General features: G+C 40.1%; 4 protein-coding genes and 3 non-coding genes across 16 annotated transcripts; 1 reads left to right on the top strand and 6 right to left on the bottom strand.

The window, feature by feature from the left end:
* Positions 1-14,227: 14,227 nt before the first annotated feature.
* klf2b (Kruppel like factor 2b) lies at positions 14,228-16,772 on the top strand. Its single transcript, XM_058418846.1, has 3 exons — positions 14,228-14,680; positions 14,825-15,755; positions 15,907-16,772. Exons 1-3 carry the CDS (start codon positions 14,609-14,611, stop codon positions 16,080-16,082), a joined length of 1,179 nt encoding a protein of 392 aa, XP_058274829.1. The 5' UTR covers positions 14,228-14,608; the 3' UTR covers positions 16,083-16,772.
* Positions 16,773-24,140: 7,368 nt separating this feature from the next.
* On the bottom strand, positions 24,141-47,073 carry eps15l1b (epidermal growth factor receptor pathway substrate 15-like 1b). Of its 10 annotated transcripts, none has more exons than XM_058418508.1 (25): positions 47,000-47,032; positions 45,159-45,200; positions 44,789-44,878; positions 44,485-44,532; positions 44,153-44,254; positions 43,955-44,020; positions 43,570-43,695; positions 42,736-42,795; positions 42,276-42,548; positions 41,074-41,234; positions 40,400-40,556; positions 39,228-39,293; positions 38,872-38,957; positions 38,328-38,400; positions 37,821-37,982; positions 37,315-37,512; positions 37,052-37,204; positions 36,341-36,455; positions 35,478-35,572; positions 34,383-34,446; positions 32,056-32,132; positions 31,661-31,754; positions 28,257-28,411; positions 26,850-26,866; positions 25,367-25,496 (listed from the first exon to the last, which is right to left on the bottom strand). In XM_058418508.1, exons 1-24 carry the CDS (start codon positions 47,024-47,026, stop codon positions 26,852-26,854), a joined length of 2,505 nt encoding a protein of 834 aa, XP_058274491.1. In that variant the 5' UTR covers positions 47,027-47,032; the 3' UTR covers positions 25,367-25,496; positions 26,850-26,851. The 10 variants fall into 10 exon arrangements, 7 of the variants coding, with proteins under 7 accessions (XP_058274490.1, XP_058274494.1, XP_058274493.1 ...); XM_058418512.1 differs by lacking the exon at positions 26,850-26,866 and adding an exon at positions 27,116-27,138 and having other exon boundaries at positions 25,377-25,496; XM_058418507.1 differs by lacking the exon at positions 26,850-26,866 and having other exon boundaries at positions 24,141-25,496; positions 47,000-47,073.
* A 2,351-nt stretch (positions 47,074-49,424) lies between these two features.
* calr3b (calreticulin 3b) lies at positions 49,425-54,046 on the bottom strand. The gene is made up of 9 exons (XM_058418840.1): positions 53,837-54,046; positions 52,777-52,878; positions 52,464-52,667; positions 52,284-52,378; positions 51,990-52,199; positions 51,681-51,794; positions 50,906-51,049; positions 50,675-50,767; positions 49,425-50,592 (listed from the first exon to the last, which is right to left on the bottom strand). The coding sequence occupies exons 1-9, from the start codon at positions 53,928-53,930 to the stop codon at positions 50,383-50,385; spliced, it is 1,266 nt and encodes a 421-aa protein (XP_058274823.1). The 5' UTR covers positions 53,931-54,046; the 3' UTR covers positions 49,425-50,382.
* A 1,368-nt stretch (positions 54,047-55,414) lies between these two features.
* Positions 55,415-55,485, bottom strand: trnag-gcc (transfer RNA glycine (anticodon GCC)). Its single transcript has one exon. It is a non-coding gene; the product is annotated as a tRNA-Gly (tRNA).
* Positions 55,486-57,996: 2,511 nt separating this feature from the next.
* On the bottom strand, positions 57,997-58,067 carry trnag-gcc (transfer RNA glycine (anticodon GCC)). Its single transcript has one exon. It is a non-coding gene; the product is annotated as a tRNA-Gly (tRNA).
* A 1,684-nt stretch (positions 58,068-59,751) lies between these two features.
* On the bottom strand, positions 59,752-59,823 carry trnad-guc (transfer RNA aspartic acid (anticodon GUC)). Its single transcript has one exon. It is a non-coding gene; the product is annotated as a tRNA-Asp (tRNA).
* A 4,866-nt stretch (positions 59,824-64,689) lies between these two features.
* Positions 64,690-67,919, bottom strand: rx2 (retinal homeobox gene 2). The gene is made up of 3 exons (XM_058419064.1): positions 67,628-67,919; positions 65,360-65,616; positions 64,690-65,133 (listed from the first exon to the last, which is right to left on the bottom strand). Exons 1-3 carry the CDS (start codon positions 67,917-67,919, stop codon positions 64,690-64,692), a joined length of 993 nt encoding a protein of 330 aa, XP_058275047.1.
* Positions 67,920-71,493: the final 3,574 nt, after the last annotated feature.

Here is a 71,493-nt window from a genome sequence, read left to right as displayed (position 1 = left end):
GAGATATTCTCTGTTTAGCTGCTCAGACACTCAGCTTGCAAAATCAGTATGCAGGTCTAAATGGACTTTAGCGAGAAAGGTGTAGCAGGTGTGGCAAAAGTTCACCGCTGATTCATTCTTAAAAAATTGCTGCATGCGCATTCAGGCTGGTCGTCACCCTGAGAATAACAAGGTGACTCAGACACATGGGTGACGTCCTAAACAAGAGAAAACTCTTCAAAAAAGTCTTCGTGTATTTGCGCCATTCAAGAGGAAAATGACATGAAATGATAATCCCACCCAGTCCTAACTCTTATAATGCAGATTTGAAGGTTTGAGACCTGGCAGAGCTAGCACAGCTGGCTGTTCTGAGCTAAAGGTTTTTTGAAGACCCAAAAACATCTTGCGAGCGAGAAAGAGAGAGAGAGAGAGAGAGAGAGTGAGTTGAGCCTAGGCCAAAGTTACAGCTAGTAAATAATTACCTTTACCTGACCTTTTAGTTAAAGATCTACCGAACATCTGTCTTATCATATCTCCTCTATCTGTAGTGAACCTGCACAGCTGCACTGATGTTATAAAAGGGACACATTCCTCCCCTTAATAGCACCAGGACTTAAGAGCAATTATCCCCTTATGGCACAGCAAGAGAAACAAATCCTCTACCTGATGTGTTCGAACATGCTCCCTCTCTCTCTCTCTCTCTCTCACACACACACACACACACACACACTCCACTTAAACAATAACATCACACGTGCTTAATGCAGTACACAAGACGGCCTTAAGACACACTCTCGCCCCAGGCCGAGGTCAAACATGTGCAGGAGGTCTGTAAGCACTGGGCTGACAGCTCCGTGAGAGGAGACTGAAGGGTGTCAGAAGGTCAGAGGTCTTGGCTCAGAAAAGGTGACGATTTGCTTCATGATAAATCACCGTCGCTTTTGCTCACCTTTCGCCCAAAGCTCGCATGACGTCCCGTCCAGGAAAACATTCCTTTATCAGACAGATGGCAAATTGACTGCGCTCTCTTGAAAAGGCTCATACGGTCTTGCGTAACGCATGCCGTTGCCGAGTGACCAGCGTACGAGTGTTTTCTAAACACAGCCAGGCCCAGAGAGAGAGAGAGAGAAACCTGCAATGACTACATCACCTCGTGGGAAGGAGGGAGGAGAGGGGTGACGAACGAGAACCATGCACTTGGCCCGAGCCTGGGCTTATGTCAGAGGTGCACTCCCTACTCCAGGTGGAGGAAACTCGAGCCCACTCTCACACACACAGCAAAGCCGAGCCAAGTCACTTAATCAGGTTAAATCAACCGTACCCAGAAATCCTCACACGACTGTAACGGACAGCTCAGAGATAAAACCAGCCATCAACACGCGAGCCAGAAACACACACGTTTCAATGGATTCTGGCAAGTGATCCTGCATGGACCGCTTCCCAGCTTTGTATCGTAATCATATGGCTGTGAATTTCTTCCAGATGATTTCCCTCCACTTGTTGACATCTCGAGTGATGAATAATTACGAAAAAGTTTAACAGTGTGGAAAACCACAGCACGGGTCTGATTGGTTAGAAGGTGCCGATTCGTTTTCTGTTATGGCGGCTTAATCCGTTATCGTTCCCATACCTTATGGTTGCTATAGTAACGGTACATTTACAGGAAAACTTGTTCATATCGTGAAGTTTTCTGTGTGGAGTCAACACTTCGGAACTGGCAGAAACTTTTCTGCCCTGGGAAAGTCTTCAGATTTTGCATTCTGCCTTTTTGTATACAAGCTAAAGGACATGGACCGATCAGGCATAACATTATGACCACTGACAGGTGAAGTGAATAACACTGATGATCTCCTCATCATGGCACCTGTTAGTGGGTGGGATATATTAGGCAGCAAGTGAACATTTTGTCCTCAAAGTTGATGTGTTAGAAGCAGGAAAAATGGACAAGCGTAAGGATTTGAGCGAGTTTGACGTAGGGCCAAATTGTGATGGCTAGACCACTGGATCAGAGCATCTCCAAAACTGCAGCTCTTGTGGGGTGTTCCTGGTCTGCAGTGGTCAGTATCTATCAAAAGTGGTCCAAGGAAGGAACAGTGGTGAACTGGTGACAGGATCATGGACAGCCAAGACTCATTAATTGACAGGCTGATCCATGTGATCCGATCCAACAGACGAGCTACTGTTGGTCAAATTGCTGAAGAAGCTAATGCTGGTTCTGATAGAAAGGTGTCAGAATACACACTGCATGATGGATCAGGACTGTTTAGGCAGCAAAAAGGGGGACCAACACAATATTAGGCAGGTGGTCATAATGTTATGCCTGCTCAGTGTAAATTGTAACTATCCAGAAGAGAGATTCGTTTGTGTCAAATGTGAGCACCTATAGGAAGTCAGTACATACGTCTCCTCACTGGTAGGAGCCCTTGCGGCAATTGGAGTAGCTTTTCTGCTGAAAAAAGAGCAATAGTCAGGTAAAAACTCTAAAGAGGTCGGATCAATTTTAATTCTTGGCAGATTTCTGCGGTATAAGAGGAATAAAGCATTTGTGATTGGGAAGGAATCAGCTCTGTGGTGGTGACTGCAGCAGCAACACATCACCCTTGGGTCTGATCCCTTACATTCAAATCTGCTCCAGGTGACTGACCTCTCCACTGAAATCTTTTAATTCATGTTTGTCTAACCTCTCTGAAACCCTTTGAGCTGTTTACAGTCACTGGGAGGGAAATTCGTTTTATTACACACACACACACACACACACACGCACGTGTGTGTATCAGCTCTGTAAATACGGCGATGCGTGTAGAAAGATGTGTATAATTATTCCTAAAATATCCAAAGCATTTCAGATGATTATGCCTTATCATGCTTTGAAGCTGGATTTTCTCTCTTTCTTTTTTTTTTTTTCTTCTTCTTTCGACTCAAAATAGGTTATGGCTGCACCTACAGAGCTGTGATCTATTCTCAAATTGGAATTTTTTCCAAGACCAACCCGCCTCTCCTTTGTGCTTTTATTTGCTTTTCTTTGCCTTTTTTTTTTTTTGTCCGATGTAGAAAGCAACCGCCTCGACACAAAGCACCGTCGAACTGCCGAACACAACCCAGTGATTCATGGTTTCTAACTATAAGAGACAAACAACAAAATAATTTAGAGCCTAGAGAAGAGGAATATTCTAGAATTTAGCATATCATATGTGTATAACCTCTGGAATAGAGAGACCCAAGGCAAGCGGCGAGAGACTGTACAGTATATAGACACTGATAATAATGAAGAATATTTCTTTAGAATTTATATTATTTTAGAGTTCTCAAAATCTCAAATCTGGTTGGGCGGTTTTGAAGGAGCACTCGTGTTGTAAAATCCTGATGCTGATTTCTCTCCAGTCTCTCGGCACTTTGTAAGAGACAGAGGGAAACTTGGAATGGTTTTCCACCATAGCAAAGTCTTCAGGAAAGAGGAGTTTGTACCAGATACCTGGGCAGTCTTGTGTTACTAAGAGAGAGAGAGAGAGAGAGAGAGAGAGAGAGAGAGAGAGTCATTCTTCACTAAATATAAATATAAGCTTCTGCAAATAATACACTTCTATACTTATGCTTCTGCTGTACTATTAAAGGAATAAGATGTATGTATATATGTGTATATGAATGTGTGTGTGTGTGTGTGTGTGTTGTGATGGTCTGGTACCACATCCAGGTTGTTTACCGCCTTGGGCCCTGATTCCTCTGGGATAGACTCCCATACCCTGTAAGATAAGTGGTTCAGAGGATGGATGGATGGATGGATGGATGGATGGATAGATGGATGGATGGATGGATGCATGAATGATAAATGGATTGATGAATGGATGCTTAGATGGATTGATGGATGGATAAATGGATGGATAGATGGATGGATGAATGAAAGAAAGAAGAATGAATGAATGGATTGATGAATGGATTGATGAATGGATGCTTAGATGAATTGATGGATGGGTGGGTGGATGAATGAACAAATGAATGAATGAATGAATGCTTAAATGGATTGAAGGATGGATAGATAGATGGATGAATGATAAATGGATTGATGAATGGGTGCTTAGATGGATTGATGGATAGATGGATGAATGAATGAATGAATGAATGAATGAATGAATGAATGAATGAATGAATGAATGAATGAATGAAGTGAAGGGTGGATAGATGGATGGATGGATGGATGGATGGCCAGAAGGATGGACTGATGAATGAATGGATGGATTGAAGGATGGATGGATGAATGAATGAATGAATGAATGAATGAAAGTACAGATGGATTAATAGATGGATTGAAGGATGGATAGATAGATGGATGGACAGAAGGATGGATTGATGGATGGATGGATTGATGGATGGATTGATGAATGGGTGCTTAGATGGATTGATGGATAGATGGATGGATGAATGAATGAATGAATGAATTGAAGGGTGGATAGATAGATGGATGGATGGATGGATGGATGGATGGATTGATGAATGGGTGCTTAGATGGATTGATGGATAGATGGATGGATGAATGAATGAATGAATGAATTGAAGGGTGGATAGATAGATGGATGGATGGATGGATGGATGGATGGATGGATGGATGGATGGCCAGAAGGATGGATGGATGGATGAATGAATGAATGAATGAATGAATGAATGAATGAAAGTACAGATGGATTAATAGATGGATTGAAGGATGGATAGATAGATGGATGGACAGAAGGATGGATGGATGGATGAATGAATGAAAGTACAGATGGATTAATAGATGGATGGAGAGATAGATGGATATAGATGTTTTAAAACACAAAGTAAATAGTGGCATTATGTGCACTATGCAAACCTCCACTATTCCACAACTGCATCCCAATTCCTCCAGACACAGAGCAGTCATGTGTATGAAGTAAGACGCTGTGAGTTAAACCCAGGGCTTGATTTTGGAATTGAGATTTTTGGACACGCCTGACTGAAGACTAAGATAACACTGCAAATTAGAAACAGAGAAATGCTGCGATTTGTATAACAGTCAAAGGGGGATTTTCTTCTCTTCAGAAACCTGATTAACCGACAGCTCCAACACTGATTTAAAGCAAAGTGTTCGGAGTGAACGGTTTTAACACCATTACGGGGCGTTGTTGTTTTCTGTCTGGCTCTGAAACTCAGGCTTTCATTCAGAGCGGGTGTGTGTAGCCGCACAAGCGCAACCACTTCCTCCCTACCTGCTCCGAGCTCAGCGGCAGGGCGGCAAACTTCAGAGAGGAGGAAGGTAGCCAGGCGTCAAAACCGTGTTACGCACTCGACCTGACCAATGAACAGGCTCTGTTTCGAAGAAGTCGCTCCCCCCACGCGTGACTGCGCTCGCCGTCGCTACTACTCTTGACTAAGCTAACAACTCCTTCAACTGAATTGCGGCCCAGTGTTTCAGCCAAGCCCACAATCCATAATTAGTCAGTGTTGGGGATACTCCCTTTAACACGTTCACTAATTTACTCATTAGTCAAGAACTGTTACAGCTGAGCTCTCACCTCGCTGTTCCACTTTTACAGATTAGCGTGTGGAGTGGGTTAACTGATTTGGGCTGGGTAGTCATTCAGTTTCCACAATGACTGAAATATCCTAAATTGAAGATTTGTACGTTATTTTCGACATCCTCTGCAACTTTAAACTCTACAGAAATGAGCGTACTATGCCTGTATTTGGTAACACTTTACCTTTGGGTGCTGCTGATAGGGTTCCCTGTCCTACAACTAGTCTTTCAAGACAGCTGACATAAACCTGCATGAAGCTCTACAAAGGCTATATTCCAACAGTAGTTATCTCAAAGACTGTGTATTTAATCTCTCTGCTCATAATGTTTTATATATAATAATGATGTCATGATGACTGAAGTAGGATTTTTACTTTAGGATGCTTGTGACAATGACATGACGTAAGAGTGACACAATCCTAAGTGGCTCTTTAGTGAAGTGGACTGCTTATAAACCTTTATTCCTTGTTCTGAAATGGCATCATAATGACACAATCGTGGATGTTTTCACAATTTCTTATACAAAAGTTGTGTCTTATTAGAGTTTTATGACTGCTTATAACAACTTCAAGACATTAAAAACGATACAATTAGGTATATATATTTTCTCTGGCCTTGAAAGTTTTTTTTCTAATGTACACTTATGACAGACGTTATGAATATCGTTTCTGGCTCCTAAGCGTGCTTCTTATTCCTTCATATAAGACTTTTATGCATGCTTATGACAACGTCGTGACATGCTTATATATATGTATATTATGCAAGGACGCTATGTCATCTTTACGAGCGTGTCATGACACCAGAATTTCTTCGATTTCTCTTAATAACGTGCATTTCTTATTAAGATGGATCATGATACCGTAAAGAGGCTACAGTTATTTGTATTTTCTTGAGCTGTTATATAAGCGGTGCTTCTTATGTCATGGCACTAATGATTAATAATTCTCTGAACTCACTAATCACCCTAAACTAATTTAATTCCCATTAACGGCACAACCTCATGTGTTTTATTCCTCTTACAAACCTTCATTTGTTTTAATCAATGAATAGCTACATGACTATAGAACTATAGAAATAAGGTCACTAATATAGAATTGTAAAACCTGTCAGAATTCTGCAGCATTAAAGTATATTAATCACCGTCATTATGTCCCAGTGGCAGCACATCATCGGCATTTCCGCCGCAGTCGTGCCGCCTCTTCCCGCCGGTAGCCACGTAATTGGTCCATCTGCATGCGATGACGGCATTGGCAGCGTGTACAGGAAGTGACCCGAGCGGCCGCTTTATTAGCACGGTGTGTCGGAGCAGAGGGCAGCGGTCAGACTGACCTGCCAGTGTCCTGTTTCCTGTGCTGATCACAGCGAAAGTGCGTAGCATATACCGAGCCCTTTCCTGACGCTCCTCTGAACCTACTTTCACCTTACTTTCAGGTAAATAAAGCTGTCAGCTCAGATTCTGACCTTCACCCAGCTGCAGAGGATCGTCGGTGAGAGCCATTTAGGTTGTTCATTCGGCCGCTCTGTTATTGTCTGGACGCTGTAGGCATGGAAAGAGAGCATTCGAATGAGGATTTGCTTACGGAATTACATAATGACCATCAGCTCGATGATTGCTAACATATTATATAGTAGATCACCAGATAATAACATTTCTTAGTACAAAAAAATAACACTGAGGAATGAGTCAGTGGAAACTCTTTAACCGGAACAGTGCAGTGTTGCCATTTCAGTTTCATTACAACAAACAAGTGAGGCGAGGCGAGAAAGCTGCCATTAAACTCAGAGCGAATTCTATTCTGTGTAAATTAAAGAGGAAAATAGAAATGATGAAGCTTTTCGCTAATGCATTCTTCAACAGCACTATTCACGTCTGTGTGTCTTTACATCTGCTTCCCATTAATCTTCCACCTTCAAGAATCCGACTTAAAGAAATCTGTTCGTTCTTCTTGAGGAGCAGAGGGAGAAAAAAAAAGAAACAAAATTCAAGTCATTTCCTTTAAAGAACAAAAAATGCATGAGGTATGTGGCAGAAAGACGGGTGCCGGCTCAAACGGGCGGTCCGGTACTAAATAGTAGCATTTGTGAAGCTGTACAGGTATGTCGATGACGAAGTGTGTGTGTTTGTGTGTGTGTGTGTGTGTTGTTTATTCAGCTGGCCGAATTTAGAGGCGGCAGATTCAAGCACACTTGCGTGTGTGTGTGTGTCTGTGGCAGGGTACAGCAGAAATGAAACAGAGCCACTTTACTCGGGCCTGACGTCTGGGCGGCATTCACAACAAAGCAGTCACATGATTAATGAGATTTTGATTCGTTCAGACAAATAGTTGTCAGAATGATATATATATGATTACGTGTTTATGTCAATCATGTGGAAAGTGCTTTCTGACACGTCAGGCCCAGAAAACGTAAGTAAGATATGGCATGTGAAAACGAGATTCATGTGAGAAAAATCACGAAGAAAAAAACGAATTCCCGACTCGTGAAAGATTAACGTGGGCCATTTACATCCAATCGTGTAGAAAAAACCCCATAATTGAACATTTTTGGGGGAGGGGTTATATTAAAAAAAAAAATCATTCAAAATATATTTTGTAAAATCGCATTAAAAAAATCACAGTGACAATGAATGAAACCTGTGTGTAAATTTCGTAGAAGATGAATCATGAAAATGAATTTGATATACTCCGAAAGATGTTGTAAAATGACTCACGGAAATGAATGAATCATGAGAAAAAACAATATCAATGTGAAAATCTGAAAAATGAATCATTTGGGAAAATAAAAATAAAAAATCATATGTGGAAATGAATGAATAATTGGGGCGCGGTCACATAATCGTATAATAAAACTACTTGAATTAGAAGTGGAAAATATTTAAAACATGAAGACATGAACACATCCAGTGGCTAAAAACTACATGTGAATCATGTGAGTCAAGTGAATCATTTGAATCATGTGAATCAAGTGAATCAAGTGAATCATGTGAATCAAATGAAGTCATGTTGACTCCTGCTCCCTTCGCTGACTCCCTTAAAGTCATTCTATAACCACTTCCACAACATACTTGTCTCTTTCAATCAAACAAAAGCCACCTTTCAAGAGCTCCTCCCACCCGGATAAAACTTTTCGAGAGGCAGGTATGTGTTTTTGCACTCGGTCCGGAAAACAGGGCCGGGGTTAACAGCTAATAAATGAAAAGTATGTCCCTCTCCTGCGTGCTGTACACCGACACCCAGTTACGTCCTTAAGGCCTCAGTGTGCCCACAGCACAGGCTCAGACTCACACAATGACTCCAGTGTGAGTCGCTCTGACACAATAATCCTGTACGTAAGGAATGAAACACTTACTCTTAAATGAAGACTTTATGATGTCAGAATGCTTACTGAAATGTATCGTAATGTATTAGAACGAGTGAGAGTGTTTATATAAGCCCTGGAGCTGGAATTACTCTCTACTGTTATTAAGAAATTAAGAAATTAATCAGCGCTTTCTGACCATCGTGTTGTAACTCTCATTTTGCTCCGGAGCGTAATATGGGAGACGGAAACCTGCGCCGCGACCTTGTGAAGATGTTCTACGTACCCTTTTGATTCATAACACACCTTGTGAGGCCTGGAGTCGTTTGGGAATTTAGTGATGCAGCACATCATTAAAACCCCATGGGCCTGAAAATCCTGGCATCGTGTACAAAGCGCTGTACACATCCAACAGACAATTTACTATCGACTACAGCAGGTTTTCAGCTGAAGTCTATCTAAAAAGAGTTTATCCCGTCTATTATATTTGTACAGGCTTGTCGAGTCGGTCCAAAGCCCCGAGTGTGTATAAATCACTGAACTGTATGTTCGGCAAACGGTAACATGATGTAATGGGACCTAATCCCAGTCTAATGTTAGCCAGCGAAAGAAACACTCCCTGGCTCGGCTATAAGGTGCCGTTGCTTTGTTGGGTTTCATTTTTTTGTTTGTTTCACTTGTGTGTGTGTGTGTGTGTGTGTGTGTGTAGACCTGTTTCGTTTTGACTGAGTCGCCGGGCAAACAGAGCAAGAACAGAGCAGCCCTCAACCTTCAGGTGTGCATAGTGGAAAAAAAAAAAAAAAGCCCCAAAGTGAACGCCGTTCTTGTTCCAGAATTTTTCCACAAATATTTGAGGTGTACTGAAATTAGAACTGGACGCAAGCCAGGCCTTTGAATTCCAGCAAAGATGGCTGCACGTGCCAGCCAATCTCTGTTTTTCATTTCTGAACCATCCCACCCCCACTTTCTCTATTTTTCTTTGCCGAGCCCGTGAGTCTCAATGCTATCATTCTGTGATTCTGCACGAATCTGGCCGCGTGTGTGCAGGAAATGGGACCAAGACTGGCTTCCTGAGTGGCCCAGAGAGGAAACGCCGCAATAAGCAAGGGGTGTGCGTTTAAAAATAACCCGGTATAAAAGGCCCGGGCAAGAGCCCACTCACCGACAAACTCTCTCTCTCTTTCCACAAGCACGGTTCTCACTCACTCACTGCTCTTCAATTCTCTCGGAAAGTCCGTATCCAGCAGGTATAAAACAAGAACATGTGCTGAAATAGTAGACTGGACCTCAAACTGGAGAAAGACACACAAATAGGATGCTTCACAAGTGCCTTCCTTCACAAGCCTACATATCTACTTGTGGAGGAGGGGAAGTTTGGAGTTTGTTTGAAGACTCTTTTATTTGCTGCGAGACAAAAGCAAGAAGACAAAAAGACGTATGTAATGAGACTCTTTGGTGGAAGCTACGAGTCGGAGCATGTTTGAGTTTTCCTTAAAAAAAATAAAATAAAATAACACTCTTGCCAGTTTTGGACGCTTTTGTTCATCCTGTAACGCTGCTCCAGAACATTTAGGTAATTAGCTCACGCATGGAGAAAGTGAACCTTAGTGACCCGGGGGATGACACACACGTACACACAGACATAACACATCTGCACAGTGACATGAACAGAGCGGCGACGATAGAAGCTTGCTATTAAAATGAGCCCACCAGGGAAATGCCTTCTGTTTCCTACATTCCGAGTGGAATGAGTGGAAGAATGATGGCGCTTGTGTGGGACTTGCTAAAAGATCAGCATTCACATCCTCGTCAGCAGATGTTGGGGTCTTACTTCTGGAAAACAAAATCGAAAGTGAAGTGTTGGAACGTTTCCATTTATTCTATTTCATTCTCCATTCATGGTGGCTTAGTGGTTAGTGCTAGAAGAGAGAAGGTCCTGGGTTCGAATCCCGGGTTCTGGCCTTTCTGTGTGGAGTTTCCATGTTCTCCCCGTGCCTGCTCCAGTTTCCAAAAACATGTACATTAGGTCATTCTAAATTGCCCGTAGGAGTGAGTGTGTGTCCAGGGTCCATTTTGCCCAAGGTGTGCTGGGATAGGCTCCAGCAGATCCCCGTGACCGTAATTAGGAATAAAGCGGGTATAGAAAATGGATGGATGAATTCTCCATTGTGATTGGATGGAAAGTGTTGACCAATCACAGGTTTATATTTAATGCACTAGGGCCTTTATGATGGACACTCCACCTAACAAACACATAATCAAGGAGCTTGTTTGTTTGTTTATTTATATTAAGGACAAATATATATATATATATATATATATATATATATATATATATATATATATATATATTCTGTTCAGAGATTGACTGTGATGTACAGTTTAATAAAGTAAATGCTTTTTAATTCATCAAAATAATGACCCACTGCTGTGGTATAAGAGGAATTAAACACGTTGGGACACGCAGGCCGCATTGCACCGCTGCATCGTTGATTATTTTTCGCTGTATTGTCTCTCCGCAGTTACTAAGCACTGTGACCCCCAAGCTCTTTTGGCAATAGTTACATGTTCTTACACCATCAAGACTATAGTGCAAAGAAACACTGGGTCTGGGAAGCATTTGCTCATCAGGCTTTGGCCCAAATTCAACCCGAAAGACGCAACCCCAAAGGTGCTCCGACATGTGAGTAACCGCTGTGTATTAATTCATATCTGAATCATCACAGGCTCAGAAAATAGGAAAGCCTTCAGTCTGGCTTCACTTCTAAGTTAGAGAGAGAAAGAGAGAGGACAAAGTAGGTGTTTCTCCAAGTGAAACTACATCAGTAAAAGTGAGACCGGCCGCGGTGAGCTAATGTTTTTCGACGGCTTCCGTGAAAACAGAGGCGGGTTTTTAGCAAACAGGACACTCTGTCCATCTGAGTCTGAACACACAAACACAAGCAGAGGCATGGAAATTACAATGTGCATGTTTTACGCTGAGCTCCCATAGAAACACACACACACACACACACACACATGGTAGGTTGGTTGACACATCACTTAGAAATGATGCCTGGGAGTGTATGGGGGTTGGCCATATTGAGCTTAAATCTAATCATTATATTCTAAGAGCTTACAAAACACGTCAAGTGGCGTGAAAGAATTCGACGGTGCGTGTGACATGTGTTTATAACCGCTGTCGTTTTGTGCAATGGAAAAAATAAATAAATAAATGCATCCGAATCAAAAGCACTTCTTTAGGATTGTGTCATAAGGATAAGGAGCACTTTGATTTTAAGAAACACAACAAGACCCAAGGTTTCTCACACACTTCTGCTACTCACATGCAGCAAAATGTAAGGATTCCTGACTCATCAGAGGAATTCCATATTAACCCTGGTTTGTGGAGCAAGTGCCAGAGTCAAGCCGGGTTCAAACCGAAGCGCTTAAAGGAGAGAAAACACACCCACACACACACTTCTCATTCCATTCCCTATATTTCCATGCACACATTTAAAGGGTGTAACTCTAACTTTTCTTGGAAGGTGTATGTAGTGTACAGTTCAGAATTAATTATGGTACAATTAAGCTAATCATTTTGTACTGGGGACATTACAGTAGAGCTTCGTTTTTTTGTTTTTTCTGAAAAGGGATAGAAACACACAAATAAAAAAAGCATTAATTAGTCAAGCTGGATCTTTTCTAGTCACTGGAGTGATACGCCTTTTTTCCGAATGACACCTTTTGTTCATGTAGTGCGTACACGTTACGTTTCCATGTAAATAGAACGAAAGAATGAGCAGCACCTGAGAGAAAAGCATCACAGAGTGCGTGCATGATATTAAATCAAAAGCATGAGATAGATCACATCACTTATCTGGCTGCCAGGCTCATTCTGTGTGTGTGTTTAAATGCTATAAATATAATGGTATTGTGATGTGAGTCACGGTGATGTAATATGAGAGTGGACACTTTTAGAGATAAAGCTCCACTTTTTCCTGTGGCTGGAGTAGGGTGCTAAGGCTTAAGTTAAGGCTTCATTAAGGACCACTTAATACCTTTAAAGTACCCCCCCCCCCAAAGTACTACACTGAGAGAGTGAAAGATCTCCTCAGAGCAGGTGTGAAACTGTGCCATCACTGCTGGTTTGGTATCTATCACCTAATGATGTATGTAAATCAGTTGGCTAAAATGACACGAGATGTTTATTTATGCAAACTCGATGTACCCATTAACCGTTTGCATGTCACGTGACATGATAAAAGTCTGTAGTAAGGGATGTTTTACTGACCCCCCCCCTCCCCCTTCCCCGCGCCAACTCCACCGTCCCGGCCCCCACCAAAACCGAGGACTGGTCATTAGCGAAACTTAATGACTCCGTAAACAATGCGAATACATCGCAGCGCCGATCGGCGCGTCGTCGCACCTGAATGCGCCGCTTCATTTGCACGTGAAAGGCGCGCGCCGTGAGCGTCGAGCGCGCGGGCGAGAGGGAGACACGAGCGGCGCCCGCGTTTAGACAAACCTGCTGCGCGGGCGGACACACACACACACACACACACACAAAAAGAAAAAAGCGAGCCCGAGCGCGCCGTCGTCGTCATGGCGATTAGTGGAGGGGCTGCGCGCGGACAGGGACCAGTTTTCGGCTACTGCACCATTTCTCCCTCACTGAAGCAATAAAAAAATAAAACAAACAAACAAACAAACAGCGTTTTCTTTTTAAATAAGCAAACGCCGTTCTTCACTTCCTCCATTCAACTGTCATTAACTTGTCCTCACGTGTACTTGATTATTGATACAAAAATGCGCACGTGACAAATACAGGGACGTGCTATATGAACATCATTATTATTATTATTATTATTATTATTATTATTATTATTGCAGTCGCCATACTGCAAGTGTACACACCTGTTTGAGTTACACACACACACACACACACACATTTCGGAACATAATGAAATAGAGTCTTTTGTATCCAGATATCGACTAAAAAAGAAGAAATTAGAGGATTAAAAAACAAACAAACAAACAAAATAATATATTGTGGTCGGCTGTTTCTTTTTTCATCAGAATGTGTCGCTTTGTGCCTTTAAATTACACCCCAGCCTGCTTCTTTAAGTAAACTATTTCGAGGTGATATTATGGTGTAGTTACTTTTCTGGCTTATTCGCAGTCCCGAAATGTCACTTCTTTTTTTTTTTTTTTTTTTGTTATATGAATGCTGCGCGACTTTAAAGTCACGGGTGATCCACCAAAATATCACAAATCAGATCAAATTGATGCACGGCTCTTGTATTTTACCGCCCAGTGTGATTAAAGGCATTCAAATCTGGCAACTGTGGAGCGACATGCCTGTTGCGCATGCGCGTGCAAATCAACCTGCCCCCTTATTCTGACGTCACACCCTCGCGAGTAGCTAAATGCGAGTATGAGCGCAGGCAGAGGGATAGAGCGTGTGTGTTTTACTCAGAGTAAGTGTGGAGAGAGAGTGAGAGAGAGTGAGAGAGAAAGAGAGAGAGAGAGAGCGCCGCTCGACCTGCTCTTATATACCGGCTATTTTTGGGCGCTCTACCTCCATCCTGAACGCCGTTTCCTCCGCTCGCACAATTGGTCCAGCAGCGGGGTTTATAAGGGAGGAGGGTTTTACCTGCCACACATTTGCTGCCCGCTCAGGACACTGGAGCAGCACGGCTTTGTTGGACAGAAAACCAACTCTGGATCAGACGTGTGTTTAATTTTTTCACGAGGAGAGCGTTTTACTTAACGCTCAAACAACAGAAAAGAGTTTTTTTAAGTGTAACTTTGACGTTTTGGAAAATGGCTTTAACTAGCACCATTCTGCCATCCATTTCTACATTCGCCGGACAGAAGGAGAAACTTTGGGAAAGTGTAAGTTGTGTTTTACGCATTTTTGCGTGCGCATTTTGTTTGCGCCAAATTCTGTATTAAAAAGTTATAAAAGTTAAAAATGTCCTGATCGCTAGCGAGTGAAAGATAATCTTAACCCTAAATGTGTTTTGTTTTTCTTTGCAGAGGTGGACTGGAGAATTGGAGAAGCCGCTGGCGTGCGCTGTACCCAGTGTGGATGCGTGTCGTGCCAGAAAGGACGATGAGGATCTGAGCGATTTCTTGGATCTGGAGTTTATTCTGGCCAACACGACCGGTCCGGAGAGCGTGCCGGGACCCATGGACTATAATTCAGCTGTGGAGCACTGCAGCATGTACCAGACTGGGAGCGCGTACGTGCCGCCTCCACCACCGTACTCCCACAGCCTTGTGGCGGAACTGTTGCACTCCGATGCGGACACCACGTACGGCATGAGCACAACCACCACCAGCAGCAGCAGCAGCTGCAGCAACAGCATCGGAATTCAGGGGCGGTTTGTGGTAAACTCCGCGCCTTTCCCGAGGCAGGATTTCATCGAGAGCATCAAAGTTGAGCCTTGCGCGGACGGCTACGGTCCCGTGCTGGGCATGGTGCCACAGAGCTGCCAGCGGATCAAGCAGGAGGGCAACGTATCGTGCGCGATGCCTTTTGAACAGCCGAGGCTCGCCGTCTCTCCGCAAGCAGCGGGGAACATGACACCGCCGCTCAGCCCGGACGACCAGGCGCGTTGTCACACGCAGATCTGCCGCACCACTTTCCCGCAGAACGGCTACTACCCGAGCCACGCGCCTCTACCACAGCAGCAACACCAGCATCAGCAGGTGCCGCTGGCCTACGCGGGAGCGCGCGCCTACGCGGGCATGTTTGATGACGGCCTCGGTATGGTGCAGCCCGGTGCGCCGCGCGCGCTCCTCACTCCGCCGTCCTCGCCGCTCGACCTGCTCGAGTCTAAGCCGAAGCGCGGCCGACGCACCTGGCCGAGGAAGCGCGCGGCCACGCACACCTGCACGTTCGCCGGATGCGGCAAGACGTACACCAAGAGCTCGCATCTGAAAGCGCATCACCGAACTCACACCGGTAAGATTATTATTTATTTATTATCTCTGTGTTTACAGCAAACATGTAAAGTTGACACACTAGATCTTACATTAGTAAACAATAACATGCGTTATGTATTACGAACCGGTCCTGAACTAACATCTATTTCTTTTTCCTCCGAACTTTTCAGGTGAAAAGCCATACCACTGCAACTGGGAAGGCTGCGGCTGGAAGTTTGCCCGCTCCGACGAGCTCACACGTCACTTCCGCAAGCACACCGGTCACCGACCCTTCCAGTGTCACCTGTGCGAGCGCGCCTTCTCCCGCTCCGACCATCTGGCGCTGCACATGAAGAGGCACATGTGAGAGACTCACAGAAGACAATCGGCAAAACAAAACGCCAAAGCCTTATTACTGCCTTATTTAAGTCCTTTGTACAAGACCAAAAGACTGTTTTTTTTTGTGTTTGGTCGATAAAGATTTATATTGTTCTTTATACCTTTTTGTAACAATGTAGCTGGTACTACGTGGGATTTATAGAGCAGGCAGTTCAGCGCTGCGTTAAGTGTTTTGGGGACAAACAGCAACCTGCAGGGCTGGTCCTATAATATATTAAAAAAGTCTCTATATCTCTATCTATAGCTATGTTGAAACTGGAAACAAAAGTGTAAGTTTAAAAACACGGTGCCTTTATAGTGAAGAATTTAGCATGCATGCTGTGCTGCCAGGGTTGTGCAAAACGTGACATCCTGAAATCATGCGTGATGACAATGTTTTCCTCTTGAAACTGCCTCCAAATTGTTGTAAGGACCAGAACTGTGCGTTCACTCGTGTTCGATACATTCTCAGCTTTCATGGAAGTAAGATATTTTCTAGATGTTGTATCATGGAGGTACAATAACCTGTTCAAGCCCCATTGTACACTAGCACATACACCAGAGCTAGACGCTCTGCATTATTTGTTTTGGGTTTTTTTTTTTTTTAAAAGAATGTGTACAGAAGTTTTATATTGTAAGTATTGTATTTATTGTACATATTAAACTAAATTTGAATATATTTTTCATGTGCATGTGATTTTTTTGTTCCTTTTACTCGTGTCCTGCGTCTCAAAAGAGACAACTCGCATATTTAAGTTCAGCCTCTTATTATGGGCGGCTTTGATGTTTCTTTGGAGTCCCCAGAAACTCTGCGGCACACAAGCTCATTACTGGTAACCATGCGCCCTTAACACGGCATTCGGTTAAGGCAAGGGTACGAAGCTGCTATTCCTGAACCCCCACTCAGGCTTATGGAATTGGGTATTATAGTTCAAGCCAAGATGCTTTCCAGCTGCTGGGAGACAAGGCCCGCAGCCTGTGGCTTTCGCCTATAAATACAAACATTACATTTACATAATTACAGAGAGAGAATTTAGATATGTCTGGACGGAGGGCGCTGGGCTCCATTGCTGAGGATCCAGAAGTGCAGGGATAAGGCTTAAAGATGGCACTTTTACACAAGGGTTTGATGGGCGGCCTGTCCAGGCCAAACGTCCGAGCGTGTGATGCGATTCGAAACTCATCATGAGGGCACTCATTCCCAACCTTAAGGATAGCTGACCCAGCAAAAGTGGAGAAAAGAACGGCACCAAACCACAAACAAACAAGCAACCAAAACAAAACCAAAGCCATGTAAACAACCAGACTGAATACCAGAAGTTTCATTTCTCAGTTGCCGAAATTTCCGGCATGTGAGAAACGTTCAGTTCTGGTGAACAAAATTTCTCATATAGGGAAAAAAAGAAAGAAGAAGAAATGCAAGCTAGGCTATTAATAGCAAACTGGTGAGGTGTAAAAGTAGAAGTCTCATTTCACTTTTTTTGTTCTGAGGATAGTAACATCTACTACCAGAACACGCATGAACAGCAATATAAGCTTCTCATTTTTCAGGTTTTTTTTTTTTTTCTAAATCTAAACACGTGTTTAAGGACCAAAAAACCGCTGCTAATGTGAGTTTCAGGATTAATGTAGGGTTGGGCTGGAACTAAACACACACACGCACACACATCTTGATTTATAATTAACCCAAAAAGGAGCTTTTTTGTTTTCTAGAAAGATCCAAAAACACAAGAAGCTAAAAAACCAAACGTCAGAGCGGTGCTGTAAGTCCAGCAGGTTGGCCTCCTGACACGGCCGTCATCATGAACGCATTCGGAAAAGAAAACAAGACTCTCTTCTTTGTCCAAGGAATCCCTGAAGGCAGCCTTCTTATTAACCCACTTGACACTGGACACACTGCAGCTAAACCTAAAAACGAGAGAAGAATGTGGCTGACGAGAAGTCTTTTTAAAATGAACCACACATGTGGATGCTCAGAAAAGAGAGAGAGAGAGAGAGAGAGGCGTCATTGAACGACAAAGAATAACATGAACGGAAAAATGAATTCCTGCCCCTGTATTTTTCGCCGTCACCTGAGCCTTCGCCCGGCCTCTCACTCCTTACTACTCCTTAACGTCTCTCTCGCTCCCGAGTCTTCGATTCAGGCCCCTGGTAAACAGAAAAGCGCACTGAGGAATGTCCTGTTATTTCACATGGCTGTAATTGACATAGCAAAAAAAACCTACAAATTCATCCAGCTGTTGAAGTTTCTTTTTTTTTTACACGCTCGGATCAAACTCTTAGATTTTAGTGGAAAATTCAGCTTTTAAGAAAAGCGTTCAGAAGAACCGTGTGCTGGTTGAAATACACCACCTCTGAGAACGTGGAAACGAAAGGCAGTGTGAGAGTTGGACTGTAATCGTACAAAGGAAGTTTCTTAATAAGGGGATTGCATTATACACGTCGAATACGAACAGGAACTCAGAGGAAATATTCACACACATGGGTTACACATCTCCGCTTTCAGGATATACTACAAACTCACCACTGGACGAATCAGACCACAGTCAACTTACAGGGTATTATTATTATTATTATTAATTATTAATTATTATTATTATTATTATTATTATTATTATTATTATTATTATTATTATTATTATTAATTATTAATTATTATTATTATTAATTATTATTATTATTATTATGAAATATCCATCCATCCATCTCCCTGTCCATCCATCCATCCCTTTCCCTCTCCATCCATCCCTTTCCCTCTCCATCCATCCATCCATCCATCCATCCCTTTCCCTCTCCATCCATCCATCCCTTTCCCTCTCCATCCATCCATCCCTTTCCCTCTCCATCCATCCCTTTCCCTCTCCATCCATCCATCCATCCCTTTCCCTCTCCATCCATCCATCCATCCCTTTCCCTCTCCATCCATCCCTTTCCCTCTCCATCCATCCATCCATCCCTTTCCCTCTCCATCCATCCATCCATCCCTTTCCCTCTCCATCCATCCCTTTCCCTCTCCATCCATCCATCCATCCCTTTCCCTCGCCATCCATCCATCCATCCATCCATCCATCTCCCTCTCCATCCATCCATCTCCCTCTCCATCCATCCATCCATCCATCCATCCCTTTCCCTCACCATCCATCCATCCCTCCCTTTCCCTCTCCATCCATCCATCCCTTTCCCTCGCCATCCATCCATCCCTTTCCCTCGCCATCCATCCATCCATCCATCCATCCATCCATCCATCCATCCATCCATCCCTTTCCCTCTCCATCCATCCATCCATCCATCCATCCCTTTCCCTCTCCATCCATCCATCCCTTTCCCTCACCATCCATCCATCCATCCATCCATCCATCCCTTTCCCTCACCATCCATCCATCCATCCATCCATCCCTTTCCCTCTCCATCCATCCATCCATCCATCCATCCCTTTCCCTCTCCATCCATCCATCCCTTTCTCTCTCCATCCATCCATCCATCCATCCCTTTCCCTCTCCATCCATCCATCCATCCATCCATCCATCCATCCCTTTCCCTTTCCATCCATCCATCTCCCTCTCCATCCATCCATCCATCCATCCATCCCTTTCCCTCTCCATCCATCCATCCATCCATCTCCCTCTCCATCCATCCATCCATCCATCCATCCATCCCTTTCCCTCTCCATCCATCCATCCATCCCTTTCCCTCTCCATCCATCCATCCCTTTCCCTCACCATCCATCCATCCATCCATCCCTTTCCCTCTCCATCCATCCATCCATCCATCCCTTTCCCTCTCCATCCATCCATCCCTTTCTCTCTCCATCCATCCATCCATCCATCCCTTTCCCTCTCCATCCATCCATCCATCCATCCATCCATCCATCCCTTTCCCTTTCCATCCATCCATCTCCCTCTCCATCCATCCATCCATCCATCCATCCCTTTCCCTCTCCATCCATCCATCCATCCCTTTCCCTCTCCATCCATCCATCCATCCATCCATCCCTTTCCCTTTCCATCCATCTCCCTCTCCATCCATCCATCCATCCATCCCTTTCCCTCTCCATCCATCCATCCCTTTCCCTCTCCATCCATCCATCCATCCATCCCTTTCTCTCTCCATCCCTTCCTTCCTTCCTATCTATCTATCTATCTATCTATCTATCTATCTATCTATCTATCTATCTATCTATCTATCTATCTATCCCTTTCTCTCTTTCTCTCTCTATCCATCCATCCATCCCTTTCCATCTATCCATCCATCCATCCATCCATCCCTTTCTCTCTCACTCTCTCTCTCCATCCATCCCTCCCTCCCTCCCTCTTTCTATCCATCTATCTATAAATCTATCAATCGATCCATCATCCATCTACAGTTACTTGACTTTTTATTCCTGCTGAAATAACATTCTGATTCATTTTAGCCCCAAAGTTTTATAACATCTGTATTAAAATGACACTTCAGTACTGGAATGATGCAAAAACCTGTCTGGTGCTACGACATTTACTACGACACTGAGTCAGCTCGAGCAAATTATCATACAGAAAACTCCTCTTCTTTAACATTCCACCCAAATAAGTAACTAGATGCCAGACAATAGCATGATGTTCAAACAGTCGAATAAAGCCATAGGCTCATTTGCATCTGTGTCTATTTTGGTATTTTTGGGTCACAGCATCATAACTCATGGCTAGAAGATACTTGTGACTACAATATAGTCATTGCCTTATCAGAAAAAAGCACCAGTGTCACTTCAGCGACTTCACAGTTGATCGACCAGAGAAACAAAAATCTGTTATTATCTCTGCAAAACAAAACTGCTTTTTTTCCCCTCCCCAATTGGTCACCTGCCAAATTCCACCCACTAGCCAGCTACAGGGAGGGACAGTGCTTCCTCCAAGACATGTGAATCCAGGCATCCACACAAATCTTTCCAGTCAGTCTATTTATACAGCTAATATTTGCATAGTCAAAAAGATGCAAGGATGTAGAACCTGCTTCATATGGAGATAAACATGACTTTATATACACTGATCAGCCATAACATTATGACCACAGGTAGTTAATAACACTGATTATCTCTTCATCATGGCACCTGTTAGTGGGTGGGATATATTAGGCAGCAAGTGACCATTTTGTCCACAAAGTTAATGTGTTAGAAGCGGCTCTTGTGGGGTGTTCCTGGTCTGCGGTGGTCAGTATCTATCAAATGTGGCCCAAGGAAGGAACAGTGGTGAACTGGCGACAGGGTCATGGGTGGCCGGGGATCATTGATACACGTGGGGAGCGAAGGCTGGCCTGTGTGATCCGATCCAACAGACGAGCTACTGTTGAAGTAGTTAACACTGTTTCTGATAGAAAGGTGTCAGAATACACAGTGCAGGACGGGTCAGGTCAGCAAAAGGGGCACAGGCAGGTGGTCATAATTTTATGCCTGGTCATGCTATATGATCAAACCTGTTACACAAACCGATTCACTCCTAGATGGCTGACTCTGTTTAGTGTCTCCTTCCTGTATTTGTGGAAATGGTCATGAAATTTTATTAGCGCCACCTGCAGCACCAGCGCACCTGAGCCCAACAACACTGACACAAAGACTAACGCATGTTTGCACAAGCCTCGCAGATGTTGTGTTTGCATGAAATATGCCAAGTCCTGAATGCTTGTAGACGACAGGCACCGTGTATGTAAACATCTGTCAAGGTGAAATACAGACTGAAAAACATGTTTACATGCACAAACATGCTGCACAGAAAATCAGCACAATGGAAGGCAGTGGCAGTGTCCTTTTTGATCAAAACACGAGATTTTAAGCAAGAAAAGCTAAATATTTAAAAATTAAGACTACATAAAGACTACATAAGGTCTACATAAAGTGCACATAAAGACTACATGAAGTCTACACAAAAAGTACACCAGGTCTGCTAAAGACTACATAAAGTATACCTAAAGACTACATAAAGTCTACATAAAGTGTACATAAAGACCATATGAAGTCTACCTAAAGACTACATAAAGTCTACACAAACACTACACAAAGGTTACATAACGTGTACAAAAAGACCATATAAAGTCTACACAAAGACTTCATAAAGACTAGATAAAGTGTACATAAGACTACACAAGGTCTACATAAAGATTACAAAAAGTGTAAATAAAGTCTACACAAAGACTGCATACGGTCTACATAAAGTGTACATAAAGACAGCATAAAGTCTACACAAAGACTACACAAGGTCTACATAAAGTATACATAAAGACCATATAAAGTCTACACAAAGACTACATAAAGACCATAAAGTCTACACAAAGACTACATAAGTGTACATAAAGACTACATAAAGTCTACACAAACACTACACAAGGTCTACATAAAGTGTACATAAAGACCATGTAAAGTCTACACAAAAACTACATAAAGTGTACATAAAGACTACACAAAGGTCCACAAAAAGTGTACATAAAGACCATGTAAAGTCTACACAAAGACTACATAAAGACCATAAAGTCTACACAAAGACTACAAAAAGACTACATAAGGTCTACACAAACACTACAAAAGGTTTACATAAAGTGTACATAAAGACCATGTAAAGTCTACACAAAGACTACATAAAGACCATAAAGTCTACACAAAGACTACATAAAGTGTACATAAAGACTACATAAAGTGTACACAAACACTACATAAAGGTCCACAAAAAGTGTACATAAAGACCATGTAAAGTCTACACAAAGACTACATAAAGACCATAAAGTCTACACAAAGACTACATAAAGTGTACATAAAGACTACATAAAGTCTACACAAACACTACACAAGGTCTACATAAAGTGTATATAAAGACCATGTAAAGTCTACACAAAGACTACATAAAGTGTACATAAAGACTACATAAGGTCTAAACAAACACTACACAAGGTCTACATAAAGTGTACATAAAGACCATGTAAAGTCTACACAAACACTACACAAGGTCTACATAAAGACCATATAAAGTCTACATAAAGTGTACCTAAAGACTACATAAAGTCTACACAGGTTAATTAGGTTATTGGGCAAGCACATGAATCTTCTATTCCAGCGTTCCAGTTAACAACATTGCTGAAAGTCAACACTGTGCTTTGATTGAGCTTTCACTGTGATTCATTAATGAAGTTATATCTAGAAGCAGTATGTTTTCCCCCTTGTACATTAGACATGATGCTACAGTTACACTGTGACCTACATGAGTCAGGAACAAATCTTCGAGGGGGAATCTGACGAAACTGAAAATCTACCTATAACAATATGATTAATCACACACACGCACGCACAATACCGAGGCTGAGGTGACGGAAAACTATAGTGATTAGTCTGAGACATGAAGAAACTCACGTTTCGAGCTGCATCACGGTGACTTCAACTCAGAACAAAACTCTGTGGAAACGTCTGTCGTGTGTGTGTGTGTGTGAGGAATCTCCAGAGGAAACCTAAGATTAATGCTGAGGGCTTCACACTGAACACAGCCTGCATAGAATTACACTTTTAGTAGTCAGAATGTGAAGAACAGTCTCTTTTACAAAAATATTTTCATCGGTGACATATTTTCGAGCGAGAGAAAGGAGCGTTTCAGGGGTGCGGGACACCTAAACCAACACGGCGTAATCCGGAAGGAATCCGCAATCTGTAAGAAATTTGACTTTGTTAGAAATAAAATCTTCCTCGTTTTCACGTGTTGTTCGAGTTTAATAGTAAAGCAAACAAAATCCATTTCCATCACATCTCAATCCATACAAGAAGTCTCACTCGACAAAATATAAATATGTCTCTCACATTTTTACAGTCGACACATAGAACCTGGAAACAATATAAAGGTAGTGTTTATACACAAATAAACACAATAAATATATATATATATATTAGAACATACAGAAATAACACCATATACAGGATAAGGCCATAAGAATACAAAAAAGAAACCTTCATCAGGTGCACCGTAATTTTTTCCTGCAGCATTTATACAGCATTTTAACCATTAAAACAAACAAAAATTGCACAGTTGATGCGGTTTACTTGTTAAAAAAAAAAAAAAAAAAAAATCAAAAAGCACGCATTCTTAAAACTATATGAAAGGCTAAGGGGGTGGGATTTGACGTTTATGCGCTGATACAGGGTCTGAAGTTTGGCATAAAAATAATTCATTTCATTACAGAATAAGCTTTAATGATTAACCGTGATTAATCCAAAACGACAATGCAATGGCGCGTTATACGGCTCCACTCTCGCAACTCCTACATGCAATTAGCGCTTGATGCACCACGATAATGTTAATTGTATATCTCGTTAAACGTATATAGATCGATTATAAAGAAAATTAAGCTAGGAAGGAAGTAGCGGAGCTCGTCGATAAAACGTCTATATGCTGATCGGTATGTAACATGTAGATCAGACTTCAATACATTTCTTTTATGCGTGTGGATAACTTGTCAAGCTATACAGGTTTTTGGCTAGTCCTATTTATTCTAGAATATTTCAGTGACTCTTTTTTAAAAAGCCCAGTGACCTTTCAGAAAGCTTTGTGTGAGGAGTATTGGACAAAATAGGAAAAAAAAATACTAGTCTAAAATGCTTCATATGAATATGGAGTCGGTATATAACATTCTTTGGACAGTATTTGGTCTAAATGATGTTGTTGTAGTAAAAAGTAGAACAAACCAGGCACCTACCAGAGAAGGTTCAGATTCACGCGTTGATTAAAAAAAATAAAAGGCTCTGTTAAATACAGTGCGTTCGTAATAAAGTCGTCATTTCAGAGCCGAAGCGAAGAGAGCAGAAGGAGGAGGAGGAGGAGAGTCTTTTGAATCAAGCCCACTGATGGTGACGCTTTCTCTTCTACCGGTGTTGTATTCGGTAACGTTCAGTGCCCCAGAGTCATTACCAAAAATAAAAATAAAACAGTTTTATATATTATTAAATAGGTCTTTGTTTAGTTCATATAACCTTTGATCAACAGTTCTGTATTTTGTATTGCAACAAATTTAATTAGAACCTGGGAGGCACCCATGAGAGATTTGGTTCGTCGGTGTGAGAGACGGCGTAGGACAGAGTGCAATTTTAGCAGCAGAGAAAACAACTGAGTTATGCGAGCCTCAAAGCTCAGGGGAACACTCGACAGTGAGAATTTCAATGGACCCTGTGTTCTGTTGTTTTTTACCCATGGGAAGGAAGCGGTATTTGGGATGGCTACGGTGCAGTGTAGGGCTCTGGACCAGGCTCTGTGGACTGGCCTCACGTTCTGGACATGTCGACCCGGCTGAGAGCGAGAGCCAGCTCCAGATCCTGCTGCTCCTGGAGGCGGAGCCTCCTCAGGCGTTCCTCCTCCCTCTTACTCTCTCGCTTGGCCCACTCCAGCTGTTCCACTTCATTTCCGTACTAAGAGAGAGAGAGAGAGAGAGAGCGAGAGACAGAGAGAGAGGCTTGCGTCGGACACGAAGGACAAACACAGTACACACACAGCAATCAAACACGCATGCAGACACGACAATGGATGGATTCTTTCATGGATTTTAACGAATCATATATACATACATATATTGAGGTGATTGGAAAAAAATTGATCAGTTTAAAAACAAAAAATTACTTTTGTAATTTTTTAATATTTATACCACAGCACTGTCGAATTCTTTGGCACATGTAATCGACGGATAAATATAAACGGTGTAATATTGATGTATAAAAACATCAATATAATCATTGTGTTTAGTAAGCAGATGCTGAATATTTATGGAAGGGAGTCTCCAGTGTTAGCGCTCTGTAAGAGTCTGCAGGACAGAGGACTCTCTCTGAGCTTCAAAAGAGGGGGAAAAAGGGAGATGGGTAAGGAAATGACTGTTGATATTTGCCTTAATGTAAATAACGACGACATTAATAAATGGTTTAAAAATCATTGTTGTTTGCTAACGAATTCAAAACCGGCAAATCGCTGTGGTATAAAACAAAACAAAAAACAACACCACTTCAGGACACGCTGCTATTTGAAAAAGATCAACTCCGGTGTAGTAACGCTGTTAACACGTCACACCACCTCAGCGTTGATTACTTTCCTACACCAGCATGACCTGATGGGTTTTATCGCCTTAGGATGTGTCTGATGGAGGCGTTTCATTTAAACAATGGAGGTGCGATGCCTTTAATTTGATGATCAGACATGCTCAGTTGTGCTACCACCGAAAACACAAAACCACTGTGCAAAACAATCAGTTCAATCTCATAACCTCACCCACATTCTGGGGCTGTCTTGAATTAGAGTGTACAACAATAATTGTGCTAATACTCAGGCGATCGTGATGCATTAACGGCAGAGCGATCCATTTCAGATTAACGACAGCCCTATAATCACACAGAATTACATGTGTGATTACAATTTCTCACTGCACAAATGACACAAACTAGTGAAGTAACCAGTGAGAAACATGATGCACCTGAACCCCAACTCACAGCATGAACCCCAGATTCATTTCACGTGCTTTAGCTTCCCAATCCACTTTCCCTATGCCACACGCTTCTCAAGAGTTTACACACGCACGTTAATTGAATGCTACTATTGAAAATGCAGTCTGCATGCTGCGTATGCCGTTAAAGGTCACACGGGTAAATCAATCTGTTTTCATATTTGAGGTTAAGCGGATTTTGTGTGATCGTCGGGTGGAGTAGGTGCGCGCTGTGGTTAACACTCAAGCATACAGAGAGCTGGGTTGTGGTCACCAAACCTTTGTGCTGACTTACCTTCAAATGTTCAGGGCCTGGGAGAGAAACACATTATAACAGTTCTAAAGCAATCAGGACTAAATTTAGGGAAGAAATAAAAACAAAAAACACCACCACAAACAAGCTCATGCTACACAGAAGGACACCAGGAACAGACACCACTTGCACAGCAAACACATGCAAGGGCTTCATACAGTAAAATAATAGCATGCGAAAGCTGTAGCTAAGCACTAAAGGCACTAATGCGGTATTCGTAAAACCACTTCGGCATATTTTAGACTTACCTTGACAGTGGAAGTACGGTCTACTACAGGATAAAATCATATCATTACTGTCAATAATAACCCTAAAGTAGGCTTAGCATCCAAAAAAATGGAGATGAAATGAATGAAATAGCTTAAAAACTGGAATGAAACACAAGCTGCACCGTCAAACACAAGGCCTTGGTGCTTGTTACTTGGGTCAGGATGAGTGGGAGGGTAAACTACTCCACTTCCTGTTTTCACTCTGAGGTTAAAAAGTCAAGCTCTCACATTAAAGAGGGCTTGAAGACTGTATGCCAGGCATGTCCATGATCTGTATATTAAAACATATGCGTAAAAAAGTGCCGAAAGAATGCATGCTGCACTCAGGGAACATGAGTTACTTATTTCCGCTTCATAACTGGGCTTTGAAAGGAAAACTTCACCCTGAAAAACTGTTGAAATATTTGTGATAGGGTGGTGCGAAGCTTGTTCTTGTGTGTGGCGCACACACAGGCTTGAGTAACAGCGAGGTTTTGCTGCTAGCTCCTGTAAACCAAAGAGCATTGAGCTTACTTTTCCCATTTTAATGAGAAATCCTGTGTAGACCTTTCGCTGCAATTCGCTCTGTTGATGTTAGCATGATGGTCGAAGCTTTGGATCTGTTTTATTTCAGCAGAGATGAATCCTACAACAATGTCGGCAGGGCGGGTCATGTAGGGAAGCGTGAAGTAAGTATAAAATATATTATTATACAGTATTAAATATACAGACTTCAGGGCGGACTTTTCCTTTAAAGTTCACCTGTTAGTCTTAAGGTGCTGACAACTGAAAAACGAATGGATTCGTATGAATGTGCAGGAAGCAAAATCAGGCAGACGGCTGGGTTTGTGGGTGAGGAACATGACAAATAATACACATCCAGGGAGGTTCACGTACAGGTCACGGGTTACTGCTGGCTGACCAGACATGAACGGTTGGGAGAGAGAGAGCGCATGCTGGGACTAGGGCTATGACGCAAGACAAAATGACAACACGGCTGCAGCTATGGATGAACAATACAACTCAACACAGCACAATGCAACAGAAAGCAGCGCAATGGACACAGATAGGGGACGTGCTGGGAAGCCTGCGGAGACACTCAGCTGGACGCACCAGCAGGGGTTAACTCGACTTGACTTACGGCTCTAAGGTCTGCAAGAGCGAGAGAGTCTGTTAAGGCGGATCTACTGGACTGCGACGAGGAGAAAGTGTCCTCGTGAGGCTTCGGAAAACGGGGAACACCGTGCGTTTGTCTGTGAGCGGCAACCCCTCTACGAGTTCCTGCTGAACTTGTGCCTAAAACAGTTCGGAGAGGAAATCGGTTAGAAAATAAATCGCGATAAAAATCACAGTTCATACGTTGTGTAGGACTACGTGACCCCTGAGCAAAAAAGAGCAGCAATAAGATCAGGCTAGGGAGTTTTAAAAGAGTTGACTTGCGGTGTACCAAAACCAGAGCAACAGTTTCATTTCTGCAAATTCAAGCCACCTTTCAAAACCAATTACAACGCCCGTAAGTCGTTACAACAACTGTTGACAAACATAACATGAGAGTGTTGAGCCATAGGCTTTGTAGTACACGGCCCTCTGGTGATTCTCGTCAGTCTGTAGATGCCGATGCCTCAGAAAAAAAACGTCGCTGAGGAAAAAAGAAAAAAAGAAAGAAAAAAAAAAAGGTGCCGATGTGGTTTGTGAAAAATAAACGCATCACTATCAACAATCAACCCTGTGCCACACTCTGAGTGCAAAAGGTCACATAGCAGCTGCTCAGAGCAAGTGAGAGACCCGTTTTGGGCTTCCTCTGTTTTTCTCATGAGTGAGGCACAACATGTAAGCAAATGGGAGGTATTTACTGAAAGTTGCAGAGGAAACAGAAAACAGCGAGAGAGAGAGAGAGAGAGAGAGAAGTGAGCAGAAACTGGCATGGGTGTATTTAGCCACCCATGTGAACCTCAGGCCAATCTCGAACGTTTTTTTTTCCCCCTTCACCTTCTTAGAAGCACAATTATATTCTCTTTAGATTATACACTTAAGAGCAAAACCCGAGACGGATTAAATCGGCTAAAAATATTAACTCGTCCCAAATATTATGCACAGTGGTGCTAGAAGTTTCCAAGCTGTATGTGTGATGATGGAACTGTAATGACCTCAACGGCCTGGTCTTTGCTCTCTCCAATTTCTTCTGCACCAGAAGAGGCTATTTGATTTGTATAGAATTTCATTTTAGAATGTCTCTTCAGAAGAATTCTTATTTATATGCAAATAAATTGTAAAACAGATGTAGAGTTTGCTTTATTTTTTTCCTATCTATGAGCTGGGGGGGGGGGATGCAAATTGTTTGCACTCAACTGTGCAATACAGATCATTAGGAAAAACCTGCTGTGAAGAATTATAGCATGTTAGTAGATTACAGAGGGAGGATTAGTAACAGCACAAAATAAACAAACAAGTAAATAAATAGCAGGAGTAGTTATAATTAGACTAGTTGGAACATCAATAGTAGTAGTACTAGTACTACTAATAGCACACACATCATTATTATTATTATTATTATTGACAATGACAACAACTACAACAACAGAAGTATTAGTACTAATAACAACATCAGTGGCAGCTGTAGTAATAATATAAATAATAATATAAAGCAGCATTAATAATTGCAATTGCAGTAACTTTAAGTATAGTATTAGTACTACTAGTAGTTAGAATAGTTCTAATAGAAATAGAGAGATAGTACTAGTATTAAATACAAACATAGCTATAGCAATAGAATAAAAGCTAATATTACAAACAATAATGATTATGATAATTTATAATAATCCAATTAGCAGTAAAAGCAGTATTATTATTATTATTATTATTATTATTATGACTAGGAGTAGGAGCAGCAGAAGGTGTTACTACTAGTAAACAGTAGTAATAGTATCTGGAGGAGGTGAGAGACCACAGAAGAGAGAAGTAGATGTTATTTATTCTAATTTGCAGAGCGAACGCGCGGGCATGGACGCTTTTAGCCGCCCGTGGGAACCTCACACTTGCTGAAGGGTGTGAAGTGTGTACGACGGTCAATTTCTCACACTCTCTCTCTCTCTCTCTCACTCTCCTGCTCCATCTCCACATTTCCTCTGCTCTGTGATATGAGCAACACTGCGGCGCCCCACCCATGTCTACAATGACAACAGAAAAACAACTCTCTGCGGTACCGTACGCACATAAACAGCACAGCACAGCGCTCCGAGCTGTGTAAACAACACACGAGTGAAAGGTCAAATCGATTGTTCTGCTCTGTACAGTACCGGATGCCTGAGGTGAATATGGATAGTGTAGTGTCCGATGAAACAAATCCAACAGAAATTGTGGATGAGTTAAGCAGGTCAACTTGTGTATGCCTATAAAGCATTAGGAGAGGTCATTTAACACAGGTCAATTTTAGGCCAAAATGCTTGGACTCCTACAATAAGCATATTTTACTAAATTTTCACTTGCCCTTTCAGAGAAGGATCTCACTGAGGCTTTTGATGAGGAGGACGTTTAAAATCCTCCTTCCAATCTCACCAACTCTACAAATTTCATATTTATTTTAGATAAAAACCTTAATTCACTTAACTAATTTTGTGTAAACCTGTCTGTTTATCTGTACTCCCTTGCAGGAAATCTGACCCCTTCTTGACACCCCTATACCCATAACAAACAAAGCTGAAGGTCACAAGATCAAGCTGGAAAAAAATAATCTGTGAAAAAAACAAGCAACGGTGTAAGATGGTTCTTGTGGTTCAGTGGGTTCTGCACCAGCAACCAAGAGGTTGCCACGTTCAAACCTCGGGTGTGGCACCAAAGACCTGCTGACTCAGACTGAAAGTGGCAATGTTTTTGGTGTCTTTACCCTTCCTTATACTCATGTTCACCTCACTCAAATGAGGCTTGCTTGAAAGAGTGAGCTATTAAGAGCCAGGTCCATGTCACGGCTTGTGTGTGAGTGACCGTTAGACTCGGTCTAGTTTTAACCGTTGTTATATAGAGTACAGGTACAGTACATGTAACCGCACGCCACACCTTTCCACCAGTCTTTTGTGTGGATGCCAAATCCATCTATAGGTCTTGAAAAGCAGAAGTGTGAGGGGAAATACCAGAGCAGATCATGATGCTGTTCTTCGCTGACTACTGCACTAATTCTAGTAGCAGATGTAGGTCAAGAAACTTGGGTGAGCACCAATCCATAAATGTTTAGAGATTATTGACTGATTTTAGAGCCATAGTTTTGTTTATCATTTTTAGAGGAATAAACATGGGAGCTAGAAAATTAATACAGAGAGGAAAGCTACAAACTAAAATGTTGGGTGAAATGGAAGCGCAGCTGTTCTGCAAGACTAAAAGCTATTTAACAGCTAGCTTCAGCTAATTTCTATGATAATTTCTTGGATACATCTTCGTCGAGTCTTATAAAGAAGAACCGTATACACAATAAACTCCACATAGTAAAGAGGATCGACTGGATAGATCACACACACACACACACACACACACACACACACTAATTACACTCACCATATGGAGGTGGTGCTGGTCTGGCTGGTACAGGTTTTTTGGGCGGAGGCAGTGGGTAGGTGGGTTTGCGGCCTATAGGGTTCCCGCTGGATCCCTTCAAAAGATAACAGATTCGTAAACACATCTCGAACCTCAGCAGCAAACAAGACAATATGCACTGTGTGAGGATGTTATAAAACATGCCAGAGAGCTATTTTAAAAGCTTCGCTTAGTTAAAAATTCCCCAAATTATCTTCTGAATCACTTCATGAATCTAGGTAGAGGCATAAACGAGCAGTTATGGGCAGATGATAGATAACAAGCGCCACGTAAACTACGTGTGGTGCAAAATGTCCTTGTGCTTTCCTGTGGTCTGATTACTGAATAGGCCGTTTCACCGCTGACCTCCCTCCTACCTTTGACATATTTCCAAAGTCTGCGAAACCACCATTCCCGCCAAAAGAGTCGAAAGGGTCCGTCGGAGCAAAGGGATCTGTGTTGGAAGGGAAAAAGGGTAGAGGAGGGGGCGTTAGAAAGACAGACGTGATGTATTTCATTAATGCTCACACAGGTACAGAGGCATGTTTTTGCTATTTTCTGTCCATTACGGAAACACACACTCCATCAGGTCAGCAGCGGCGTCATGAACACTCCGGGAGCTGCGCGTTTATTTTAGGCACGTGGCTTTACTGTGGCCGCACTGTTTCGTTTTCCATGACTGCTCCTGAAAAGCCTGCTTTCAGTTCCCATGTGAGATGCTCATGACGTATGTCTTTAATTAACTGATTACAGAGTTAAGTGGAGGCAGTGTTTTTCGATGGACTGTGGCAAACAGCCCTTATCATCTAGTGCTACAGAACGCAGTTTATAACTTCGTGAACAACCCGGTAAACAGAGAGTAAGGAAACAAAAACAACAACAAAAAAAAAAAAAATCACTTCTCTACAATGTGCCGCTTGTGTTTGGTAACCACAGAACTGGCATGGAGCAAAGCGATATTAGAAGTGGAAACCCCTGTGTGTGTTTATTCCATGCATGCTACACAGAACCAGTAATAATGCAGCTCACACAAGCCAGTATTCATACGAAACGAGTTGTGTTTTTTTATAAATTAACCCCGTTTCCTCGGTGAGAAAACAGAAAGAGTGCGTAGCTGTGTCGACATCTATGGCGTGCGAACGAGAGCGTAAGCAATCGGGGCAAGTGAAAAGTGTCAGTGTTCCTCGAGAGTTTTCCTGCAGTAACATGTTAGTGGCCCGCTCTGTTTGGCCACAAAGCTAAGACTGTTTAGGCAGCACTATTTTAAGAACAGCTGGAGGGGTTCTTTTCTCATGCAGGTCTGAGCTCTATAAATAGCTTTTACGCCACAGGAAAATCTGGATGAAAACACCTAAAACCAAACTAAAACAGAAATTCTGACACACGCCTGTGTGAACCCGACGACTTCTTCTTCTTCTGGAAAATGCTCCGTTACTATATTAGCTACACCTGAAATTAGCGACGCCGTTGTAAAATTCCACTAACGACGGTGAATTCCCTAATCTGATTGGCTAGGAGGTGCTGAATCATTTTCTACGGCTGCAGCTCTGACGTTAGTTCTGGCTGGGATTCAATCCACGTGTTTATAATCGATGCCCTTGTTCTAGTAGGTTATCGTTTCCATAGCAACAGCACTGGGACATATCAATAAGGAGATGGTATTTAATATTTACGGAAGGAGTCTCCGCTTTCAGGAATTTGTAACAGTAAGTTTCCCGTCACGGCTTTCCGGCTTCTTGGTAACATGACGAGCTGCTTTTCTTATTATACATATCAGAAAAAAACCGAGAGAGAGAGAGAGAGAGAGCGAGAGAAAAGAGAAGCTGTTGAAGGTATGACTGTTTATGTTTGCTGTAAACTTCCACAAAATGTGCTATAACAGCACACCTCATCATGTTTTAGTCCTTGCATAATATATAATATTGTGTCATTACATCCGAACTAATATGCCGTGGTAATAAGTTGGTCAAGTGTACGGGTTAACCTAAGAGGAAGAATGTGGTGTGTGCGTGCGTGTGTGAGAATGTTAGCCTACATTATGAAATTGAGACTTTTATCAAGCATCTTTGATCAATACCCAGAAAGCCCTGAAGCTTCCCCTTATGGTCAATTTTGAGAAGGCTAACAGATGGTGCAGATGCTCTTAAAAGAAACACTGGAACATTTAGATTTCCTCACCAGAACCAGACAAATAAACAAACAAACAAAAACAAAAAACCCTGCTAAAAAAATTCTTTGTGCTTTTGTGGTGGTGTTTTTTTTTTTTGCTCTCAAAAATGGCACACACATTATTGGAAATATGTTTTTTTTTAATTATTATTATTATTTATTTATTTATATGGTGCCACTAGACACCTTTTTTGCTTCTTTCTTCCCAGTTAAAGAAACATTTCATCGAGCATTTCATTGGTAATTTCAGCACAGCGATGGATCACGTTGCACAAAGGCATCCTTGTGCACTATAACGATGACATAGTCGGGTTTTACTGTCATCGCTGTAACCGTTCCAGCAGTCGCTGAACTTAGTGGAAAACTAACAAGAACCCCAGGTTCTGTGGGCTTGTGCCAGGTCTTGTCTTTTGGTGAATGTGGTAATGTGCAGTGGAAAAATTTCAGTGTTACGTGTATGTGACTCGTTTGGAGAGTCGTTGCAGCCTGATTAAGCAAGAGAGTCGCTCCGAAACAAGCGGTAAACATACAGTACCTGAGCCTTTAAACTTAGACGAACCGGCAGACGTGACGTTCCCTTGCCTTCCAAAAGGGCTGGCCTGCAGAATGAGAAGAGAAGAAAGAGACAGAATAAGAGAAAAGAAAGAGAACACAAGATTATTTTTTTCATGGTTTAGAGAGTACAGCTAGGTGATGGTGCTTCCCCAGTGGAGTTCCTCTTTCTCTAAGTAACCTCTAATGCAAAACATTTGTATTTTGTGAGAATTCTTCACTCTGAACAATGAAGTCCATTTGGTGTTTCTCTCAACCGTTTCTATCATGTGAGTGTCAATCAAACATCAAAATCACATGTCCTCCATATATATATATATATGTGTGTGTGTGTGTGGTGGTCTGGGAAAACCCTTCAATTGACCATATTTTGAGATTTTCAGCCATAGACTTTATAACATTTAGAGAAAACTTAAAATAATTTCCATTCCATTCGCTCTGAAACACAGCAATACACTGACTAAAAGGAAATGCTGTATACTGAGTTGCCTTTAACGTGCAGTGAAGATAACATGACATAATGTAAAGATGGCGTTTTTCTTCTTTTTTCTCCTCCATATCTGCCTACAGCTATTTTTATAGCAACGTTTGCTAATCTGCCTTTTTTATTTAATGCGGTCTTTGCAGAAATCATAGGCAAGATTATTAATAATAATAATAATAAATGTGAAATATATTTACATTTTCCTAAAACACACTGCTAACTATTTTGGTCAAAACCTCGGTCATAGTGGACAATTTTTATGATTTTGCCCACAACGAGATCCGACATGTACGGCCTTTATACTTATTCTCTATTTACCACATGGTTTGGGGAATAATAAATAATGAAATATAAGGGCGGTTGTTGGGACCGTCAATGATCATGATCAGCTTTGTTGAGACATTTTGGGAAGACATGTTAGCTCTTAATGGCTTTAATAATAAATGCACTGCTTCACTTACTGTCTTTAAGAAAGATTAAGCTACGTATGTTCATTTGTGAAGATGTTTTCATCTTGATTTTGAATGTACTGACATAGAAATCATAGAAGAGACCGATAGCAAACCATAAACACGACCTTGAGAGGACACTCACCTTGCTGGTGGGATTTCTACTGAAGCGATCCGAGCTGCTGAAAGGGTCTCTGAACGGGTCGCTCTGTTTGAAGGGATCTCCTCCGAACGGGTCGGCTAGAGTAAAACCATACACAAAGTGTCATCAGTTATGACCCAACAATGCACTGTGTTTATTAACTTTGTTAATGTACTTAGTTCCTAGTTCTGTGTTTTCTTATATAGCTCAGCAGCAGGATCCTGGAGGAACGTAGTTTCAGCTGTCACCAGCTACACGTGATTGAAATGACAATAAAAATCCTCTTGAGCCTCAGCTGGCACATCTAAGTGTGTTAGGTCAGGCAAATCGTTCTGTTATTTATTATTTCATTTTTTTCCCCCTACATAGTTGAACTTTTTCTCTTGGTAACAGGAATTAACATGGATTCTGACTGGTTTAGTTCTGCCTGAAAGCACATTTGCATGATCAGCTTGTCTAAACACAGAAATTTAATATAAACACAGAAATGCAGATGTTAGTTAAGCAGAATGCTGTCTGCTGGCAAGCTATCGGGGCACGTCTTCGCCAGAAGTAAGGAATGAAGCACTAAAGGCTGTGCTGTTACAGGAAAATAATCAGCCGATTGGTGCGGTGTGATGTGACGTAAGGCGCCTGGACCAAAGACGGCACATTGAAAGGTTTCTATTTTCTCCTGACAGATAATATAATCTGTTTAGTATTAGGTTTAAATTATATAATTATATACACTCCCTGTGACACAGAGGTTACTATATGCCTGTTAATATATTAGAACTATACATTTATAACTTTGAAACAGAGCTTTCTATTAAGTCAAACCTGCAGCTTGGGGGTAATATGTTATTTCAACCTGTACATCACAGCACCTTTATTGAAGGGGTCGCTTTTGAAGGGGTCTTCAGTCTGAAAGGGATCCACGTTGTAGCTCGGAGCGGCGTTGTTATTAAACATGGCCAGCCTCGACTTGAAGGAGGAGTCCTCCTGAAACAGACACACTCATTCAGAGATGCTGTTTGCTCCTGTGCTCAGCGTTTTGGGGGGGGGGGATATTATCATTGTAACCAAAAGGAGGACGGTTTTCTACAGCATCACAAACGAAGCCCTCATCTACTCATTTCCTGCTCAGGAGAGGGGACAGCTCATGCATGTGACGTCAGAGGAAGCATGGAAGTCGGGTTCGACGCCGAGTGGCACGGCTGAAGGCAAGTACAAAGAGTGAGTTATGACAGGATGAGAAACACTTTTGGAGCTCTATTTTCGGCATGCCCGAAAATAAGGCATACGGCTGGCACGCTGTATATTTCTGGAAACTTGGTGACAAATAATAATGTCATTTCGGACAGGGGTGGATTGTTTAGACTTCGACATAAAATGTGATGGGTATAAGGTTAAGCAATTCTGTATTGGCAATAATATCTGGTCAGTAGTCTTACTAATGGGTTACCTACAAGGGCACAGATATTGTGGTTGTACATTACAGAATAGTCCCTGAGCATATATTCCTATATTATGTGTAATATATTCAGAAAATTGTCAGTAATCTGTAATACAGAGCATTCAGAAAGCAATAGTCTCACCACGGTGGTGTTGAGAACGGTCCCTTCTTCAGCAAGGAGCTGGTCGATTTCAGCCAGACTGATTGTGCTGCCATTGAGAACTTTGTCAAAGCGCTCGATGGTCTTGTTCAGCTCCTTCTGGCTGTCCTGGATCTGTGACATCTCTTCCCGTACCTACATGAAAGTAAAGATAAAGAGATAGATTAAACTATACCCCCAGATACAATCAAAGAAACTGCAGTCCCTATATGTGTGTGTGTGTGTGTGTGTGTGTTGCCTCTAACCTCATCCATTTCATTTTGAGAGGTTTTGAGCAGTTTTAGGATGGTATCTAGCTTGGCTTTTCCTACAGACAGGTTCTCCTCCAGCTGCTTCTCCTCCTGTTCCAGGCAGTACAAGTCTGTCTTGGTTCTGTTCAGGTCTTTCTCCTGTGTCTGCTGAGTTGACTCCTGAGATATGATCTGTGACTGCAAAGAGGAGATCTACACACACACACACACACACACATACTCAACACAAACACTCATCTTCTAACACGCTCTCTCTAACTTATTCTCACTATATAAATGTTTTTGCCCTCTCTTTCTAGAAATCTCTCTTTCTGTCTCTCAATTTCTATAACTCTTATTCTGTCTGTCTATTTTTTTCTCTCTCTCCTCTTATTCACAGTAAATCTCACTCTCATTCTTTCTGTCTTTCTCTATTATTTCCCTTTTTCTGCCTCTCTACTGCCATCTCTCTTTTGTCTCTTGTTTTCTCAGTTTGTCTCTCTCTCTCTCGGCTCTCTAACCTTGCTGCTCTCCTCCTGGACCTTGAACTTGGCCTCGTTCACTTTACTCTCCAGTTTGCTCCTCTGTTGCTCCATGTCCTGCAGCCTGCTCTGAGCGTCCAACGTCTGTCGCTCCAGTTCTTTCACACTGCTGTTCTCTTGCTCCAAGTTCACTTGCATGCCCTGTCAACACACACACACACACTTTACTCACTGGTTTGCTCTGTCTGTAATAAAACAGAATCAGGAGGCTTTTTTCCTTCTGAGAAAACACAGAAACTTCTCACAGCAGGTTCCACCAGATCCAGATTTGATCAACTGGCACTATGTGTACTTGAGGGTAAGTGGACAAACACTCGCATACAGAGACCGGCACAAATGTTAAGAGATGGAAAATGGACAAGAGCCTTTAAAGTCTGTTTGGATTCTGCTTTGGGCCAGGTCTTGTTAAAAGTGCAATGAAAAATACTCCTATAGTGAAGCAGATCAGGTTAAGTAACAGATCGTTTCATTCAGTCTGAGTCTTACGTGAACTTCGCTGCTCTTCTGACGAAGGGCCTCCTCCTTCTGCCTGATCTCTTGTTCTATGCTGCGTTTCTCACTAATCAAATATAAAAATATAGGTAGTTAAAACCAATATTCTGCATAGTTGCAAGACAAAATGAAAAAATATACATGTACTGAAAGCTACAAGCCACTAAATGTCTTGTTCCTTTATCACAAAAACACCAAAAATAACTACCGGAAAGCTGAAATAAAGCATGATGAATTATTCTATGTTAAGATGAATCTCTATTAGTTGATCACTTTCGCCAACATAGCAAGTATCAGACCTGCTGCTGAGCCGACTGAAAAAAATGATGCGACTCAGCAGTTCTGAATTATTTATGTACTCCCACCTTATGTGGGTCCATTAGGTCATTACTCTTAGCCTTATCTTACATCATAGCATTAGAATCATACATCCATATATTTATTTATATATCATATTATTTCTCCACTATTTCTGCTGCTACCTTTCTACATGTGAACAACGAATAAAATGAAGATCCTGCTTCTTAAAAAGTCTCACCTCTGAAGCTGTGCAATTTCCTGGATAATTTCGTCAAGTTCTTTGTTTCCGGTCAACTCCACGGGCACCACTGCACTGATAACCTCCTAAAACGATAACACAACTGAGCAACACACAGTACCTGTCTATGTTTATGCCAAATAACAACCCATGAGAGAGAGAGAGAGAGAGAGAGAGGTGTATAAAATATGATAATCCGTTGCAGTGCATGTAAGTAAACACTAGATGTCAATACTGAGTTGATTGAAAGAAACAAAAAAAAAATTGAATAGATAGATAGATAGATAGATAGATAGATAGATAGATAGATAGATAGATATTTTATTCATCCCAGAGGGAAGTTCACAATCACTTACTCTGGACATATTGGACAGTCCGGTCAATTCAAAACCAACTGGAGTGGAGATTTCTGATGAGATTGCCTTAGGATAAAAAAAAAAGGAAGAATGAAGAGAAATATGATATTAGTTCACTGTTTGTGCAACAAAAACTATTTTATAAAACTTCTCAAATCTCTGACCATGCAAAGGAATCTCTGATTCTACACTTGACCTGGCGTGTGTATATTAAATACACACCACCAATCTGTACAAGTCCTTAATTTTATTTTAATCTATTGATTGTGTGTGTACCAGTGATTATGTACATATTTGAAAAAATAATGCCACTGATTCCTATTGTGCAAAATGAACCAACACACACACACACACACACACACACACACCAGATCAGGGATAATGTATCACACACACACACACTCAAAAAGCATTTTGAGCATTAAAAACTGTACTGTAGCCAGCCACTAGAGGGCATCAAAGACATTCTGCATCATGTTCAACATACACAGATCCGGCATAACATTATGACCACTGCCAGGTGAAGTGAATAACACTGATTATCTCCTCATCATGGCACCTGTTAGTGGGTGGGATATATTAGGCAGCAAGTGAACATTTTGTCCTCAAAGTTGATGTGTTAGAAGCAGGAAAAATGGACAAGTGTAAGGATTTGAGTGAGTTTGACAAGGACCAAATTGTGATGGATAGACGACTGGATCAGAGCATCTCCAAAACTGCAGCTCTTGTGGGGTGTTCCCGGTCTGCAGTGGTCAGTATCTATCAAAAGTGGTCCAAGGAAAGAACAGTGGTGAATTAGCCACAGGGTCAAGGCTCACTGATGCACGTGAGGAGCGAAAGCTGGCCCGTGTGATCTGACCCAACAGACGAGCTACTGTTGCTCAAATTGCTGAAGAAGTTAATGCTGGTTCTGATAGAAAGGTGTCAGAATACACAGTGCATGACGGGTCAGGGCTGTTTTGGCAGCAAAAGGGGGACCTACACAATATTAAGCAGCTGGTCATAATGTTATGCCCAATCGGTGTACATTACATGCACAATGGTGCCTCAGTCTTATCCTTGAGCTGGTGTAGCTGCATGTTTGCATTTCAACCATGAACACCGACAGCCACACTAGTCTTTTGCAGATAAGACTGGACACCTCAGGTTAATACTGTGCAGGTTGGACTCACGGTAGAAGCAGCAGAGCCCCTCTCTGAAGGAGGAATCATATCAGGGCTCAGGGTCTGAGGGGGCTCGACACCTTTAACTCTCTGATGAATAAGATACATGGCCAGACAGAACTGCTCTTTGGTCAATTTGCCCACACTTTTGGTGTCTGCTAGTGACCTAAAGGAACAGAATAAATGAGACAGGGAGAGAGTTAGTTTAACGCAACACAGGTCTGAATCGTTCGGATTGAATTATGCATCCAAAACTGAATTCTACGGAAACGAACAATCATTTCATTTTAAATATCATGCTGTTCATGTGATTGGCTGCACAGTGTTCCTATTTAATGTTTTTTATATTATGAATTCACAACATAAAGTGATAGGACCGATGAGGGAACAGCTTTTAAAAGCTGCTATATCGTAAGTCACACTATTGCTTCCACAATATTCTTCGTAACTATATGTAAATGAAAAAAAGTTAGAACAGATCATTCTTCAACATTTGCTTCGAAATAAAGGGGAATAAAGCATTTCAGGATGCGCCGTTAAAGGGGGAAAACGACACGGTGGTGACAGTAACACATACCACCCCAAATGGTGATTATTTTCCTATAACAGCGTGCCCCATCATGCTTTATTCCTTCCACAATCCAGTAGTTGTGATTAAAGGCAGTGTGTGTCAGCGTCTTTACCAGATGTGGGCCAGGACACTCTGGGGCAGCCCTGAGTTTATAAAGATGTCCTTAACTTCACCTCCTCCAACCATACCATCGAAATCAGAGTCAGCCAGTTCGAAGATTTCCTCATACTGCTCCCGGTCGTCCTGAGGCACCACCCAGTTTGCTGAAACAGACTACACAACACACACACACACACAACACACACACACACAAAACTATTTTCCCACCATTCAAACACAACTTTTCTCATACAATCATAACAATTTAAAGAACCATGATAAATAAAAATGAACTTATTCAACACAACGCTGTGGACAGGTACAACAGAAAGGTCCAGAAACACTAAAGGTGATGCGATACACACAAGGCATGCAATGATGACATGAACACAAAAGGAACGGGGTTTCAGACAATGCTCAGAATGCTGATGAACCAGTTTCGCTAGCACAGATTCAATGCTAAGACAACACATACAGGTTCGAAACATAAACTCTTGCCCTTTTACGTGCCAGCTAGACAGAGAAACTAACCATGTGAAGGTCCTGGATGATACTTCTACTAGTTTACGTTTCTTTTTAAGACAAACACTGAAGGCAACATTTGACTTGCCATAAAGCATATCTTATATCTTTATCCATAGAGACTGTTGTTTCTGCAGGTTTGGGCTGACATTTGATCCAGTATCCTGACTGGGTGGGAATGTTTGTCTTCTCTGGGTGGTAACGTTTGTATAACCACCAAACTACCATTTATTAACTCTATTAAAGCTCCTTGTTTGTTTTACAACCTGGAAATCATTTTCACTCCACATGTAACATCGTTCCTGTTCTGTCACTTTTAAAGGTATGCTCAGCAATTTTGGACAAATGTTGGCTAGAGTAAAATGTTAAACCCAAAATTCAAACAAATACCTTCCCTGCCTTTAGCAATTACGCCTGAGTGCTCATGAAACAGAGGGAACTTCCTGAACTGAAATGAGATGTCCCGTTGTCCTGATCGGCTGAAAGCTGGTGGTCCACATCATTTGTATGATGATTGTTTTATGTGGCAGAGAATGGCGCTTGCCATAATGTGACGGGAACTTCAACAAATATCACACAAGACGTTTCGAGTGTTAAGAATTTGGCGCACCTAGCTCATAGAATCTGTTACTTTTACCAACGTTAGGTTTGTGATCTTGTAATATGAGACAGTGTGTGTGTGTGTGTGTGTACCAGCTGAGGTGCAGGGCTGGGACTAGGACTTGGGCTGGAGCTCCTAAAGGAGTTTGATGGTGAGAGATTAGAGGTGATGGTCAGAGGGCTCTTGGAGAGAGGCACTGTGGGTCGAAGGTTTTCTTTCAGAAGGAAAGGACTGGAGGGTAGGACGGGCACAGAGCCGGCCAGAGCAACTGCACTCTTCTTCCGCTTGGATGGAGGGATCATGGAGGTCGGTAGGATGGAAGGAACAGGTTCTTTCTCTCGGGCTCGGTACACCAGATGCATAGCCTGAGCAGAGAAGTAAACAACCCTCGATAAATACCAAAAATGACCATAAATATCGGTTTGAAGAAAAGAAAGACATAGAAAGTGTTGTTTAGTGGACGCAGCCTATGTTTATACCATAATTTATAAAACAAATTATAAAATGGACCACTGCTTTTTATTTTCTCACTGATTTTTTAATATAACTCACCACTGCAAACTCTTCTTTGTCCAAATGTCCATCTTTATCAATGTCACTGAGATCCCAAATCTGATGAAAGAACACAAAACATGCACAGAGAGCAATTCGTTTCACGTTAATACACAACATCTATAACGTAGTAATAAACTGTGTTTATACCACAACACTGTTGAATTCTTGAATCTGATTGGTCAGGTGGTGTTGATTACTTGATGGCTGTTATATTAAGGCTTATCTCAATAATTTCTCGATTCATGGTGTAGATGGTTAGTTAGTCCTGGACCTAGTGAACCAGTAGCAGGATGTATTTACTGATGGATGTTTCAAAGCACTTCTGTAAGACCCTCCAGATAAAGGTACCTACCAAATACCATAAATGCAAACGTCTTTATAATATGTTACTGTTTCTATAGTAACGGCTCATTCGTAGGGATCTATGTAATCTTTTCCCAATAATATGAAACTTGTTTAACAAACTTGCTTTAGTGGTATCTTTTTCTAAGGAGAGAAAATGAGAGGAGAGTTTCCAGCATCGGCAATTTTTCTGCAACAAGACAAGCTAATTTATTTATTTATTTATTTAGGCATGATTACTTTTAAGAGGGGAAAAGAATGAGGCTGATGATGGAAAAACTGCTATAAGCAGTAACAAGCAATAATAGGGACTAACTTGCATTACCTATAAAAAGCGTGATATTTACAGTTAAATTACAAATAGTAATTGGTAGCATTATTGCTGTGGTACAAGAAAAATAAATCATTTGGTGTTGTGATTTTAATGGAAAATAAATCATTTTCCCAGAACAGCAGGCCTCATTGTGTTTTATTCCTTATAGAACATACCTTCCCAAGCACATCGAGCGGCAGGTTCGAATTGATGAGGACCGGTTTCACTTTATCTCCTGACAAGAGGCCATTGATGGGCAAGAGACTCTGGAATATGCTGTCGTACTTCACCTTTTCATCAAACTACAGAGAGGGAGAGAGAGAGGGAGGGAGGGAGAGAGAGAGAACATTTCTATTCAAGTAGAGTTGACATTGGACAAAAGACAAGACGACAATTTAATTAATAACACTAAGATGTTTAGTGTGTGTCAGATGTTCCTTTAACGTTTTGTAATATTCCAGTGAGAACCATGGGGGGGCACAAACTTTTGCACTCAACACCACAAACGAAATCAAACCTAGATTTTTACATTTAACCGATCTCTGATGTATAAATTCGCACCTTCACTGCCCATGTGGAGTCACCGGAAGATGTTGGTAGTATGAGAGAAGGGCTGGCTGTGTCCCTCTGCACGACAGAAAAGAACATTTCGTTTATTTTTACTCGCAAATTAGTTTTAAGATTCATTTTTGTTTATTCATGTCTAGTGAAACGTTTTTGGTTACATAACTTGCCAGAAAGCTTTTAAGAAATGCTTACGAATTTAGGAGCAGGAATTGACATGGTCTGGTTCAGGCAGGTCAGACTGACATCACCACCGCTCTGAGCCGAAGCCACAAGCCTTAGCGCAATAAAGAAACCCTAGAGAAAAGGAAATCGAAAACCAAAATCCCAAATTAGAGACATCAGTGCAGCAGCTGCCACATACATTAATCAGAATTTACCTAAATATACCTAGTTGTGTCATAGGGGTTGTTTAAACAGGTAATGTAGTGTAGCATAAGAGTAATAAACATTCTTTTACGCGTGAAAATGAACACAAAAAAGGCCCGACACCACCAATTTTCATATGAAACAATAGACACATTTACCCGCTTGTCCAAGTAGCCCTTTCCGTCCCGGTCTGACAAATCCCAGATCTGAAATAATAGTACATGAGAAAAATGAATCAGACGATGATCTTGATGAACAAAATTAAGCAGAAAGGACATGCGGTGCTGTTATAGGAAATGAATCACATTATAGCGTCCACAAACAAGTCTCTCTTTTTTTTTTTTTTCCTCTCAAAGATTACAGCTCGTTACTGAGAAAATTTCTCCGTCCATGAAGTACATGCGTCTCCACTAAATGAAGCGGTCGCTAGTGTTGACGATGCAGAGCTAGAATGGTGTGTACCTTGCTCAGAGTACTGTCTGAAAGTCCTGACCGCTTCAAAAACTGCGCTGCTTCAGCTGCACCAACTTTACCCATGTTTCCTGGGTCCACCTGCACCAACACACACACACACACAAACCACAACAACCACATGTGCCGGTTTCCTAAAACCCTTCACATGGAGAAATTCTATACTTATATATAGTTCTGAAAACTACAAACTTAAAAACAGAAGTTACGTTCTGGTATTTTAAACTTATCCCAAAAGTGAAAATGGAGAAAATTTGTATTCTATAAAGAAAATACATTTAAGTGTTTTATTAACATAAAGGTTTTCCCAGATAAATAAATATAAACAGCTCATAACGGCATGAGAGAAATAACCCTTTACCTGTCTGTAGAAGGTTTCATACGCTGGGTTTCCATTTGATATCTACAAAGATACAGAAATTTAAGAATAAGCATTAGTGTTAATGGTGATATTGTATAATAACATGATGAAGAATCTCTACGCGGTGGTTAAAATAAAGAACAAGAAGAACAAAATGGAAAAATCAACATACAAATAATAAAACTTATCATGATTACAAAAAACGAACATTAAATCAATCATTCATTAAAGTTCTAGGATACTAAAGCACAGCACCAGCAACTCGAGCAAGGACCTTAACCCTTTATGCTTCGGTGGCCTTGATAATGTTCTGACCATTGACAGGTGAAGTGAATAACACTGATCATCTCCTCATCATGGCACCTGTTAGTGGGTGGGATATATATTAGGCAGCAAGTGAACATTTTTGACCTCAAAGTTGATGTGTCAGAAGCAGGAAAAATGGACAAGCGTAAGGATTTGAGCGAGTTTGACAAGGACCAAATTGTGATGGCGGATAGACGACTGGATCAGAGCATCTCCAAAACTGCAGCTCTTGGGGTGTTCCCAGTCTGCAGTGGTCAGTATCTATCACAAGTGGTCCAAGGAAGGAACAGTGGTGAACCGGCGACAGGGTCATGGACGGCCAAGGCTTATTCGTGCACGTGGGTAGCGAAGGCTGGCCCGTGTGATCCGATCCAACAGACGAGCTACTGTTGCTCAAATTGCTGAAGAAGTTAATGCTGGTTCTGATAGAAAGGTGTCAGAATACACAGTGCAGGATGGATCAGGGCTGTTTTGGCAGGAAAAGGGGGACCAACACAATATTAAGCAGGTGGTCATAACGTTATGCCTGGTCGGTGTAAGTCGCTCAAGATAGGAGCGTCTGCCAAAATGCCATAATGATACAGAGCAAATCCTGCCCACTGACCCGAGCTGGTATATTAAAAAGAAAAGAATTTCATTTCTCCTGTACTACTGTGTTGTCTTCTTTCGCCCGATTTATTTTTCTTCACAGAGCTTTCTTGCACTTGTGGGTCACCTCCTGCTGGCTCTACGTGGGTAGACTAAAGAAGAACATTTCCCCAAAACAGCAATCTGGGTTCTTTAATGCCGTAGATGTGAAGCTGCAGTGATCCTAAATACTGATCGTATAAGACTCTGAATGCTCACAGTAACTTTATAGTTTGACTTCAAGGTAGACTGAAGTATAATTGTGGATATAAGCTCACTCTGTGTGTTGTCTGGCTTTAACAATATGCTCGTGAAGTCAAGTAAACCTGCTGCTTCTTCTTCTTGTTGTTGTTGTTGTTCAGGGAATATGGTGTGTCAAAAGTATATCAAGACAGACGGTTCTCTATAACCAATTCTCATAATAATAACACACTATTAGGAGTAAATACAATACACCAAGCTTATACAGATAAATAAATATACTTGGTTATGTAACAGTGACTGTAAAGTGGGCGTCTAAGACACGGTTGTTTTTTTTCTCACAGCTACAAACAAAGACAGATACATTCCAAGTTTCTAAACAAACACGCAACTCTAAGCAACATTATCATATATATATATATATATATCCTTGATATAAACTACAATTCTTCGCCTTGTATTTGGATTCGTCGTCCTGTCGGAGTTTCATCCTTCACCTGAACAACACTGTCGCTTTGCGTTAGCTTCACCATTAGCCTCCTGTTATCAGTTTGCTCACAAACCTGACGTAAACTTCATTTTTTTGCACGTCCGCAAAGAAGCCCTTTCGAGGTGACCATAGTTTCTAGGTAGTTTAAAGTCATTCGACGCTTGTAGTAAAGCTTAAAGCGATAAAATGACAAGTAAAACTTTAAAGGCTGAGTTACCTGGGTCAGTGACATGAGCGCCGCCATGTTTCCGGCTTCTGTCCGCCGCGCGTGCACGCCCCGCTCTGTAACTCGGCCTCGTGAACGCGCACTAAACATTTGCATGTCCGCAATTTTTGGTTTTTATTGTTGTTGTTGTGGTCAGTATTAGAGGGTTTTTTTTTAAAAATTGCTTTCAACAACAACAACAATAATAATAATAATAATAATAATAATAATAATAATAATAATAATAATTAAAATAAATAAATGCTCAATAATAATTTGCGCAAACCCAAGAGAAAAAGAAAAGTATGTCCCTTCAAATATTTTTGTCATATTTTTTCAAACATTTCCATAGTTTCTTGGCTTTCCAGTTAAACAACTCAGCTCTGTCAATAAGACTGGACCTAAAGCGACTATTCATTTAAATAATTTCCCTTCTTTATTATAAAATATGTATTTGTTATGGTATTGAAAGCGGAGCTGTAACAAAGCAAGTTAAAGGCTGCTGTACTCTGAGGCATTTATCTGAGGTTTGTTTGTTTGTTTGATTGATTGTTTGCTTGTTTGTTTGTTTACTTGCTTGCTTGTTTGTTGTTAAAATGTTGCTAGGCTTATCATTTGAAACTGGAATGCTTATAATTATTTATTATAAATGGATCAATGTCAAAATCTACAGACCTCTGTGTAGCCTATGTTTACCCAGCTGTGTCTTTATTATTTCTTTATTACTGATTAACCTTATCACGAGTCCCATTTTATTATTCCAGCTGCAATCTATTCACAGTTATCATTGGTGCATATGTTATAAAAGTCACTTATATAATAACATAGTGTATGTGCGACGGCAGGTATTTCATGTATAATGGCTCCATCTTGTGTAGAAGGTTGGAAGTGAACATATTGTATATTTTTTTTTACATCGTAGGAGAGTCAGCTAATTGTTTTCCATCTGTACTGTACCTTCTTCTATTGACGTGGTTATTAATGCACCTCATGATTGCTATGTTACACCTCAATCTAGCTCCCATCTTGACCCAGTACCAAAACGCTTCATGTGATTAAGAAAATGATCCTCCTCATGAGACATCTCCATTTATTTAGTTTGTCATCTCTGTGAATACTTTGATATACTTTGATCAGGCATAACATTATGACCACCCGTCTAATATTGTGTTGGTCCCTCTTTTGCTGCCAAATCGGACCCGACTTGTCGAGGCATGGACTCCACTAGATCCCTGAAGGTGTGCTGTGGTATCTGGCACCAAGATGTTAGCAGCAGACCCTTAAAGTCGTGTAAGTTGTGAGGCGGAGCCTCCATGGGAGCCTCCAAATTACAGGACTTAAAGGATACTTATAGGACTCAAAGGATACTTTTGATAGATACTGACCACTGCAGACCAGGAACACCCCACAAGAGCTGCAGTTTTGGAGATGCTCTGATCCAGTGGTCGAGCCATCACAATTTGGCCCTTCGTCAAACTCGCTCAAATCCTTACTCTTGCCCATTTTTCCTGCTTCTAACACATCAACTTTGAGGACAACATGTGCCATGACGAGGAGATAATCAGTGTTATTCAGTTCACTTGTCAGTGGTCATAATGTTATGCCTGATCAGTGTATATACATTATATTGCAAGGACTACCACTTTGTGACTGAGTTGCTGTTGTTCCCAATTACTTCCACTTTGTTATAATACCACAAACAGTTGACCGTGGAATATTTAGTAGTGAGGAAATTTCACGAATGGACTTAATGCACAGGTGGCATCCTATCACAGGTACCACGCTTGAATTCACTGAGCTCCTGAGAGCGACCCATTCTTTCACAAATGTTTGTAGAAACAGTCTGCATGCCTAGGTACTTAATTTTATACACCTGTGGCCATAGAAGTGATCGAAACACCTGAATTCAATGATTTGGAGTGGTGTGTCAAAACATTTGGCAATATAGTGTATTTGCATCATGCGGTTTCTGTTTCACTTTCTTTAGCCATTCTGAAGCACAGTGAAAGTAAAACCAGTAATTAACTGGTTAGCAGGTGTGCCTCGTACCTCCTCACACCCATGCAACTTGTTCTGGCTACACTTCTCTAAGATGACTGATCAGGACTAACAGAACCAACAGGACTAATATCTATTATTTATGCAGAAAAAAATGTTATTATACATTTATATCTTTAATATTCATCTTAACTAAAACTGCTATGATTATCATCATTACTGATAATATTAATAATAAAAAAAACAAATTAAATAATTATTAAAATTAATATTATAATTATTTTGATTAATAATAATAATAATAATAATATAAATATTTTTATATTTATTATTACAACAGCCAACATTTTTTCAATTAAATTTAAAATTTAAAATAAAATCTCATTTTTGGCCCCTTGTCTTCCATCAATTCATACATAAATGAATCTCAAATCAGAAATCATTAATAAATTCTTTTATTAAAAGTATTGGCATCACAGACACACAGCTGATGACTGAGCAGTGACCCAAAAGTACTTGGACATTAAGGTCTTATTTATTTACTTTGGAAAACTCTGCTTCACGTTATAATGATGATCTTAGTCATAAGACTATTCTGAAACAGTTTATATCCAGGGCAGGCTGGTCACTATTTTCACAGTGTGTAAAAAAAAAAATGGTGTTGTGGGTCAAATTACTCATAAGACCTTTCTGTTAAATAAATAGAGCTGGAAAGAGTGGAATCACATTCAACGTCTTGGTTGGAGACAGAAAAGGTTGTGGTACGAAACGAAAATCAGTGCCGAAGAGGACAAAAAAAAAAAAGAAAGAAAAGAAAAAGAAAACCATAGTCACAGATCGACTAGAGCAGAAAGAGTCTGTGGATTTTAAGTAGGATATAATCGTCTGCAAACCTTTACTCTCTCACGCCACATTCTCACAAGGTAGAAATCTTCCTCTGTTATGAACCAGTAACTTGAATGTATTTACAACCATCTTAACTTCAAGGGTTATTTGTTTTGTTTTTTTTTTGAATAAAAATTATTCCACAGAATGAAACCAATCTCTTGGGCATAGTAGTATTTTTTTGTTGTTTGTCATGAGGCAAAAAGGAAAAGATTTATGAAAGAGTTCAAACCCAATATCCTACACTTGCTTCCTAAACTCATCTTCCTCCCCCCAAAAAACATCTTATTTCAAATAAAACACACACACACCCAAAAACAAAATCATAACCTTTGCTACTCTGCTTTCTGTTCCATGTAAAACGTAAAAAAAAAGAAAGAAAGAAAAATACCCCCCCCCCAAAAAAAAAGAAAAAAAAAAGAGAGTCACATTCCAATTGGCATCATTTTGACTTGATGCCCTGCAGCTGTTTCCCCTGGTACCACATGTGTGCTGAGGAAGCACTTCCTGGTTTATAATTCATCTTTAGGCTGAACATCATCATCATCCTCCTCTTCTCCCTCCGCTTCGGGCTCCTCCCTCGGCTCCTCTTCGTCGTCGTCGTCGTCGTCATCTTCGTCTCCTCCCTCGTCTTCTGCCGCCGTGTCCTGCTCCTTGTTCTTTTCCTCTTCCTCTTTGCGTTTCTTTTCGTCTTGCTCGTCCTTCATTTTCTTCTCCGGACCCTGTGACGAAGAGGAAATGACGTCAGAAAATCTTAAGACTTCCTTAAGGCTTTCCTACAGAATATCCGATGAATGAAATTACCTTAGTGACGCCCCACGTTTCTTTTCCGAACTTCTCGGCTTCGTTCACGTCGTCCGTGATCAGGAAGTTGTCGAAGATGGTGCCGGATTTGACCTGATATTAATGAAGAGGTTGTGTATTCGTTGTTAGTCTACTATTACATAGCCAGCTAGCTTGATTTTCAAACCATGAGGCCATTTCACAGCTCCCAGATCAGAGGTAGTTATAATCATCCCAAGTAGAGAAACACACCTGCCACAGATCCAGCCCGAGAACTCCGATATTGTCAAACTTGTAGATCTCAGAGTCGGGGTTGTACTCGGGGTTGTCGATCTCGGGGTGCACCCAGACTCCTTTGTAGTTGGGGTTATCGATCTGCTTTGGTTTCCACTCTCCCTGCCGAGACGAAACAGATTATAAGCAGGGTTTGCAAAATCTACAGTTCTTTCTTACTTTATTCTCCTAACATAAGTGCACCGACACTTCGCTCACACTAGTCTTGTGTGCATACACAGATGGTAGTAGATATACACAGCATCTAAAGTTAAATCACGCTAATCAGTGTGAACATTGACATGTTATGCGCCAGACCTCGTCATAGATTTCATTCATGATTGCAGGAGATGAAACGCTTATAAGAAATATCGCGAGATGGTAACCATTCGAGAGATTTGAGGAAGTCATTTGGCTTAGCTGCTTTACTGCAACGTACCTAGTTTACGTCAATTCAAAATGCCCCCACTCGGTGCAGAACAAAAGGTCCATGGGGTTGAGTTAGACCTGATCCTCCTACCAGGAACCAGAATGTGTTTTATAAGAGTGTTTAGCGTGGTGATATACATTGCAGTATGGGTTAGGGGTTAGGGGAACAGGTCCAACTCCACCCACTGGCCCTTTTGGTTCTGCAGCAAGGACAAAGGTTCAGCAGTAACGTGCTAATGTGAGCGTAAAATAATTGGAGGTATAGGAAAGTCAAATGAAAGAAGAAAATCAAGAAAAGTCCATGCAATGCAAGAGGAGTCTGTACCTTGTATTCGGGGTTGGGGATCATGGGAGGCTCCCATTCGCCATCCATATCCTCATCCCAGTCTTCAGGCTTCTTGGCATCAGGGTCTGGAATGTTCTCAGGTTTGTCCCAGTCCTAAGGAAATATCCATTACACATGGTGCATTAAATAAAAGCAGCTACACATGGATTACAATGTCTGAATTAAACTAGCATTTAATATAATATAATATAATATTTAACATATCCTGTCACTGTGGTTAGCCAACTTGATCGGCCCAGAAAGTGCTGTTAGCTAAAAGAACTGAACGGAATGCCACACGATACAGACCTCTGGCTTGGTGTCACTCTCGTCATCAATCTTGGCACGGTCGTCCCAGTCCTCTGGCTTCTTAGCTTCGGGGTCCTTGATCTTCTTAGGAGGCAGGAAATCCCAGTCCTCCTCCAGGGAGCCGGACTCCACCTTCTCGTTGTCGATCTTCACCTCATAGGTCTGGTCTGGGTTCAGGATCAGCGTGTAGAGGTGGGTCAGCTCGTCATCCTGGCAAAAAGAAAACATGAGGATTCCAGTAACAGACCTACACTCTGATTCGTAAAATAAATAAAACATTGATCAATCACTTACTTTACACTTGATGTCTTTCTTGATGAGGTGGTTCTTGCCTTTGTAGTTAAAGATGACGTGGACTTTTTTGGTGCTGTAACCACAGATATCTGGCCCTGTTGAGATCATTAAAAACGTAATTAGTTCTCCAATTATGCAATAATACAACATTTTAAATAAAAAACAAAAATCGAGACCCACCGAACATGATGTAGTACTGCGAGTCTCCGTGCATGTCGGCCTGGTTGAGGTCAGCGGGGAAGACTTTGACGTAACCGCCGCCACAATCGATCTTCTGTTCGTGTTTGACAGTGAACTGGATCACCAGGCTTTTGCCCTCATTGCTGAAGGGCTCAAAGCTTGCCGAGGTAGCGTAGAACCGGGCATCCTGGCTGGTTTGCAAACCTTCAGAAAACAAAACACGCATGAATGAGACCAGAGTCTTCATGTCAACACCACGGACCTACAGGCTTTAATCGTTACTGATGTGTCATTTTCTCAGCCGAGTTTTCACCTTTGTCCTTCTCTGCGTCTCCGTAGAAGTTTCCAGCGGTGAGTTTCAACTCTCCATAGTCAGATTTGTGTTCCGAGTTCACCCACCGACTCTTCCACGCGTCTGCAACACACGAGATGGGGGAAACAAATCAGTCAACAGCAGATGACGTCTAAGAGGAAGCTGTAAAAGCTTCATGTGATTCATATAAATTTGTCTGACTTTCAGAATGTTTCATTTACATAGAGTCACGGTTACCTGGGGCTTTACACAATATTCAAATGGAAGACACACCCACTGGTTCACACACAAAAAAAGTGCTCTGCAAATAGGGTTTGTATCATTGTCAAGGTTGTTTTTGTGCACTAAACCACACTAAACCCCACAGCTTTCAAACAAGCCCTCGTGACCGATCACATGCCACATTTTTTTTCTTTTTTCGATTAAATCACCCCACATACCCTTATAACATCATTGACAATTTAACCCCGGGTATCAAAATAAAAATAAACACGCAAGCACTTCATGTCTACATCACATGAGGAAGTCACAGAGGAGGAGTGGATGGGGGTTGGAATCTAAAAATCACACAACATTCCTGTACCATTTTCAGGAAATGTAACCTTCTCATTTCATTCAGTTTGGTGGCAAAATAAAAGTCTAAGACGTTTCCTGCTGGGGGGGGGGGGTAAAAAAAAATAAAAACCCCAATGTATTGTTATATAAAAGTGTTTTACTTTCGATTTGCATCCTAATTTTTTTTTCTTTTTCCCCCTTGTTACTTTCACTTCGTTAAGATCGAAAATATATGTGCAAAGTTTTTGAGGGGAAACCCACACGCCAAAAATAATAATAATAATAATAATAATAAGAAGAAGAAGAAGAAGCATTGTAACCCTCTTTCAGTGCTTAGTTTCAGAACATGGTGCATTTGTTTTCAGATCTGGGAGAGAACAGCACACAGAAAATAGATTTAAGATGGAAAAAAAATAATTTAGAAATCTATTTCTGGTCTTTTATTATACGATTATATCCTCCGGCTAGTTCCTTGTTTGCTAGCATCCTGTTCGTGTTAACTTACCGCCATCGAGGAATTGCTCTTTAAAGTAAACCGCCGCGTCGACTGAAAACGCCAGCAGTGCTAATGAAAATATCGTAAAGCTCTGCATTTTCATTTGTTTTTTAATTTTATTCGTCGTCCAGCAGTACCGGTGTTCCTGTCCAGCTCTTCCCCCTCCAGCGATCTGTCCACCTCAGCCAGGTCTAGCGAGGTTTATCGCTAGTTTCGGAGAAGCGTGGCTGAACAGATGTCTGTCTTTCATTGGCTGCGGATCCGACCGGTGGACCAATCACAATAGCCCACGAAGCTCGTAAGGCTCGCCTTCGCTGGGCGTGGCTCCGCCCTTTTCGCCTTGCTTCTTACACATGTGCCACTGGAATTGTAGAGGAAGTGAATTTCAATAATTTCTCTGAATATGAAATGAAGCTTGAGATTGTTGTGGTTCGGATAAGAATGGCCATGCATATGCAAGGAAAAACACACGATTCTGGCAATGCCATCTTTGCATACTACTTTGCACTTTGTACACCACCCACCCATATTTATGTATATTGTGTGTCTGTGGGGGAAACCCACACGTCACTACGTTAATAATGGTAGTAGTAGTAGAAATAATAATAATAATAATAATAATAATAATAAGATGAAGAAGAAGAAGTAGTAGAAGAAGAAGCATTGTAAACCTCTTTCAATGTTTAGTTTCATAACATGGCGTATTTGTTTTCAGATCAAGAGAATAGAATCACAGAAATAAAATTTAAGATAAAAAAAATAATTCCTACAATAATTTCCTTGCTTGAGATTGTTGTGGTCAGCTGCAACAGATAAGGATGTTCATGCATATGTGAGGCAAAGCACACGAAAACCATTAGATTGAATTAAATTGGATAGATAGATAGATAGATAGATAGATAGATAGATAGATAGATAGATAGATAGATAGATAGATAGATAGATAGATAGATAGATAGATAGGTATCTATGAAGGTAAATTCACATTATTTATGTATGTTCATATTCATGTATATTTTGTGTCTGTCTGATATTTCTGTATACTAAAAGTTCTTTGTATATATTCTGCATATAATTTGAATTAGCTTTCACACATTAACACATTTCTGCCTTGATGCCCCATGGCGCCTGAGATAGGCACAGTCTCCCCATGACTCGAGGATAGATCGGATAAGCGGTACAGATATTAACACATATATTTATTTAGTTTGCGATATAAGTTCAGTATTTGCTGGTGGGACTACAAGAATTCCAGTGTGAAGTTTCAGATTCTTATATCCAGTACCTTACGCTATCTGTTAAAAAATCGGAAAAGCAATCTTTTCTCTATTCGAAAAGGCAAAAGAAATGTTGCTTTAAATTACTTGTAACCCTTTTGTAATTTTGTGTTTTGAAATCCTGCTTAGAGTTATACCACTTCCTGCAACATGGATTGTTGAGCAGTATTGTATCTTCAGCAATTATTCACGTGGTCTTTGGCTAAAGGGCCTTAGCACGAAAAAACATATCTAAATAATTTTTTTTTTAATAAAAGGAAAAGAATATCTAATTAATACAATATTAGGGTTACAGCAAAAACTTATGGTTTGCATTGGCCGGGAATCGAACCCGGGCCTCCCGCGTGGCAGGCGAGAATTCTACCACTGAACCACCAATGCTTGTGCGAATCTGCAGTTGGCCGCTACCACTTTGTGGCGCTGTTTATAACAGGAAAGAATTATTTTAAATAAATGAGAAGTTAAACTATGAATGTCTGTATGTTAATATTATATTAATGTCTACAAGATTAAGCGTGTTGTTTATATCCATTGATATACAACCGTGGATTCGAACCTATATCTCACGCGCTGGTTTAGCTAAAACTCCCTAAACCGTTTTCTATTCATTCTCTATGGTAGTGCTAAACCATTACGGATGCATTATATTTTCGGCCACTGACGCTTTGTGGCGCTGCATAGTGCAACTGGTGAAGATGATCCACGGATTGCTCATTTAACTGACCGTATTAAAGTGTTTACTAAAAATAGAATAAATGTGTTGGAGAAGCAGAAAATGTTGATAATTGGGAAGCATCTGCTAGCTTTCCCACTGACAGTTCAAGGCAAAAGTTTACACACATCTAGTGGAACTTAGCCAGCTTTAAAAATTAAATTAAAACTAAGAATGACTGTACGTTGTATATTAATATTATATTATATTATATTATATTATATTATATTATATTATATTATATTATATTATATTATATTATATTATATTATATAAATTATATTAATGTCTACACTAGCTTCATATCCTCATTTATTCCATCCATATACCTCCTCCTTGGCCTTCCTCTTTGCCTCCTGCCTGGCAGCTCCATGTCCAACATTCTCCTACCAATATACTCACTCTCCCTCCTCGCTACCTCCAGCTCTGACTCCTGTCTCTGTCTCTGTGATACTGTCTCTAAACCATACAGCATGGCCGGTCTCACTACTGTCTTGTACACCTTCCCCTTGATTCTCGCTGATATATTTCTATCACACAGAACTCACAACACCTTTTTTCACCCATTCCAACCCGCCTGCACTCACTTCTTTACCTCTTTCCCACACTCTCCATTACTCTGGACTGTTGACCCCAAGTACTTAAACTCCTTTAATCTTCCGGTATGAAATTCAGAGTACTGACGATTCAAATGAATAAATTTGGCAATGTTTCATGCCAGTTGGCCTTCCTGAAGCAACCCTCTCTAATTATCCACTGGACTGTGACCCCCATGGCTAGATGTTTCTATTCATTTTCTATGGTAGTGCTAAACCACTACGGACACATTATATTTTCGGCCACTGACGCTTTGTGGCACTCCTCCACTGCATAGTGCAGCTGGTGAAGATGATCTACGGATTTCTCATTTAACTGACCGTATTAAAATGTTTATTAAAAATGGTATAAATGTGTTGGAGAAGCAGAAACTCCAAAATGTTGGTGATTGGGAAGCATCTGTTAGCTTTCCCACTGACAGTTCAAGCCAAAAGTTTACACACATCTAGTGTAGTTTTAATTTAGTTCAGTCCACAAATTTTCAGTATGTTCACTTTGTTGTCTTTATATCATTGTATTACAACTTTGGACATATACATGGAATTGTTATCCTGCTGGTAGACACAGCTGTGACCAAATTTAAAACTGTCAGCTAATGTCTTAAGGCTTTGGTTCCATATTTCTAAGTAATTCTACTTCCTCGTATTGTCGTCTATTTTATGAGATTGCTTGAGATTGTTGTGGTCAGCTGATTTGAATAGGAATGTCAGTGCATATTCAAGGAGACATACACAAGAGCCACCATTTTGGCACAGCTATCTTTGCATACTACTTTGCACACTGTACACTTTGTAAAAAACCCACCCATATTTATGCAGATATTGTGTATGTCTGATATTGTTGTTTACTAAAGCTTGTAAATATCCTTTGTATACTGTAAATTATCATTCACACATTTTTGTTTTATGTAGTAAACATTGTATGTAATATAACTTCAGTATTTTTTGTTGGAACTACAAGAATTGCAGTGTGCAGTTTTTCATATGTTTCAGATTCTAATATCCAATAGCACCTTACACTATCTGCTAAAATTGGAATAACTTCTTCTGTCTATTCAAAAAGGCAAAAGAAGTTTTACTTGTAACTTGCTTGTTAAACTTTTTTTTAAATTTAATTTTGTGTTTTGAAATACTTCTTCCATCATTTGTATACATAGTCTTTGGTTTATTAGACTTCTTAGATAATTAGGGTTACATCATCAATAAAATATTAGGGTTTGCATTGGTGGCAGGCGAGAATTCTACCACTGATCCACCAGTGCTTGTGGAGCCAATTGTGGAACAATCTTTTCTCTAATCGAAAAGGCAAAAGAAATGTTACTTTAAATTACTTGTAGCCTTTTTGTAATTGTGTGTTTTGAAATCCTGCTTAGAGTTATACCACTTCCTGCAACATGGATTGTTGAGCAGTATTGTATCTTCAGCAATTATTCATGTGGTCTTTGGCTAAATGGCCTTAGCTTGAAAAAACATCTACATATATATTTTTTTTAATAAAAGAAAACATCTAAATAATTTTTTTTTAAATAAGAGAAAAAAAATCTAATCAATACAATATTAGAGTTACAGCAAAAAATCAAGGTATGCATTGGCCGGGAATCGAACCCGGGCCTCCCGCGTGGCAGGCGAGAATTCTACCACTGAACCACCAATGCATGTGACGCTGACCGCTAACACCGTGTGGCGCTGTTTCATTACTTTTCAAATTTGTCTCACTCGTTATATTCTGTGTTCATTTATAACAGGAAAGAATTGTTTAAAATAAACGAGAAGTTAAACTAGGAACGTGTGTACGTTGTATATTAATATTACATCAACGTCTAATTTTAAGCGTGTTGTTTAGATTCAGTGATACACAATCGTGGATTCGAACCCAAGTTTCTCAAACGCTGGTTTAGCTAAAACTCCCTAAACAGTTTTCTATTCAGTCTCTATGGTAGGGCTAGACCACTACGGATGAATTATATTTTCGGCCACAGACGCTTTGAGGCGCTCCTCCACTGCATAGTGCAGCTGGTAAAGACGATCTACGGATTGTTTCATTTAATTAACATATTAAAGTGTTTACAAAAACGGGATAAAAGTGTTAGAGAAGCAGAATTACACGTGTTACAAGTTTATATGTGGTGTTTATATTTAGCAATATACAACCTTGGATATAAACGAGAATCAAACCCCAGTCTCTTGCTAAAGTTGAGAGTTCAGCTAAAACTCTCTAAACCGTGCTACACCAGGCTGAAAGTAAGGGTTGGTGTTTATGTAAGAAATAAAATAATTTGGGTTGGAAACAGATCACATCGCTCTCAGTTAATCGTTCCCAATGGTTATATTTTATTAGTTTATTAGTAAATTACTAAATTAGTTTAGTATATTATATTAGTTTGTTCAAATAACAGCATGTCATTTTTTTTTTTATTATCAGTTTATAGTTGCATTAAATGCTGTGGAACGTCTGCAAACCAGATTAGTTCTACTTTCATTATAGCAGCTATAAACAAAATAAGTCAAAATAAAGCAGCTTGTCACGTTATTAGAAAGATTAGAACACGCAGAACATCTCCTGTCACATAAAACTTACTGACCGTTACAAAGTGCTGGCACTGGAGACTCCTTCCATAAATGTTAAATAAACTCCCAGAAAACGGCATTATTAGTTTTAGATTAGTCGTATTTTAAACATGCATGTGAATGAGCTTTTGCTATAGAAACAATATGCTATTATTTCTTTTATACTATAACAACTATTACTGCTTAATGTATTTATATTAATGTAAACCTGGGATTTGAATCACAGCTGGAATTAATGTTAGAATTGTTGTCATAGAAAATGTTCTTCATTCTTCATTCTTCGTCCTTCGAAAAGGTTCTTTGACCGGTAAACCATTCACATTTGAGATCTTAATAGCATTTTGGTATAAAGATTTTTCTATGATTTTTAACACATTAATACACAAATAGTTATGCACTTCATGTGTGTATCCTGTTTGTCAGTACGCCAGTCCATGCAGAGGCTCCGATGTGTGGTGTCTACAGTAAAATGTTTTCCGAAAAGCTCTTTTACACCCATAACCCCAAAGCATAAAAATTATAAAATGTAATAGATTTGTGTGATATAGTGTAAATTTCCACAGGATACCAAAAAGCTGGCTTTTCCCACTGTAGTCCAACCTGTTGCACTATGGATGCAATATATTTTCGGCCACTAATGTTTTCTGGCGTTTTTTCATTGAATAGTGACTTACTAAAACTTACTATTTGCATTTCATACAAAAGTCATCGATTCTAGTTCACCATAATAGTCATAAAAGCCATGAGCCCTGAGAAACAATAAAGTGACACCTCCCCGTCGGGGAATCGAACCCCGGTCTCCCGCGTGACAGGCGGGGATACTCACCACTATACTAACGAGGAGTAGGTGCGGTGCAGTCGAGAAAAATAGTTCCTTAAATATAATTAATAAATAATAATAAATTAAATTAATATTGATAGATAAACAGTTACATACACAAACACTTATTCTCAGGTACGTCCAAAGAGATCGTCCTACTAATAATAATAATAATAATAATAATAATAATAATAATAATAATAATAATAATAATAATAATAATAATTATTATTATTATTATTATTATTATTATTATTATTATTATTATTATTATTATTATTATTATTATTATTATTATTATTATTATTATTATTACCAGTATCTTCATTAATTGGCTAAACTAATTAATGCATTATGGAGTTTTTTAAACTATATCTCTGTTGTGTTGTTTTCTTAAAAGTGACCCATTAATTTTACTACTCAAGAAACTGTTTCTATTTTGCCAACAGCTGAACAGCTGGTGAAGATGATCTACCAGTTTGACCAGCTGAGCCTGTGTGCTGGCAGTCGGTAGCCGGTCAGACTAAGCTGGAGCTGTCAACGTGGCTGAGAAAGAAACTAAAGATTGCTTATTTAACTGATCATATAAAAGTGTTTACTAAAGACGGGATAAACATGCTAGAGAAGCAGAAACATCAAAATGTTGACGATTGAGAAACATATGTTAGCTTTCCCACTAACAATTCAAGACAACACACATTTAGTGGAGCTTTGTGGGCCTCCACTTTTTATTAGTTTAGTCTTTGGACATATACTTAGGATTATTGTCCTATTACTAAACACCTGTACCTGCTGTCCTTACCTCTTTCACCAGTTTGTTTCTTATTGTCTTGGGTTTCATTCGAACATTTTAGACCATTCCCTTTGTTCATTCCTCAGAGCTATTCCGGCGCAAACAATTTTACCTATGTTGTTAAATTTAGCGTACTGCACGTTAAAACCTTTTCTACTGAAACAATTTCAATTCAATTCCAACATCTGTAATTCTAAAATACATCTACAATGCATCTATAAAACCATAGATATTAAAAAGCAGTATAAAAATAGGAAAGGAATACATTCATCAGCCCATAATCATGGTCCCTGAGGTCACATACAGAAGAAATCAAACCTAATTAATTCCGCTTAGTGCCTGGATTATTGCCGCCATAAAACATGTCCTCCTAATCAGCGAGTTAATCACAGGCTGAGGACAAACATCAAAACAACACACACAAGCTATTCATTCTAATCAGACCACCCTCTGAATGCAAAAAAAAGAAAGACAAAGCTTGGTCCTTTTCAGCACTCGAAAATGGAAAGGCTCGGGTATTGCATGAGCCGTTTCTGGGCCAGAAAATAAAAAATGCTGTTACATTTTTTAATTATTTAACTTAAAAAATGTCATATACTGTGTATCCTGGACTCTTTTGGATTACTGAACTGTGTTTATTGCATGTTGTTAGAGCTGCACACTTAAATCTTAATTACTATTTTCTGTTTATTGGTTTTAACGTTGTTCCGTTTCCTAATTTCCATTCAATCAGTCAAGTCTTTACTCAACAAACTGCTTGTTTACACCCTGCCATTATGCGCTGTTGTCTAGCTTTACTTCATAAGCTCTGACCGACCCCCTCGGGTGTCGCCTCAGTAAGAAGTTTCAGTTCAATCAGTTTATAGTTGCATTAAATGCTGTGGAACGTCTGCAAACCAGGTTAGATCCTCTTACGTTATAGCAGCTATAGAAAAAATATAGCAGCCTGTCACGTTATTAGAAAGATCAGAAAGCACAAAACATCTCCTGTCGCAGAAAACTTACTGACTGCTATGAAGTGCTGACACGGGAGACTCCTTCCATAAATGTTAAATAAAAGTTCTAGATTAGTTGTATCTGAAACTTACATGTGAATGAGCTGTTGCTATAGATACAATATACTATTATTTCTATTATACTATAGCAACTACGACGGCTTAATGTATTAATATTAATATAAACCTGGGATTTCAATCACAGCTGGAATTAATGTCAGAATTGCTGTCATTGAAAATGAATCTTCCTTTCACCTGTAAACCAATCAGATTTGAGATCTTAGTGCTTAGTGCAAAAAGCTGTGATCACTAACTCTTTTACACCCATAACCCCAAAGCATGAAAATTATAAAATGTAATAGATATGTGTGATATGGTGTTATTTTCCACAGGGTATCAAAAGGCTGGCTTTTCCCACCGTAGACCAGCCTGTTGCACTCGTGAGCCCACATTCGTTTATCAGCCCATGAATATTGTTTCTTCCACACTTCCCTGCCCCTTCCTTCTGTGTCCCCTGGAGAGGGCTGATGAAGCGGAGGCTCATCTCCCTAACGGCCTGGATCTGAGCCATCAACCCACCAGCATCAGCGAGGACAGGGTAGGGGGGTAGCTGGGTCTGAGGCGAGGACAGGTCACTACACACTCACCCCAGACTAATGATGATGAACGGGTAGCGGTTACGCATAACTAGCTTTAAACACTGGGCTTTTAAACAATTAAAAACAATTAAAATTACACAAAGCACAGCGATTCTGCATAAATACATACATACATGTGTGTGTGTATTGGATATAGAGATATAGATATTTTTCAGTATCTAATTTATTAATTAAAGTTAGAAAAGTAAAAATGTATACACAAATTTATTTATTTATTTATTTTAATTAATTAATTAATTAATTTTATATACAAAAATTATATATATATATATATATTATTATTATTAATAATGTAATGCATTTTATGTAAGATATATTAATAATTATAACCTATAATTACATAAGTAAATATAATTATATTATATAATTATATTATAATTATTGCTGATTTATAACCAAAACAAAATACATATTTTCACCGAATCACTAAGCTACAGGCCTCTGTGAGAAGAAACTATTTAAACTAAAGCTATATTATTAGAAGCTGCTAAATTATTACTCAATCATGATCCAAGTTACGTCGCTTGATTGAACTATCTTTATTGACATCGTTAGTGCAAAAATATTCACGTCTAAAGATAAACCATGACAAAAAATAAAGAGTGACAGTTAACAAAACTGCATAGGCAATCATACAATTCTTCATACAGGTCCAAACAGCTAATGTCTAAAAAGTCATAGTTAACAAAAAAAGAAAACTTAATCTTTGGCTTTGTCATTTGCTTCTTTATTGTTCCCATGAAACCATAATGTTTCCATTTCATACAGAAAAAACCTCTGCAGTTCTGCCAATAGTTCCCGAGGTGATGCCTAAGACAGATAGTACATGCTATATTTGGAATAACATTCATTTTATCAAACATACCATACAAAATATAAAGAATTTTGATTCTTATACCCAATTTCTGGCATTACTTCAATATCCTGCTCACTTTCAGGATCAATTTGGAGTGCCAAGGCAAATGGTAGCAGTTACATGATGTGAAAAATCCTTGATATTTAAGCAAATCTGTTTGAATATGGAAATAGCTTCAGTACAATGTCTTCCCTCCTTAGTGACACTCTTGCGTGTGAAGCGTTAAGGTCCCTCGACTGAAGTGATGCCTATTAGTAGAGATCTTGTCTTTTTATTTAAGAGTCTTAGGCGAAGAGCAGCGATCAATAACGCTGAGCAACGAATGAACACAGAGCGGTGCCAGACTGAGCGACTCTCCTTCTGCATCCATACACGTAATTGCTATGACAGCTACACAATCAGCTAATGACCTCATATCCTTCAGCAAGCTCTGGGGGTAGACAGGTCATTTCTTCATTTAATCAGTGGTTGTCCAGACCAAACCAAGTCTCAGGCAATCCTGGCGATGCCTATGAATGATTAAAAACACTCCATTTGCTAGTGAATCCTCTTTGACGTTACACTTCAGTGTGTCCTTTAGCAGTGAATGGATGGATTTATATCAATTCTCAGTTCAGGATTGCAGATAAACAAGTAACTATCCAAGCACAGGACATACTGAAGAACTTATAGCATTCATGTTTTTCTCTGATTTTCTGAATATGAGCCAATTTAGTCCAAGACATTGAAATTGGGGTGTGGTTGGTGGTCTGGACAGGAATATGATACCTGGAATAATGAGGATTATTGTCCAGTGCACTGTCCAGTCAAAGGTACACATGTACCACATGCCAGCCAAAATGCACACCTGCTAGAATTAGGGACAAGCATTAGCCCGGGTGAGATAAGGACAAGCATTAGCCTGTGTTAAAGTAGTTCATGTATTAAGTTTGACAGGAGACAGTAGAGCTACAGGACTTGAGTCCAGTCTTGGATTCTTGGATAGTCTGGTCACGAGACATTTTTTGTATTGACTTGTGTAAAACATGTCAGCATTTGTACTTGTCTTAGTCTTGGGTCACTGTTCTTGCTAAATACAATCTTGGCCTTGATTATTTTAGAATTTATTTCAGCCTTACAGCCTAATCATTGGTGTAATGTACAGTAAAGTCTTGGTTTCAAAACAGAATTGATGGATTTTGGTCTTGACCTGGTTCCACTTAAGTTTATAAACACAGTCTTCTCTTGGTCTTGACCTTGACTCGATACTTGACCTTGACTTGGAAATGATGTATTGACTACATCCTACTACCCAGTTTACTTGCCACTCCAAACCTGATACCTGATTACAAACTATCCAGGAAATGACCGAGGAGAGGTTTCAGATTCCTGGGTTCATTGTAGAATTCCTACTTTCTTATAAAGTCAATGGTTGTAGAGTGCATAAAGTTTAGCTATCTCTTTGAATAGCTTCTTCATGAGCAACAGATAGCAAAAATCTGCTTTCATGTCACATACCATGATTAAGATACCTATTTGTTGCGCACAGTTCTAACAGATTCTACAAAACTGTACACTGTACATCTTTACAAAATCCGATCCTCGGATCACATGGGCTGCCAGGTTTTGTCCATGGACTGAATATGTTCCTTGGCCTTCATTCTCAGAGCTGCAATGCTGGAGCTGCGGTCCATGTCCTCCAGCGGATACTTGTCATTGAAGGCTGGAGGACACTGGTACGGTGGAGGAGGCATGGGTTGCATTCCCTGCACTATGCCTGGAGTTGAGTTAAGGTAGCCCGGGTGGCTCGGGTAGGTGGGCTGCAGGCTTTGGGATGGACCCATGAATCCCGGGATGCTGTGCATGGGAGTGGCACTGGAGAGGGGTGACGATAACCATGAGTCTAAGGGCAAGGAGTTGGTCATTGGTCCCACATTTGAGGGCATGGGAGGCCGGTTGAAGGAGAGCATAGGTGAGTCATGGAGCTTCATGCTACCGGTGTCCATCTTCTCCTGACGCCGCCATTTTGCACGTCGATTCTGGAACCAGACCTAGAAGAAAATCCATGAAGGTTTACTTTGGTGGAGGTAAGACTAAATGAATTAGAGGTCATAAGTGTGACTGCCAATTAAACAAATCTCCAAGAATAAGACTTTGCTATTTGCACTGTCTAATGGTTCCCATTTACACATTATCTCTTACTTGGTGCTGCAAGATCTGGCCAAGCTACACCACATTAAAAGAATGCTAGATGACCACACATTACTCCAATCCTACCTGCACTCGTACTTCTGGGAGATTGACCTTCATGGCCAGTTCTTCTCGACTGTACACATCGGGGTAGTGGGATTTCTCAAAAGCTCGTTCCAGCTCATGCAGTTGGTAAGTGGTGAAGGTAGTCCGGTTGCGACGGTGTTTCTTCTTGGGTTGCTCATCCTCGAGAGGTTCAGGAGACCTGCTGTCACTCTCCACACCATGATGGTGAAGATCCGCAACCTCGGTTTCACATTTATCGTTTGAGAACAGTCCTGTATCTGTAGAGACACAAACGATTGCTCTTTATCCTTTTATTTGAGAACAAAATGTTGAAAAGTTTCAGATAAGCAAACAACTTTCAAAGAAAAAATAGTGTTCACAATAATGATTGGGCTAGTATTAAAATGACCATCACACTCTCCATATAGCATTCTTTGGTTTAATTTTCTGGGAGGAATTCTATGTAGAGCCGTATACAAGAGAGTGGATCCCTATCTGAAGGCAAGGACATAAGCACCTGAAGAATTCATGAAGAAAGGGGACATATATGCAGTCCTAAAATCTGATTGGCTGAGCTGTTACAAAATCCTCGATATAGGCTTTCCCTTTGATGGCATTGCAACATGCACTAGACATCTTGGCTAAGAACACAGTTAATCCTATAACACACGCCCTCTCATGATATAACTCTTTAACATAATATATCATTGCATCATTTTGAACAAGACATGAGTTCAAGACATGAGTTCCTTCACATCTCTCTGTCTGTCTGTGTATTTCTCCTCAGTAATCCCTGAATATGCAAACAGATGTCACCTGCTAAACCTGTGACAGCTCATGTGGCCTTGCCTGTTAATCCTACTGCTTTAAAACCACTCAGCTTGTTTGTCTACATGACAAGAACCTGCTTGGCAAAAGTAGAGATTTTTATTTCCAAGAAACAAATAAAGAGCCATGCCAGCCACATGTTGTAGGAGGAGATGAGTGTAAATCGATCTAATTAAGTTAGGCGAGATTATCATCAGATCCTTGCTTTAGTGCGGTTCTGCTCGTAGCAGGTGTGACTCTTGATAAGGTTCTTTCTGCAATTAGGAGTTTGTGATTTCCTTTATATTCTGTATGCAACGTTTAGTTGATTAGCTCCTATAAGCTAAGCTGACCTCATGGGAAATTAATATGAAAGTGTATATTACGTTAAATCACGAGAGGGTGCGTGTTTTAGGGGTAAGTGTGTTCTTAATATTAAATTCTATTATTGCGATGAGATCAGAGGCATGCATATATCAAGGATTTTGTAATGGCTCAGCCAATCAGATTTTAGGACTGCATATATGTCCCCTTTCTTCATGGGTTCCTCAGTTGCCTTCTGATAGGGATACACTCTCTTGTGTCCAGTTCTACATCGAATTCCTCCTAGAAAAATAAACCAAAGAATGCTGTATGGAGAGTGTGATGGTCATTTTAATCCTGGCCTAATCATAAACATTTCGGTCTTTTCATTTGACCTTATAGGAATTATCACACATTTGTAGGTAGGTCTTTTTTTTCAAAATCTTTTTGTTTTATTTTTTTAATCTTTCTAATTGTATTATGATAGTAATCCATTTATGTAAATAAAAAAAAAAAACAAGTCTCTGTAATTTCTGAAAAATATGCTTAAATATATAGCAATATAATAATATAATAATAATAATAATAATAATAATAATAACAACAATAATAATAGTAATAATAATAATAATAATAATAATAATAATAAGAAGAAGAAGAAGAAGAAGAAGAAGAAGACATATTTACCCCTGCTTTATGGAAATATGTTTGTATTTGATCAAATTGGGCCCATTATCAAAATCTAGCTTACTTTTTTAATTAATATATTATTCAAAAAATGTTATATTTAAAATAGCATTGTTATAATAGTTGGGTGCGCTTATTCTAATACTTTTTTGTTCATTTTGAGTCTTGATCCATTTTGTATTTATGACAGCTGCATTCATTTTATGATGAATAAATTGTAATTTGTTGTACTTTTCTTTCTCTTTACTGTTGAAGAGGAATTTACAGACCAGCCATTAGATTGGGATCAGTGCAGGTTAATGATACAGGAAATAATTCCTAATGTTAGTTGCTTTTACTAAGTATGTTTTATAGTGTAGTGAAATCTCCAGTGGAAGTAAATGTATATGAGGCTCCGCTATGGACGTTAACCCTTTGTTGAGCCGTAGCACGTTGTATTTACTGTTATGAATTATGATTGATATCTGATATGATTAAACACTATTTCCTCACCGTGATAAGCAGTCTGATGGGAGTTGTCGGAAATGCTGGGCAGGTGAGCGTAAGGGTCAGAGGTCACCTGTTTCCCCTGTTCCACCAGGACTTCTCCGTCACCTTTACGTACCCCGGCATGTCCCACAGGGGTGAGCAGAGGGTCCTGTTCCTTACTGAAGCCCAGAATGACATCGATGCTGTGCAAGCGCCCGCCCATCGCTGATCCACCTCCTTTCCCCAGGTCGTGGTAGTTGTCTGACGAGAGGTAGCCGTCGTCCGCCATGTTTATGGAATCCAGACACAAATGCATTCGAGGGCAGGAGTGTACGTCCAGGGAAAGTTGTTGAATGTTGTTGAAAAATAAACGACGAATGGAGTTAGCAGACTAGAGAGAACAAGGTAGCATCTTCTGAGAGTTTGGGGGTGTGTGGTTTCCTGTTGGGAGAGAACGATCGGTGATGTTCTAATTGTCAATTAGGGTGGATTATAAAGTGAGAGAGAAAGTCAGGTGAGGGAAATAAAGTGACAATAAAGTGTTCATGTGGTGAATTTTCATTGTGCTTAAATGGTGCGAATGAGTTTCCATCATTTGAAGCTGTTAGCATCTCCTCATAGACCAAAAGTTCATCAAGCAATCGTTTTTGCTCATGTCCATAAAACTTCAGCTCTTCGTCTTCAACCAGCAAGGTGGTATATCCTGAGACATAACTCATCTTGACAGCGTCTTTTTGCAAATCTAATATTTCCCATAGCTATAATACAGATGGATCTCTTTAAAATCTCTGTACAAACGTCATATCAAGCATTTTAAACCTAAAGTTTAAAATATTTCTTTACTGTGTGAAGACAGTATAAATATAAATATATAAATATAAGTATAAGTATGAATATATATATATATACTTATTCTTACACTATTCTAGAAATCTCACATTTGTTACCTTTATATTTATTCAAATACACCTTGGAGTTTTTGAGATAAATTCGTTTTAAAATTGAGCAGGTCTTTTTCAAGCAAGAGGCTCAAAAATAGGCCTCGGTTCGAAAAGGTCCAGATATCTCTTTGCTGCATGAAGACAGTGTGAATAACTTCTCGTGTATTATTGCTATAGAATTTCCCGACAATCTGCAGAACTTTCTTTTTTGAGAGCTTTCCACAGTCACTAGTCAACAGTTGCTTGTTTTCAACCCTTACAGAAATTCAGAAATAATTTGTGAGAGAAAATTTTCAATTAACATTCACACTGGTGTCTTTTCTAAGAACCAGCCACTAGTTGGATTTTCAATCTGACATTTTTAGAAAATTTCATCGAAACCTACCTGCTCCTTCTTAGTCCTTCCACATCTCTGTCTCTTCCTTGGCGCTGTCGCTTTACGAATGACAGTGAAGAGAGCATGCGGAACTCTTTTGCTCGCCTGGCACCTTATTCAGCTCTTCCAGACTGTTAACGAGCGCTAACTCGCCGCAGACACAAAAGCAACCCGAAAACACTCCAAAGCACAAAAAAAGTCCCGTCCACCCAGTGCCAAAAGGTCCTGATCTTTATGGCCTAGGTGTCTCGGCAGTAAGCGCTCCGGCTCCGGCACACGAGAAAGAAGACAGGCAAAAGGAAAAGACTTAAGAGGTTTATTAATTGGAATCCTTCCACTTTAAGAATGATTGACAGTTGTTCACTGCTGGAGTAATTGCTCTAAACGGCAGCAGTGCTCTGGACACAGAGGGAGGCCGGCGCTAATGAAGCTCTGACAAAACTTTCTTTCAAAAATCTTTTGTTTAAATGATAATGGCGTCCTACTGAAAATGTCCTCTAATCCCTCTTATAACAAAGAAAACACACATGTATTAAGATGTAGAGGGTTTTGTTTTGTTTTTTCTCGCTGTTCAGTGTTCCATAACATCACTCCATAGAAAGTGAGCGACATAAACCTACATTCACTCTCGGGTGTAATTAAAGTTCGCTTTGTGTTTGTCTTAAAAAGAAAACGGCAAAACAGGGAATTTATACTGGACTTCCTCAGAACGTGACTCCACTCCTAGAGGTTGTGGACGTCTTACTGCATTCTCACCGGCCAGTTAGGAAACGAAACATCGTCCGAGTCACTTTACTTGAAATGGCACTTTAGGATCTATACAGTTGGCAGACATTTTGTCTTGTTTGTTTAACTCATTTACCCTTCTTATTGATGAAGACTCGCTAGATTAGATTAGATTAGATTCGATTTCTCGAATCTGAGAGGACAATTTCGTGAAAATTTGAACAATGATGATGTGTTTGTGTTTATTTACTTTAACAAAAACAAGGTAGAATGTCTAGCTTCTAATCGCATTTCATGAAAAATCGTCATAAGTGCTGTTCCATTAGAAAATCGAAACTAAAACTCACACAATCGCTGTAAACGTTACGACTATGAGATACGACGCATTTCTAACAATACAGCAAATAAGTATTGAACACCTCACCACTTGTCTCAGTAAAGATATTTCTAAAGGTTGCTATTGACGTGAAATTTTCATCAGATGTTAGTAACAACCCGTGCAATCCACACATGCAAAGAAATCCAAGCCAGAGATTTGGGATGGGTTTTTATCAAGAATCTAGTGGAAAATTTCATGTCAATAGAACTTTCAATGCTTATTTATAGGTGTTCAATGCTTATTTGACCCGCTCTAACTTCTTGTACTTTTCTTTGAACGTTTTGAAGTTACAACCTGTAATTTCTACAATATCTCACAGGCAATGTAACTGATTGATTGTGTTATTTAAAGCATTTGGTTTCTTTTTAACAGGATGTGTATTGATTGTGAAACTTTAACCACATTAGAATTGGACAATTTTATCAAATTTATCTTTCGTCCATGAATCTCCCAGTTAGCCCACTAAGGCTCGAGTCTGATGGACAATCCTGCACTACCACTTCCAAGATTTCCCTCCTGATCTTAATGACCTTAAAGAAGCTCCACAGACCACAGAAGTTTTAAGATATCAAGAACGTGATGTAGGAAAAAAAAATGCTGTGCATAAATCAGAAAAAAAAAATCAAATTCTTATTTTTATTGATTACATACACAACCATACGCAGTACAAAATGCCCCCGCCCCCAAAGTCTGTATTAAAAAAAAGAGAAAAGAATAAAAATAGAATAAAAATGAAATGTTTAATAAAAAATAGAATTTACATACACAGAAATTGAGGAAAAATATACAGGAAATATTAAAAATATATATTTATATATAATTGATAAATACAATTGGTGGCAGAAACAGTGTGAGTGTTTTATAAATATATGAAATATACGATAATTATTAAGTGCAGGATTATGGGCGGTTTTTAGTGAATATATGCTGTGTAACATCAGGACGAGGTTTTTGGGTGTTGATTCAATTTCAATGTTATCTCAAATTCAATGCAAATGATTTATAATGCTCTTTTTACACTCTATAATCAGATAAAATAATACAAAAAAAACATTATTTTTCATATTAATATGAATATTCACCTCTCTGTGCTGCTTATTTAAATAATAAATAATTATAATAATTAGCCGTGAGAGTGAATGAGTCTTTCTAAAAGGTAGATAATCATGTGACGTGATCTCACAGCTTTTACAGGTAGCAGTTTTCAAATAATACTGTATGTTCATCATAATTCATTTTCACCCGGGAATGCTATTAAAAACTACTAAGAAAAGGGGGAAAAGGGGATTATTATTATTATTATTATTATTATTATTATTATCATTATTATTTGTAATAAGTCATTATGTGTTTAATATTTATTCAATTATATAATAATAATAATAATAATAATAATAATAATAATAATAATAATAATAATAATAATAATAATAGCAGTGTTAGACCAGGTGAATGATAAAGATATAAA

The sequence above is a fragment of the Hemibagrus wyckioides genome, linkage group LG20 (genome assembly GCF_019097595.1).
Source record: "Hemibagrus wyckioides isolate EC202008001 linkage group LG20, SWU_Hwy_1.0, whole genome shotgun sequence".
NCBI lineage: Eukaryota > Metazoa > Chordata > Actinopteri > Siluriformes > Bagridae > Hemibagrus > Hemibagrus wyckioides.
Note: the sequence above shows the minus strand (reverse complement) of the source record. Positions and strands in the feature narration are given on the sequence as shown.

What these genes read in the sequence shown, in the direction of transcription:
- klf2b (XM_058418846.1), top strand. Translation starts at nt 14,609, where the DNA reads ATGGCTTTAACTAGCACCATTCTGCCATCCATTTCTACATTCGCCGGA. An exon ending in AGGAGAAACTTTGGGAAAGT is followed by an intron (nt 14,681 to 14,824) that starts GTAAGTTGTGTT and finishes TTTTCTTTGCAG; the next exon opens with AGGTGGACTGGAGAATTGGA. An exon ending in GCATCACCGAACTCACACCG is followed by an intron (nt 15,756 to 15,906) that starts GTAAGATTATTA and finishes CGAACTTTTCAG; the next exon opens with GTGAAAAGCCATACCACTGC.
- eps15l1b (XM_058418507.1), bottom strand. Translation starts at nt 47,026, where the DNA reads ATGGCGGCGCTCATGTCACTGACCCAG. An exon ending in AGTGTCCTGGCCCACATCTG is followed by an intron (nt 40,557 to 41,073) that starts GTAAAGACGCTG and finishes CTGTTCCTTTAG; the next exon opens with GTCACTAGCAGACACCAAAA. An exon ending in TCCAGGAGGAGAGCAGCAAG is followed by an intron (nt 37,513 to 37,820) that starts GTTAGAGAGCCG and finishes GTGTGTGTGTAG; the next exon opens with ATCTCCTCTTTGCAGTCACA.
- calr3b (XM_058418840.1), bottom strand. Translation starts at nt 53,930, where the DNA reads ATGAAAATGCAGAGCTTTACGATATTTTCATTAGCACTGCTGGCGTTT. An exon ending in AGAGCAATTCCTCGATGGCG is followed by an intron (nt 52,879 to 53,836) that starts GTAAGTTAACAC and finishes CGTGTGTTGCAG; the next exon opens with ACGCGTGGAAGAGTCGGTGG. An exon ending in AGACGCAGAGAAGGACAAAG is followed by an intron (nt 52,668 to 52,776) that starts GTGAAAACTCGG and finishes TGTTTTCTGAAG; the next exon opens with GTTTGCAAACCAGCCAGGAT.
- rx2 (XM_058419064.1), bottom strand. Translation starts at nt 67,919, where the DNA reads ATGCATTTGTGTCTGGATTCCATAAACATGGCGGACGACGGCTACCTC. An exon ending in CCATCAGACTGCTTATCACG is followed by an intron (nt 65,617 to 67,627) that starts GTGAGGAAATAG and finishes GTGTCTCTACAG; the next exon opens with ATACAGGACTGTTCTCAAAC. An exon ending in TCCCAGAAGTACGAGTGCAG is followed by an intron (nt 65,134 to 65,359) that starts GTAGGATTGGAG and finishes ATTTTCTTCTAG; the next exon opens with GTCTGGTTCCAGAATCGACG.